The sequence below is a fragment of the Mirounga leonina genome, unplaced genomic scaffold (assembly GCF_011800145.1).
Source record: "Mirounga leonina isolate KUSES-001 unplaced genomic scaffold, KU_Mleo_1.0 Mir_94, whole genome shotgun sequence".
NCBI lineage: Eukaryota > Metazoa > Chordata > Mammalia > Carnivora > Phocidae > Mirounga > Mirounga leonina.
In genome coordinates this window covers 42,123,850-42,194,935 of record NW_023270855.1, presented here as the reverse complement: position 1 = coordinate 42,194,935, position 71,086 = coordinate 42,123,850, and the positions used below count along the sequence as shown (strand labels likewise).

The following is a 71,086-nucleotide window of genomic DNA, read 5'->3' as shown; positions in this document are numbered from 1 at the left end:
GAGGATCATGCCTGTGTCAGGAAATCATCCCTTTTTACTGCCGAGTAGTATTCCATCATGTGGGTGTATCACGGGGCGTTTGTCCACTCATCAGTGATGGATGGCAGAGCTGTTTTTGGTATCGTGACTGATGCTGCTCTGAACATTCATGCACAAGCCCTCATGTGGACGTGTGTTTCTTCTTTTTTTTAATCACCTGTGAACAATTTTTTTTTTAAGATTTTATTTATTTATTTTAGAGACAGAGCACAAGAGAGGGGAGCGGGAGAGGGAGAAGCAGACTCCCTGCTGAGCAGGGAGCCTGATGCGGGACTCGATCCTGGGACTCCAGGATCATGACCTGAGCCGAAGGCAGTTGCTCAACCAACTGAGCCACCCAGGTGCCCCGAACAATTTTTTTTTTTAAGATTTATTTATCTGAGAGAGAAAGAGAGCATAAGTGGGAGGGGAGGGGTAAGGGAGAGGGAGAAGCAGACTCTGTGCTGAGCAGGGAGCCCGATGCGGGGCTTGATCCCAGGACCTTGGGATCATGACCTGAGCCGAAGGCAGACACTTAACGACTGAGCCACCCAGGCGCCCTTGGACATGTGTTTTCAAATGCTGTTTTTAAAGGTAAACATGATTCCCCCAGACTCTTCCCCACTCCTCAGGGCATCTGCAGCCATTGCCATTGGAAGTGTGAGGCAAGGGATTGATTCCAAAGGGCTAATGGGAGAACCCAGCCTCTCCTTCCAGAGGTTAACCAGTTGAGATCCAACTCAGACCCTTCTCGAGGCCCTTCCACCCTGCAGCCTCACCTTACCCACTGTCATCGCCCTCCCCTCCCTCATACCCCAAATTTACGCCATAACGGAGATCTGGCGATTAAAGGATTTTTGCCTTTCAGTTAAATTAAAATGCTCAGGGCGCCTGGGTGGCTCAGTTGGTTAAGCGGCTGCCTTCGGCTCAGGTCATGATCCTGGAGTCCCGGGATCGAGTCCCGCATCGGGCTCCCTGCTCGCCAGGGAGCCTGCTTCTGCCTCTGACCCTCCCCCCTCTCATGTGCTCTCTCTCTCTCATTCTCTCTGTCTCAAATAAATAAATAAAAAAAATCTTAAAAAAAAAAATTTTTTTTTTAAATAAATTAAAATGCTCAAAGCAGCCGGCAGGGAAGAGAATGAAAACAGCATTGACCCAGATCTCTTGGAAGCCCTGGGCCCTCTCATCCCTCCTGAGCATCCCTAGGCCTGCGATGTCCCCAGGGATGAGGCACGGTCTGGTCCAAAAGTAGCATCCTGTGTGCACAGTGGTCAGAACAAACTGAGGCCCCAAACACTGGTCTTCTACCCCAGAGCCCCCCGATTCTTTGTGGCAGTCCAGCTTCCCTGACTCGGCAGACTTCATGTCTACAGAACTTAGACTCTGTTCCTTATGTCTCGGGGACATCAGCCGCTATACAGGAAAGCATCTCTCCCGCTCCACTTCCAAGCTCCTCCCTCTGCCCCTCGGTCCCACACAGCACCAAAGCTGTTACCTGCGCACATGACCTGTCCCTCGCGAGGGCCCTGGAAGGGATCAATAGACCAAAGGCTGTTGAGCAGCCTTTGCCCTGAGCCAGTTGCAGTAAACCTCTCCTGTGTCCAGTTTTTGGGCTCAAATCCTAGGCCAAGCCATTCGGTAAAGAGGGCTCTGAACTCCGAGTCCAAAGATCTGGGTTTGCGTTCCTATGCGGACTTGTGACAGCAGTGACTTCGTCCCTTTACCGACGGCGGGGGTGATGCTTTGCATCCTGCCTGTCTCTAGGGACAGCTGAGTTAACAGGAAGAGATTGGTGGGTGGTACCTGCTGGGAAATTCATAGGGGCTAGAGACCCCTGGTCTGAGGGATTCAGAGAACGGGAAAGACTTCGCTCCCAGCACCAGTGAGGGTGGAAACAAGGACCCTTTCAGGGAGATAGCCTCTCAGAAACTGCCATCCTTGACTGGCTCCCCAGATCCGCCAACTCAAACAGTAGCCCTGCGCCAGGAGTTAAAGAGGTGCATCGAAGCGATGGACAAAGTTATGTTTTTATGTAGTAGTGAAAGGTTGAGGGACTTAGGCCAAATTGTTGGGAAATGCCTGGGCATTTCCTGTATCATGGAAAAGATTATAGCAAGCGGAACAAGAAAAGATTATAGCAAGCGGCCCGGAGTGTGAATCCCAGCCTTGCCACCTACTAGCTGTGTGACCTTAGGCAAGTTACTTAACATCTCTGGGCCTCAGTTTCCTCATTTATAAAATGGAATTAGTTGTGTCCCAAGGTTACTGTGAAAATTAAGTGAAAGAATGTATGTGAAGTTCTCAGCTCATTAGCTGATAATATGTGTGCCCAAAGTGGCATTTTTCTTCAAGTTTTATTTATTTTTATTTTTTAAAGATTTTATTTATTTATTTGAGAGAGAGAGAACGTGCTCAAGAGAGGGCGCGAGGGGAGGGGCAGAGGGAGAGGGAGAAGCAGACTTCCCACTGAGCATGGAGCCTGACACAAGACTATCCCAGAACCTGAGATCATGACCTGAACTGAAGGCAGATGCTTAACCAACTGAGCCACCCAGACACCCCACGTTTTATTTATTATTATTATTTTTAAAGATTTTATTTATTTATTTGACAGAGAGAGACACAGCAAGAGGGAACACAAGCAGTGGGAGTGGGAGAGGGAGAAGCAGGCTCCCCATGGAGCAGGGAGTCCGATGCGGGGCTCAATCCCAGGACCCTGGGATCATGATCTGAGCTGAAGGCAAACGCTTAACGACTGAGCCACCCAGGCACCTCCCGTGTTTTATTTTTAATAAAGCATTTCCTGAGTGCCTACTATCCATTTGATCATCTATTTGTTTGTTCATTTGTCCATTCAGTAGAAATTTTCAAGTGCCAACAGTGTGCCAAAATCTATGAAAAAAGAAAGTGGGGTGCCTGGGTGTCTCAGTCAGTTAAGCGTCTGCCTTCGGTTCAGGTCATGATCCCAGGGTCCTGGGATAGAGCCCCACATCGGGCTCCCTGCTCAGCAGGGAGTCTGCTTCTCCCTCTCCTTCTGCCCCTCCCCCTGCTCGCTCTCTCTCTTGCTCTCTCTCTCTCTCTCTCAAATAAATAAATAAAATTAAAAATATATATATTATAAAAAAAGAAAGTGAAGGGGCACCTGGGTGGCTCAGTCGGTTGAGCATCCAACTCTTGGTTTCGGCTCAGGTCATGATCTCAGGGTTCTGAGATCGAGCCCAGTGACAGGCTCCATGCTGAACGTGGAGCCAGCTTAAAGAGTCCCTCTCTGCCCCTCCCCTTCCCCCAAAAAGAAGAACTTGAAAAGGACGAAGTGACAATTAAAAAAATAAGTGAAGAGTTATATAGCGCTGGACCACTTTCAGAGCTTTTACACACATTGCCTGGTTTTAACTTCCCACATCCCTCAAGGTGAGGATAAGAAAACAGAGGCTCTGTGGATGTGGCAATTTGTCCAAGATACCAACTAAAACATGCCACAACAGACTTAAACTCAGGTCTTCAGATATTAAATCCAGTTGACTTTACAGGACATCTCACTGCCAGAAAGACAGCGCAATTAATACATGAGTAAGATGGGACCCCTCCCTGTAAGTCTCCACCACTGATGCTCCCAGAACCCTGGACACCTCCCCTCATTGTAGTCTTTTCCGGGGTGCCCTACTATATTTACCTGCTGTGACTCATCTCCATATTCTAGGAGCCTCCCCAGAATGAAGTATTGCATCCGGTGGACAATGCCTGTGTCCGTCGGGGTTCTTAGTTGCCAACAAGGGAGCAGGGCCCAGGTCGTGGCGGTGCCCCAGCTGCCAAGAGGCTGAGAAAGTGAAGGTCTAGCTTCTGTCTGTAAAGGTGGGATTCAGAGCAGGAGAGTGTTCGACTCTGGAAGCCAAAGAGAATGCCAGATGTTCTGTGTCCTGGCCTGAATCTGAATCTGGGTGGGTGGGGAGACTATATATATTTAGCCCTAATTAAAGAGCAGAGAATCCTTCCAGCAGAACCTCAGAGTCCCCTATGGGGGCTCAGAGCCAGGATCCCAGCCTTCTGATGGCCAAAGGGGTTCAGGTGGATTCTTGGCCAAGGAGGCCTCACTCTGCCCAGGCATAGAGACATAAGCCTCTGGCCTTGCCTTGTCCAGGTGCATCGGCAGGATTCACTGGGATTCGGTCACCCACAGCAGTGGGCGCCTCGGTACTTAGAGGCAGGGTATGGTTCCTGCTGGGACACCAGCTTTGCGGGGAGTCCTCAGGTCTGACCTTGAGCATTCCCACCAACAGGGCCCCGCCCAAGCTGTGGGTTCCAAAAAACAATCTGGATTCCCACGCTCTGGTACCCTAAAAAGGACACAAGCCCTCTCCCCACCTCGGTTTCTCTAGGGTAAACTACTGAGACTAGGGAAGAACCAGAGAAACAGGAAAAGAATGAGAGAAATGGCAGTTAGGATAAATGCAAAATAATCGCATGCCGCGGCGCCTGGGTGGCTCAGTCGTTAAGCATCTGCCTTGGGCTCAGGTCATGATCCCAGGGTCTTGGAATTGAGCCCCGCATCGGGCTCTCTGCTCGGCCGGGAGCCTGCTTCTCCCTCTCCCGCTCCCCCTGCTTGAGTTCCCTCTCTCGCTGTCTCTCTCTCTGTCAAATAAATAAAATCTTAAAATAAATAAATAAATAAATAATCGCATGCCCCTGAGAGAGAGAGAGAGAGAGCAGAAGGAGAGGTGATTGATGTTGCCCAGCAGAGTCCGAGAAAACTCTGGGGGAGGAGAGCTGAACCTGGTGAAAAGGACTGGCAGGAGTTTGCCTTGCAAAGCAGGGGAAGGAAAGGTGTTTCCCACGAGGGAACAGCATGTTCAGGGACAAAAAGCTTCGAGCAGACAAGCTGCTGAGGAACGCTGACAAGTTGGCTGGCTGGACGGGAGGCAGGAAGCAGACAAGAAAGGCCAGCGGGGCAAAACGGAACAGGGGACCCGGCTCCGACCTTCAGACAGAGACCAAACTCCTTGGGACGCTGAGCGGTTTTGCATTTGAAAGGGCAGTTGGCATTCGTGCTGAGAAGCAAAGCTGCCTACGTGGAGGCCCAACTCTGCGCCCAGTGGCTTCCAGAGGGCATTTTTTCCCTATCACACTATGTGTTCATTTTATGGGGACAGGACACAGCGAGGCTTTTTTTTTTTTTTTTACAGTAGTGGCCCCATGTGAGCAGAGAAGAGGACAGGAGGGACCTTGGCAGAGCCAAACCACCCCCTTGAGGGTGAGGACCCCCTCACATGGAGGGAAGCAAGTTGGGAGTTTATTAAAGAATTCTCTCTGGGGGCGCCTGGCTGACTCAGTCAGTGGAGCATGCGACTCTTGATCTCAGGGTTGTGAGTTTGAGCCCCACGTTGAGTGTAGAGATTATATAAAAATAAAATCTTTAAAAAAAAAATTCTCGGTGGCGCCTGGGTGGCTCAGTCGTTAAGCGTCTGCCTTCGGCTCAGGTCATGGTCCCAGGGTCCTGGGATCGAGCCCCGCATCGGGCTCTCTGCTTGGCGGGCAGCCTGCTTCTCCCTCTCTCTCTGCCCCTCCCCAGCTTGTGCTCTCTCTCTCACAAATACATAAATGAAATCTTTAAAAAAAAAAGACAAGCCAGGGCGCCTGGGTGGCTCAGTTGATTAAGCGACTGCCTTCGGCTCAGGTCATGATCCTGGAGTCCCTGGATCGAGTCCCACATTGGGGTCCCTGCTCGGCAGGGAGCCTGCTTCTCCCTCTGACCCTCCCCCCTCTCATGTGCTCTCTGTCTCTCTCATTCTCTCTGTCTCAAATAAATAAATAAAATCTTTAAAAAATAATAATAATAAAATAATAAAATAAATTTAAAAAAAATTCTCTTTTGATCTTAAGATCTGAAACCTGGGTCCTCTCTCTGGGTCACCGTAGTACCATCCCAGGTCACTACACTCAACCCCTTACATAAGCCTCCTGCTAAGGAACCCCCAGACTGAGGTCTTTGGTGGTAGGGCCCACATGCCTGATGCTTGGCAGGTGCTTAGTGATAGCTGTTGGACGAAGCATTCTGTAAATAATGCTTTTGGTGGTCTCCTAGCTTTGGCCAACACCTTCAGGAAGTAACTCCCAGTCTCTCTGGTTCACCAAAGTCATGCAGAAAGGAAGGGACACCATGGGCTTCCATAATGCTGCCCAGGGCCAGAGTGCTCCCTTCCCAGTCAGGAGAGTCAGGGAGGGAAGTCTTCCTGGAGGAAGAAAGGCCCAGGTGACCTCCGGGGAGAATGGGGCATGGGCTCAGGAGTGAGGACAGAGGCTGGTGGAGGCCACATGGGGAAAGAATGTCAGCTTCTCACCTGCGGGGCCATGTTTCCCCATCTGTGAAAGGCAGATTCTCAAACCTGCCTCAGCAGGCTTCTCCGAGGTGGTGGGTGTCCAGAGAGGGTGGAGGAAGGAAAGAAAGCAGCCCTGCCTGAGCCAGCATATGGACCGGGTCCTCTGCTGGGCGGCCACTCCATACCTCCTGGCTATGTGTCAGCCTCAGCGGGTTATTCATGGTGAGTCACAGACCCTCCGTGTCTGTTTCCCCATTGACCAAGTGGGCTCGATAATGACCCTGACCTCATAGGGTTTCATGAAGTCTCGGCGCGAGGTGTTTTTTGTTGCTATCTTGATCTCGTCTGTTGGTTTTTTTTTTTCTTTTTTTCTTAAAGATTTTATTTATTTATTCATTAGAGACAGAGAGAGAGAGGCAGAGGGAGAAGCAGGCTCCCAAGGAGCAGGGAGGCCGATGTGGGGCTCGATCCCAGGACCCTGGGATCATGACCTGAGCCGAAGGCAGACGCTCAACCATCTGAACCACCCAGGCGCCCTCGTCTGTTGTTTTTGTAGCTGTGTGGAAGATAAGAGATGAACCAGACACCGAACCTGCTATAACCTACGTGTTGGGCTCCTAATACACCTGGAATTTTGGAGCATTCGCTGGAACTGTTCCTTGTATGTATCCAGTCATTTGCATTCCCAGACCTCCCCGCTACCATCTGCATCTTGCAGGCCATGAATCTGAGGCTTCCATCCCCCGTTCCCTTATTCGCTCAGTTGCCCACCGAATACGTGCTCACCAGGTACTCAGTAGCCTGGCTTTGGGTCAGCCCACACTTGTCAACACACCCAGCTCTCCTGGGCCAGCCAGATGTCTGGGCAGGCCTTGGAACTCCCAGGCCTGTAGCCGCACCCTGTCTCAGCCCCACCTGGCCACCTTCCCTGCCCCGCTGGGTAGCTCGGCAGCTGCCAAGGCTTGTCATTCTTCCCCCACGCGCCCAGTTGTTTGAGTGCCGGCAAGCGCCAGGCAGGTGGGGGAACCGCAGCCCCTCCGCTGGCCCAGCTGTCCTCACCCTCAAGGTACAGGGTAGGCGTGGCGCACGGAGCCGGGGAGAGACAGGGTGTCTCTCAGGCTCAGGAGTGCTGAGACTGGACGGCAGCTGAATCACGGTGTTAACTCATCTAGAACTGGAACCCAGGAGAACAAATGCCTGTGTGTGTCCACCTGGATCCAGGGAAAGACAGGGATGGCGTCCTTGAAACTGAGGACAGAGTCCTTGAAACTGAGGACAGAGGTGTCCTCCGCCCAGGTGCGGGGACAATTGATCTCGCTCTTCAGACTTGAGTTCAACTGGTCCCAACTTCTCCCCGGATTCTGAACCATTCAGGGCCCATCATAAACCCAGGAAAGAGGGGGACAGCAAAGCTTCCCAACATAAATTAGGAAATTAAGTCTCATGGGAATTCAGCAACGTTGCAGTTGCCCAGAGGGGGCTCCTGAGCTCAAGAAGCTGAAGCCCAGGGCGCCTGGGTGGCTCAGTTGGTTAAGCGACTGCCTTCGGCTCAGGTCATGATCCTGGAGTCCCGGGATCCAGTCCTGCATCGGGCTCCCTGCTCAGCAGGGAGTCTGCTTCTCCCTCTGACCCTCCCCTCTCTCATGTGCTCTCTCTCATTCTCTCTCTCTCAAAATAAATAAATAAAATCTTAAAAAAAAAAAAAAAAAAAAAAGAAGCTGAAGCCCAAACACAGAACTGAAGGTCCAAGAAGGGTGGCCCGTCCCAGGCCTCAGCGAGCCAGGGAATCCGAGTCTCTGCCCTTCCCACCACCCTGTGCTCCCTCATGTTGAAGGAAGGAAATGTACTATGTGAAAGTACTTCTAACAGAAAAAGAAGACAAAAATAGGTAAAGAATGCTATGAAGGACCTTGAAAATAATCTCCCACCCATTCAAGGAGCCCTGTCCCATGAGACTCTCCATGGAGAAAAGGCTGCAGGGGCAAATAGGTTTGGAAACAGCCGTATCTTCTTCTAGAATGTACACTGGCAGATCAAGGATTCTGAGAAGACGTGCTGTCAAGAAACCAGGTGGAAATTGTTTAAATCACGGTTTCCCAGACTTGCCCCAGAAATCCTTTTTTTTTCAAAGAAGAATTCCACGGGGTGGTGTTTTGAATGTCCTTTTTTTTTTTTTTTTAAAGATTTTATTTATTTATTCATGAGAGACAGAGAGAGAGAGAGAGAGAGAGGCAGAGGGAGAAGCAGGCTCCCAAGGAGCAGAGAGCCCGATGCGGGACTCGATCCCAGGACCCCGGGATCATGACCTGAGCCCAAGGCAGACGCTTAACCATCTGAGCCACCCAGGCGCCCGTTAAGTGTCCTTTTGATAAACATTAGATGGCCGGGGGGATTGGAGAATGGCAACGAGTCCACTTGTGTGAGAGGAGAGCATTCACCTTGGGAGGAGGGTGGCGGCAGCCTGGAACTTCGGGGGGCCTTCCACGTGCTCCTGACTCCGCCCAGATCTGACATTGACATGATGAAGGGCACTCGGACTGCGCTGCATCAGGTGGTGAAGGCTGGGGCGCCGGGCTGGCTCAGTCGGAAGAGCATGCACTTCTTGACCTCGGGGTCATGAGTTAGAGCCCCGTGTTGGGTGTAGAGATTACAAAAAATAAAAATAAACTTAAAAAAGAAATTTAAAAAATGTTAAAGGCTCTACCATGTGATCGTCGATTTCACTTCTAGGAACTCATCCTACGGAAGTACTAATATACGTACATACGTGTAAGAACTTCGACTGAAGCATCACTTGTAGAGAGAAAGAGAGCCAGAGAAAGAAAGAAGAAAGAAGGCATCCACCTTCAGGGGGCATTAGGGCACTGATTGTCCGAACCTGGGTGCTTCAGTGAAAATGCAAGTCCCACTTACTTAAAAAAGAACTTTTTCCTCTCGTTCTCGCTCTGTGTATATACACACATACACAATGTAATGTATATGCCTTGTTTTGATGTTTATGAATAATGCTTCAGTGAACATTCTTGTATATAGATCTCATGTAGGTATTTTTATAGGATAAATTTCTAGAAGTGAAATTGTGTGAAAAAAACATTTTAAGGTGAATATACACCAACACAGAAAAAAATATACAGATATATGTCTACATATATTTCCTTATGTATACATACTTGTACATATATGTGCATATGGATACATGTGTCTAAATATAGATGACACACATCCTATCCATATATCATGTGTATTTACATTATATATATTTATGAATGTATAGGAAAATGTCTAGAAAGTTACGCTGCAAAGTTCACAGGGGCAATCCTGTCAGAGGGATGGGGGGTCAAGAAGAAGGGTGGGGGGAGTACAGTGAGACTCAGGTGCATTTCCATATTGTTTTTATTTTTTACAGTGAACATGCATGACTTTTGAAATTTTGAAAACTTTGGTTTTAAATTGGGAGGAAAACCCACCGAAAGTAGGCTGAAGAGGATGGCTTTTGTTATGTAGCCAACTTGAAGCCTTTGGTTTCCTGCAAACCTAAAGGCTTGGGTGTTGTTTTTTTTTTTTTTTTTAAAGATTTTATTTATTTATTTGAGAGAGAGCACATGAGAGGGAGGAGGGTCAGAGGGAGAAGCAGACTCCCCCCGAGCAGGGAGCCCGATGCGGGACTCGATCCAGGGACTCCAGGATCATGACCTGAGCCGAAGGCAGTCGCTTAACCAACTGAGCCACCCAGGCGCCCTAAAAAATATCTTAAAAGAAAGATATCAGAGCTATGTTCCTTAACCTGCCGGGTCCTCTCTCTGGAAACAACCCTTGTAATAACCGATTCTTGGGAGGATTTTATTGTTGTTCTTTTTTTTTTTTTTTTTAAGATTTTATTTATTTGACAGAGAGAGACATAGCGAGAGAGGGAACACAAGCAGGGGGAGTGGGAGAGGGAGAAGCAGGCTTCCCGCTGAGCAAGGAGCCCGATGCGGGGCTCGATCCCAGGACCCCGGGATCATGACCTGAGCCGAAGGCAGACGCTTAACGACTGAGCCACCCAGGCGCCCCATGTTGTTGTTATTTCTTAAAATATATATATATTTTTATTAGGTGGACTCTACACCCAATGTGGGGTTTGAACTCATGACCCCCAAGATCAAGAGTGGCATGCTCTACCAACTGAGCCAGCCAGGCGTCCCCAGATTCTTGGGAGGATTTGGAATGGCAGTATCCCAATGCCATGGGGCTCCCTCAAAGTTAGTTTGTCTGTTACTCATTCATTGTCCCTGGTCTCTAGGATCACACGGCCTGGAAGGGACATGTGAGCAAGGGATGCCCCGCTACCCTGTTCCCACCAGAATGAAGTGAGGCTCTGTTTGGACTTACATCTGTATTATGTTTACCATTGTGCCTGCTCCCCGCCCCCTCTTGCATTACTGACCTTCTTTCTGGGATTCTTCCCCAGGCTTTGGAAGTATATCCTTTAGAAGTTCATCCAGTTCAGTTCTCTTGGGGTGGAACTCGTTATTTTTGTGTATCGGTCATTCTTTTTATTTTACACTCACTCACGCAAGGTGGCTCAGCTGGTTGCACCATCCTAGTTGAGAGAGACTTTCTGCATTTTGTGGGGAGTGTTCTGTAGGCTTCAGTCTCCAACTGCTGCTGGTGAGCGGCCACTAAGCTATCCCTGTGGAGGGCTCAGGCCTTCTAGTCAACACATGCTCAAGATCCTATGTCTTTGCCATTCTGCCCACATTGTGTGCCCAGCTGAGGATTTCTTATTTACTCTGCCTAGGATTTATAAGTTTCTTGATTTTGCGGATTCAAGTTTTTCATCAGGCATCCTTTCTTTAAAAATCGCCTTTCCTGGGGCACCTGGGTGGCTCAGTCAGTTGAGCGTCTGCCTTTGGCTCAGGTCATGATCCCGGGGTCCTGGGATCGAGTCCCACGTTGGGCTCCCTGCTCGTCGGGGAGCCTGCTTCTCCCTCCCCAACCACCCCCCACCCCGCTTGTGCTCTCTCTCGCTGTCTCTCTCTCTCAAATAAATAAATAAAATCTAAAAAAAAAAACTTAAAAAAAATAAAAATCGCCTTTTCTCCATTCTCTTATCATTTCCTTCTGGGACTCAAATTTGATGCAGTTAGACCTTCTCATTATGTTCTGTTTTCTCTCTTTCCCCATCTTTTGGCTCTCTTGATATGTATTACGAGTATATGCCTTACTGTTGCATTCTAAGTAATTTCTTAACATACTTCTCCAGTGAATTCTCTTCAGTTGGGTCTAATCTGTAGTTTAACCCATCATTTGAGCTTTAGATTTCAATAATTATTCAGTTTTATAAAAATAATGAGTTCTGGATGTTAATTCAGAAAACTCCTAGTTCCACAGTCTTCTCCCCAGACACGTGGATTTAGCTCATGTATTTGTTTCCAGAGTAAGTTTGTAACTTTTTTGGCATCATTTGAATCTGCTTCCGGGACAGTTCTTGTCTCCAACCCCTAAGGCAACACACATGCCTATGTTTTAAACAGTAATTTCAAAATAAACAATGCTACTACAGCGATTGTGAAGACAAGCTAACAACAAAAACAAAAACCCGTGTGACCACTTATAATTCTTATTTGGCTTAAATTTTATTTATGTATTTATTGGTTTTAATTTTAAAACGTGAAATAGAGTACACACTGCAAGGGTTTGTTTTTTGTTTGTTTTTAAGTAGACTCTACACCCAGCGTGGAGCCCAATGCACAGCTTGAACTCCCGACCCTGATACCAAGCCCTGAGCTGAGATCAAGAGTCAGAGGCTTAACTGCTGAGCCACCCAGGTACCCAAGGGGTAATGTTTTTGATAGTGCAAGTCTTACCTTATACTTGAACTATTTTACTGAACCTGCACATTAGCCAAAACAGAAATTTATTTTTTCATTGTTATTCTTTTTATTTATTATTTAATGGTGGGTATACTCTAACATTATTCATTACTGCAATAGGCCAATATGTAAATGTAAGTTTTAAAAATACATAAATGTAATTAAAAATTATCAACCCACCATCTTTCTCTTCTTTGGCAGTAATATTTATTTTATTTTTTATTAAAAACTTTTTTGCTGCTTTTCTTAAAGTTCAGTAAAACAGTAAAAAAAAAAAAAAGAAGAAGAAGAATGAGTTCTGTGTAAAAAGAAGGGCATTCCTCGGAGGTGTCAGCAAAGGTGATGACATGTGTGCAGGAATGGCACAGGAGTCCTGGGTTGGAGGGATGGGGGTGTTGCCCAGGCTCATCCTATATGGATGAGATCTGTAAAACCCACATAAGGTGAGTGTTTTGCTCAGGGTCACACATCTAGTTAGGAGTGAAGCCAGAATCGGAATGTAAGCCTTCTTTATTTCTTGATTAGAGCCTAGCAATTGCTCAGGACCATCCAAGGGGGAAGGGTTTAGGCATTGAAAAGACTGAGATGATTCCCACCCTGTGTTATCCAAAATAAACCATAAATGAAATATAAAGAAACCCAACAAAAGGGTTGGATGGTTCAGTCGGTGAAGTGTGTAGAAATGTGTCCGGTGGGTGTAGAAATTAAAAACCAAACCAAACCAAACCAACCAACCAACCAGACAAACAAAAATCACACCGATGGGGGCACCTGGCTGGCTCAGTTGTAGAGCACGTGACTCAATGTCAGGGTCTTGAGTTCAAGCCCCACATTGGGCGTGGAGCCCACTTGAAAGAAAGAAATAAAAACAAACAAATAAATAATTTTACAAAATATATATACACTGATAACCCACCCTCATCCTTCCTTTTTGTTTCCTCTTTCGGTGCTCCGGCTTTGTGGTACGTGAAGCACATGCTTGAGCTACGCCTTCGGGAACTGCAGCCTGAACAAGGAAGAACCGCAGCTTTGCCCGCACTCGGGGCGGCAAAATGCCCTTAAATGCAGCCGGAAGCCAGGGTGGGGTGGCGTGGGGAGCTCCTGCAGAGACCCCAGCTCCTCCCTGTTGCCGGTTCAGGGGAAGAGAAGCTGGCAGGCAGAGGCCTGGGAGGCTAAGCTGGGGCACTATCGCCATCTGGTGGCGCATCCCGGCCATGGCAGTGGTCGCGGCTGCAAGCTCAGCGGGGCGAAATGAGAACAAAGGACGCCCTTGGGTGGAGGATCGCTCTGGGCGATCTGCCCCCCCCCCCCCCAAGAGCTGACCCACTCTAGCCATCACTGGAAGGGGCTGCCTCCTGGAAAGGGTGAGCTCCCTGACCTGGGAGTGTGCAAGCAGGGAGCCCTAGACTGAACTTTACACGACTCGCAGGCATCATCACTTGCAAATCTGAGTGGCCAAGGTCTTAAGGTCTTTAATCAAGGTCATTCCCACTTCCCATCCTCCCGCCAGCTCACAGTCACATGGAGGCTGAGAACCGCCCGGGATCACCCCGTTCACCCCTGAGGCTGTTTCTACCTCCCTCCTTGTCTCTCCTCCGCCTCCACCCCAGGGTGGGCAGCCTTTGTTCAATCAAGGTCGTCGGGCGCGTTCCAGCCCCAGCCAGCAGAGCTTTCTCTTATTTCTCAGGCCTTCCTGCCGCACCGCCCGTGGCTCCACTCCCCTTCCCTGGCCCATCCCTGTCCCTGCCATCCTGCCCTCCCGCCTCTCACTGCTTCCCTGGGGCCCTCGGCGCCCCTCCCCCCCCTGGACAGTCTGCTGCCCACACCTGCCCCGTCCACACAGGAGCCGAGGTTGGAAGTTCTCCTCTTAAACTTCTTTTGAAATAATTTCATATTTACAGAAAGTTGCAGAAATAGTACAAAGAACTCCCTTAGGCCCTTTATCAAGTCATTGATTTTGGGGGGCGCCTGGCTGGGTCAGTTGGTAGAGCATGCAACTCGTCATCTCTGAGTTGTGAGCTCCAGCCCCATGTTGGGCCTAGAGTTCTTAAAAAAAGAAAAATCATTGATTTTTCACATTTGTCCCATTTGCTTTCTCTTCTCTGTATCTCTCTCACACACACACATTTACATCTTTTTGTTACTGTTATAAACCACTTGGAAGTAAATTACACCATAGTCTTCTATTTTTTTTTTTCCTTTTTAAGAGAGAGAGAACGGGTATGGAGGGGCAGAAGGAGAGGGGGAGAATCTTGAACAGGTTCCATACCCAGTGTGGGGCCTGACACTGGGCTTGATCTCAAGACCCTGAGATCATGACCTGAGCCAAAATCAAGAGTCTGGCACTTGGGGGGTGGCTCAGTCGTTGGGCGTCTGCCCTCGGCTCAGGTCCTGATCCCAGGGTCCTGGGATCGAGCCCTGCATCGGGCTCCCTGCCCTCGGAGAGCTTGTTTCTCCCTCCCCCACTCCCCCTGCTGTGTTCCTTGTCTCGCTGTGTCTCTGTCAAATAAATAAATAAAACCTTAAAAAAAAGGTCTGGTGCTTAATGGACTGAGCCACCCAGATGCCCTCCCCGCCTTTTTATTTATTTATTTATTTATTATTTTTTTAAGATTTTATTTATTTATTTGAGAGAGAGAGACTGAGAGAGCACATGAGAGGAGGGAGGGTCGGGAGGGTCAGAGGAAGAAGCAGACTCCCTGCCGAGCAGGGAGCCAAATGCGGGACTCGATCCAGGGACTCCAGGATCATGACCTGAGCCGAAGGCAGTCGCTTAACCAACTGAGCCACCCAGGCGCCACCCCCCTTTTTTTTAAGTAGGCTCCACACCCGGGGCGCCTGGGTGGCTCAGTCGTTACGCGTCTGCCTTAGGCTCAGGTCATGGTCCCAGGGTCCTGGGATCGAGCCCCGCATCGGGCTCCCTGCTCAGCGGGAAGCCTGCTTCTCCCTCTCCCACTCCCCCTACTTGTGTTCCCTCTCTTGCTGTCTCTCATCAAATAAAAAATAAAAAAATAGTAAGGAGGCTCCACACCCAAGGTGAGGTTTGAGCTCACGACCTTGAGATCAGGAGTCTGGCGCTCTACCGACCTCATCAGCCAGGCACTCTCCTATGTCATAGTGCTTAACCTTAACTGCAGTGTTATTTCCTGAGAATAAGGATATCCTTAGATGATTATCGAATTCAGGAACTTTTAAACACTGAGGCAGTCTTTTAACCTTAATCAACAGTCCATATAGCAATTTTGTGAATTGTCCCCCAAATGTCCTTTACAGCACTTTCTGTTTTGGTCCAGGACCCCGTATTTCATTTAGTTGTCCGGTCTCTTGAGCCTCCTTTAATCGGGAACGGTTCCTCAGCCCCTCTGCCCTGTGTGGTGCTGACATTTATGGAGAATATAGGCCAGCAGCGTTATAAAGTTCCTCAACGCAGACATTTCCTTTCCTCCTATGTTTTTTGCTCTAAGTGCCAACAGTCTACCTGGTTCCTCAGGTTAGGAGCCAGGACGCCACTGTGGCCTCTCCCTCCCCCTACTGCCATCCACCCACCACCAGGTCCTAGTGGCCAGCGTCCTGGTCTCCCAGGCCCACAGCTTCCCCTATGGCCGTGCGCTCATCACCCCTCAGCCACTGCTGCCTCACGTGGTTTGGCTTCAAGTGTGGACCAAGGCCCCGTGGCATCGGGAGCTTGTTAGTAAGGCGGAGGCGCTTGGTGCCTGCCCGGCTCAGTCAGAAGAGCCTGCGACCCTTCATCTCCAGGTCATGAGTTCGAGAAAATGCCGAATCCCAGGCCTCTGGAGCCAGAATCTGCGTTTTAACGAGTTCCCCGGGTGTGACTTCTGCTCTGTTAAACTTGAGAAGTCCTGCTCTCCACAGACTCCTCAGCTCCACATCCAAGGTTTTTGGTGTCCCTCTCCACCACCCTTGCCCTCCCAAGCTCGTCCCCTACCTCATCTACATTCATGACTGTGTGCTGTTTCACCCTTCTATTCCTTCTTCCCGGAATACCCCGTCTCCTGAGTCCTGCTCGAGATCAGGTTTACCCATCACCTCCTGGGTGGTGCGCTTCCTTCCGTCCCTCTTGAGGACTATTTGCTCTACACCTGTCTTGATCCTCGTTCTCTTCCACGGAAGTGTCACTCCCACGTGCTCCTGGTCTTGAAGGGACTACTTTCTCCCACTGGTCGGTGAGCTCCTTGAGGAGAGCCTGCCTGCTACACATCTCCTCATCCTCACTGCCTACCTAGCACAACTGAAATGTTTGTTGAACGAGCACGTGAAAGCTACAGCTCTTCTTCCATGGATGCCCTTCTTCCCAGTAGATCTGAAGTGGGTATGAGGGCATCCAAATACCCGAGTCACAGAATGTTGGGACAGGGGTAGCTGCTGCAGTGGAACATCTACTTCAAGTGCCCTTTGTTATCTCTGAGGAAAGGCACCAGGCAGCGAGAAGTGACTTACTGCAGATTCCTTGGTTGGAGAGGTGTGGCCTGAGTCATCACTGACTCATGCTGTGCCCTTCCTGGAGCCAAATGCCCTTATGCCGCTTGGTGTAAGAAACAGTGTAAAAACCAAACTGAGGGGCGCCTGGGTGGCTCAGTCAGTTGGGTGTCCAACTCTTGGTTTGGGCTCGGGTCGTGATCTCAAGCCTTGCATCGGGCTCAGCACTCAGCTCGGACCCTGCTTGGGATTCTCTCTACCTCCCCCTCCACCCCGCCCCACGTGCACGCACTCTCAAATACATAAATTAAAAAAAAAACAAAAAAACAAAAAAACCCACAAAAAACCCGAAGTGAGATGCAGAAGAATGTGCACAAAATGGATATTTGTGCAGTTTATAACATGAAAAGCAATTCTTTATCTGCTTGCTTAGAAAACAATCACAATGCCAGGGGTAGCAGTTACCTTGGGGGGAATGGGTGAGACTGGACGATTTACTATTAAGCTCGAATTCACAAACCCCAAGCTCAAGTCACATGCTCCACCGACTGAGCCAGCCAGGTGCCCCCGAACTTAAACATTTTTTATTGGAACCAGTGGATGATGGCTTGCATACAACACAGTTGCCCCATACAACCAATTTTTTTTGAGTTGTCTTACCCAAGATTCTCAGCTCTCAACCAAACTTCCAAGCAAGGATCAGAGGGCAGGGTACATTCTAGAAATAGAACTCTGCCTGTTATGGGAGCATAAGACGAACATAGGGTAAGGCTGGGGTTGTATCTTTGCACATGGGCTAGAGTTCAAGTTTAATTTTATAGGCAACAAGGAGCCATTAAACTCTCCAGTAAGAATGGGCTGACCTAATTAGACATTTAGCAGGTTGATTGTGGCAATAGGCTAAGCCAAAGGCCAGCTGGCTTTGGCAATAATCCACAGAAGTGTTAACCTGCTGAGAGTAAATTTAAAGAACAAAGTCAGGGAGAGTGAGGAAGAGAAGACTGGCTCTAAATAGATGTTGTTGAAGCTTTTACTTATTTGAAAGAGAGAGAAGCGGACTCCCCGCTGAGCAAGGAGCCCAACGTGGGGCTTGATCCCAGCACCCTGGACTCATGACCTGAGCCTAAGGCAGACACCTAACCGACTGAGCCATCCAGGAGCCTGGTTTGGGTAAGCTTTTGATGTCCCTATTTCATCTTGCCAGTCAATCTGAATGACAAGTTTTTGGAGTCAGGGTAGTAACTAGAGGTCATTCTGGCCATCCCTGAAGGCCTGCTACACGGGAGCCCTTTGGCCTTTTGAGGAAATTTGGCCCCCCCTCTGGTTTTAGTCAAGTATGGTCCCAGAATTTTAAAGGGAAACACAGTTCTCTCAAATCCATCAAGAACTAGGCAGAGAGCATGGGTTCAGGATTGTTTTTATTTTCAGAGCCTGCAACAGCTGGTCAGTAATGTGAGCTAAGCTGGTACCATCTGAAGGCCATCCCACCTCCCTTTCCAGGCATCCAACCAACAGAATCCCTACAAACGAGATTAGAGACCAACTGAGATGTGTCTCAATGTGTGGTGAGAGGGGGAAGAGGCCTTCCTCTCTCTTCCTGTTCCCCTCCTCCCCACTGATTTTTTCTAACAAGATTGTTTTATAGCCAAATGCAACTGGAACCCATAACAACAGCAACAAACCATCTCCGGTACCACTGCTTCCTTCCCTACCTTGGGAGGAGGAAAGGAAGTAAGAGGGGAGACTGGCTCTTGTGTTTAAGAAAAAGTTGGCTACACCCCAGTGGAGCAAAGATGGTGCGGAGGCTGGTGCCTATGGGTGGGGATGAGCAGGAACCAAAGAGGCCTGTCCAGAATCAACCAAGTCAGCCCCAGCTCCGTGGATAGGAGCTGTTCCTTTGAGACCCCCATTTCCACGGGGTTAGATGAGGGGGCAACTAGTGATGATCCATCACTCCCTGTCCCTCAAATTCAAACATGATAAACTCAGAAAGTTTTACCTTCAAAATCCACCACGCTGCCTCCTGGGAAACACATTCGGTACCGCCATCTGTATGCCAGCACCCACAGCCCTCTCCTAATGCCCAGGGCTTCCAGCCCCTCTTCACCCTTGGGTGGCCCAGCGAACACTGATTTGATACTCCCTGACTCGGACAGTGACTATTTTTAGAAAATTAAAAGCTATTCAAGAGTATCAGAGTAATCGAAGACACTCGCTGTACACTCCCCTCCCCCATCCCGAAGAGCCCCCCCCCCGCCCTGACCCCCCTACTCTAGGACACCTACGCTACCACATTCCAACAATGACCTGGGGGCGGCCCAATGGAAGCTGCCTGAAGTGCTTTCCTGACTGGGACTCCTATACCAGCCAGCGTCACAGGGAACCGGGGTGAGGAAGAGCAGGGTCAGCCCCCCACCCCCAACCCGATCTCCGTGGCCTTCGAGGTAGGTCTGGGAGGTTTAGCTTATGTCCTGTAGCCAAGTCTGAGTCCAGTGCCTGCTCCTACCAGTACCTCAGTCCTTGGCTTTAAATAGCAGCGGGCCCAGTACCACAGTGCCTCCTGGGGGTGACAGAGCTCCTAGCTCTGTCCCTCAACACAAGTTTGCCTCTTCTCCCCCATCTTTTTTTTTTTTTTTTTTAAGCAGAGGTAGTCCCTGGGATGATAAAACCCTACCCAGAATGGCAGTATTATGACTTAAAGAAGCAGTTAAATAAAAGTCTCCAGGAGTTTAAAAAAAAAAAAAATAATAAAGTGATTGATGAAGTTGAATAAATTAAAGATACGGGCTATCCCACCAGGACCATCCCTTCCCAGGCTGTCTTTGGCATCTGACCACAGCATTTCTGCTTCCGTTACTTCTCTCCCACTCTCCTACCCCCCGCCTCAGGAGAGGACAGTGCCCAGTAAGGCCCCAGGTGGTCTGTCCGACGGCGGGGGCGGTGAGAAGTCAGAACTTCTTGACTCTGTGCTTGGACCGGTGCTGCGGCCAGTGACAGCAGTGACAGCCTTGGCGGCCAGTCCCGAGGCAGAAGGAGAACGTCTTACAGGGACGGAGGAGGTGCGGCTGGCGGGACGCTCCAACCCGGGGAGCGCGGAGCCAGGGGAAGGCCCACCAGCTCCGGGTCCTCTCTCCGCACGTCGTGCACGCAGCTGGCCCCTTCGCTCAAGTTTCTCTGCAGCAAAGAGGGAAGGGGGAGGCACGGAGGGAGTGCCAGGCTGCTGCTGTCCGGTACGGCCGCCCTCACAGCTTCTTCAGGCGACTGTACATCTCCCTTTTGCTCTTTTCCCCTGCCCAGGTCCGGCTCTTGGTGCGGAACTTCTTCAGGTCTTCTTTGAAGTCCTCGTGGTGCATGGGCCGGTAGCTGGGGGGCTCACAGTGAGACTGCAGACAGGAGAGGACGAGATGAGGGGCCCCTGGCTCACGCGTGGAAGCCGGCTCCCCCCATCTGGGCTTGCAAGGTGGGGAGCAGCACCAAAAGCGCAGCACGTTCCAGGGCCCTTCTTTGTGCAGGTCAGAACCCCAGAGCCAGGACGAGACACAGCCATGACCACCAGCCAGATCGGACCGTCCGAGCTGCGTGAGGGGGGCACCGTGCCCTCCAGAGACCTCCCCTTACCTGGCATTTCAGGAAGAACTCCTTGTACCCGCCCTTCAGGACATACAACTCAGGGTAGTGGAGTTTGGGATACTCGTTACCAAGCCGATCTCTCTCTCTTACGTACCGGCACCTGTCAAGAAGGCAGGCCGCGGCAAGGTGAGCTCTTCCGATACAGAGCAACGCGAGACAACACAGTGAGGGCGGTGGGGCGGTACGAGCACGCCTTACACAGCTTCCCAGTTTCCCGGTCATTCTTGCAAACAGTCAGTGTTGAGCTGTGCATTCCTGGCCACATGTAATCTTTAGGAAGAGCTCACAGGTGGTGGAAGGGAGACGGTCTCTCTCCAACGGTCCTGCCTCTGAGCTGAACAGCCCTACCGCCCGGCCCCTGCCCAGCGTCCTCTCTGCCCCCACCAGCACCCCATGTGGAGCGACAGCTTCCGAGGCAGCTTTCCAATGCAGTCTCCACCCTTGGCACACCCCCCAGCCTCCTCCACGGCTGGGGTCCCTCCCTTACTTCCTATGTAAGCCGGCTGCTTTCTTCCTGTGCCTTTTAAATAGGCCTCAGGGCGCCTACTTGCACCCTCTGCTTGGACTGAATCCTGAATACTCTTACTAATACCCTCACCTCGCTGTGGCTCCTGACCTCCCAACCCCTGGTACAAAAGCCAAAGTCCTTACAGTGGCCCATAATGTGGTACCCCACCCCCGCGGCCCTCCCCCTCTCTCTACTCCAGCCACTCTGGCCCCCTTGCTGTTCCTCCAACCTGCCTGGGAGCACCTTCTAACACACGGAGTAGCTGACCTATTTTTTATCGTATTTGTCTGCTCCCGCCCACTTGGAAATGCCAGCTCCCTGAAGGCAGGGCTTTTGGTTCTCCACAGTACCCAGAACACTATCTAGCATGTGAGGGGCAACAGTAAGTGCCTGTACCTGAATGAATAATCCCATTCGTGAAGGAACAGGAGTCCTCTCTCAAATCCTACTTCTTCCTGTAATTACAGTTTTGTGCCAAGTGCAGGGCAAATCCCTGCCCTTGGGAGGTAGGTGGGGAGACAAGTCCCTGCTGTAGTCGTGTGTATGCTAATGCGGCGAAACAGCAGCTGCTGATGAAGTCAGGTGAAGCACACGTAGGCAAATGGCCTTTTCTTTTTTAAGATTTACTTATTTAGGGGCATCTGGGCGGCTCAGTCGTTAAGCGTCTGCCTTTGCCTCAGGTCATGATCTCAGGGTCCTGGGATTGAACCCTGCATGGGCTCCCTGCTCAGTGGGGAGTTTGCTTCTCCCTCTCTCTCTTCCCCACTCCTGTGCATGCTCTCTCTCTCTCAAATAAAAAAAAAAGAAAGAAAAAAGGAAAAAAAAGATTTATTTATTTGTGTGTGTGTGTGTGGTGTGGCAGAGGGAGGGAGATAATCTCAGGCAGACTCCCGGCTGAGTGTGGAGCCCAACTCAGGGCTTGAACTCATGACCCTGAGAACAGGACTTGAGCCAAAATGAAGAGTTGGACTTTTAACCAACTGCGCCACCCAGGCGCCCCCATGTGGCCTGACTTTTGAACTGGTTCAAAATGAAAAAGCTGCACAAGAATCCAGGCCTGTGGGCCTATGAAAAGTCTACCTTGGCCCACCCCTGTCAGAGCTGCAGCCCACCCTGGCCCAGCCCCCAACCCCCTCTCCAGCTGTCCCTCAGTTCTCCCAGCACAGACCACAGTAGCGTCGGAGACAGGGCCAGGCTGGAGAAGGCCCAAAGCCTTGGCAACAGACACTGCTAGGTCAAGCCTATAAAAAGCCACACTCAAGGAAGCTGCTCATCAAACCAAATGACTGCTTAATAAATAAGAATTGGGGAAAACATCTGCTACACATGAATTTGAACTTTCACAGAAGCAAACAGTTACATGTATGCAGGCTAAGGTACGGAAATGACTTGGGAGGTGCGAGAGGGTGCTCGGTGTGCTGAAGTACGCCCCGAGTGTGAGCCTCCCCCGCCTCATGCCCCCCGTTACCGCGGGCCCGTGGCCCAGAGGCCAGCTGCACACAGCACTCACATGCGAGGGCCTCGCTCAGAAGAGAACTCGCAGTGGAACACGACAATGACGCGCTTGCCATCAGTAGGTACAATGGGCTTCTTGAGTAAGAAGTCCTCAACCTCCTCTTCCATGTGCAAGTTCACCGCACCCTGTGGAGGCACCAGAGACTCTTTTGGCACCTGTGTGCATCATCCTTGCCAATAAGGATTCTGGGAGTCATCTTTAATTGGGCACCTCATATTCTGTTACGCCATGATGGGCACGATGGGTATTTAGGAATTCGGGACTTTCAAAAAGCCACAGAGACAGTGGCAAACACTAATGTTATATTTAACGTACCCCTTTACTGTATTTCAACACTATTTTACGGGTTAAAAGATTTAAGTTGGCACAACCAGTTACCTTCTTCCTGGGAAACCATGTCCCCACGCCTGCCCTCCACCCTGCAGCTTAATTCAACTATAGACTTAGAGGCATCACTAAGTCTGGCATAGACTGGGATATGTCACCAGAGACTGGCTTCTAGTGAGAAGCCTCGAGGTGCCCAGGCCTGGCTTGGAAATCAGTGGGTATCACCTAGAAATGCCCTTGATGGTGACGGTGTGAGGCACAGGACAGGGAGCATTTGCTGTACAATGTGGTGGAGTAGTGTAGGCCAGGGAACATTCTTCAGTGCACCAGGACTCAAGGCCCCTTTTAAAAATTCTCATAACCAGCATATGAGCTAGTAAGCAGCCAGGTGTCACCACCCGCCTTTATTTTACTTTTTACTTTTATTTATTTTTTAAAGTAGGCTCCATGCCCAATGTGGAGCCCAATGCAGGGCTTGAACTCACAACCCTGAGTTCAAGACCTGAGCTGAGATCAAGAGTTGGACGCTTAACTAACTATGCTACCCAGGCGCCCTGACCACCCCTCCACCTTTTAAAATCACACATCCATGGGGCGCCTGGGTGGCTCAGTTGGTTAAGCGTCTGCCTTCAGCTCAGGTCATGATCCCAGGGTCCTGGGACGGAGTCCTGCATCGGGCTCCCTGCTCAGAGGGGAGTCTGCTGGGTCTCCCTCTCCCTCTGCCTCAAATAAATAAATAAAATCTTAAAAAAAAAAAAAAGTTATAAAATAAAATCACAGATCCTGTCGGCGCTCCTACGCCTCCCACAACAGCAGAGCTCACAAGCAAACCTCAGGAACATACCCTGATGTGGCCTCCCTCATATTCATATGGGTACCGGCAGTCAATGATAACAAATTCTTTAATGAGGTTGGCAAACTTGCCGTTTAAAACAGATGCCATCTGTGGAGAGAAAGCCCAGGAGAATCAACTTCGGCTGCCAGAAACAACTAGGTTCAAATACCCCACAGGTGGCAGGATCCAAAAAGATGACTTACAATTTCTGGAGAGATGTATTTTAAATCCTGATGTTTCCCAGCAACTGTATGAAAGAGATAACCCTTAAAAAAAAAAAAAAAAAAAAGATACTTAGCAAATCTCAAGGCCTATAAATGCAACATTTATACTGCTAGCCTGCCTGGTAAGAGGCAGCTTTATACCCAAACCTTAATAGTACAGGCAGGTTACTCATCTAGGCACTTCTTTAACATCCTGTCATCTCATTTTCGCACACACCAACAAGGCATATTGTCCTCATTCTCAAATGTAAAGCTGGGCAACCCTATCCAAGGATAGCTAGCTAGTAAGCCAGATGTAAATACAGAAACCTCAGGTAATTTCCTTCCCCTTACTTGTCAGGAACCTTCATCTCAGTAGCCAGATTGTCAGGAACGTGGTGTTGGGCATTGGAGGTGGGAAAAATGAGAACTGGTCTGGCCTTGAGGGGAAAGACAGGCACATCAGCAATTACTCATTAGGGAAACTGGCTGAATCAAAAGCTCATCCATCCCTATGGCCATGTGCAATGTCATTATGACAAATATAACCAACAGCTTCAATTCAGGTGGAAGATTCCACCAACGAGGACACACCCAGTCTTTGCTCGCTCTTCCCTTCAGATAGAATTGTCTCCTGTTTTTAACCTCCTTATGTGTCCCCATTCCTTCAAAACTCAGCTGGCTGAAATATGACATATGGCCCAGACCCATACCTTCCCCACTCTTCTAGCTGAGACAGCCCCCCTTTTTTCTCCCAGCCTGCTTACACTGCACTGACCTTCACTTCTATCTCCCGTGCGGTCCATGGCACGGCAGCTCTTACCACATGAGAAGTGTTTTGAGGGAAGGACTGGGTCTCATACTGGAATCTTTCCCTAACACGTAACAGTAGTGCTTCAATAAATGTTAGCTAAACTAATGACTAAGAAATTGATCTAGTAGCCTTCATGTCCTGTGTGGCTACACGAGCTGCTATCGACACGTTCTCTGTCCCACCCTTGTGTTTCACCACAGCCCAAAGGCAGCCAAGTCCTCCGCTCGGCAAATCCGTAATCAGGCCATCAGCAGACCTTCCACTGCACTTCCCTGAGGGCCTTCTCCCTCAAAGGCTGTGCTTCTCTGGACAACAGAGAAATCTGTCAACTTCGGATCTTCTAAGATAACCTTTCAATACACAGTCCTGTAGTGAGGCTATAGGTTTATTCTTGCTTCTTTGTACTTTACTGCATTACTATTTTTATAATGAGAAACACAGTTCCCAGAGGGCCTGGCCTTTGGGCTGGAGCTGAGGCGGCTGGTTGGTGGCTTCCTACTTCGTCTGGTCAGTACCAGTAAGGCTGACAGTCCCAGAGGGACCAAGATACATCAGATCGTGAGTCTGTTTCCTTATCTTTAAAAACTTCAAACTATGTCCCCTTGGGGGCACTGCAAGAGCCACCCCAGGGAGGGAGAAAGGCTGAGGGGGGGTGTTCTAGGAAACACCCTAAAGCCCAATCACATAGCCAGAGCAGCTCTCCTTGCGTCTGTTTAGAATTACCTTGGAGAAGTCTCCTATAAGGTCCCTTGGGTCATTATCCAAAATGTTCTCAATGGTCCCCTTTGGGGAAGATGCCAGGGATAAAGACTGATGCAGAATCTGTAACAAATCACAAATCAAAGGTAGAAAATGAGGCCAGGATTCTGAATAGGACTTTTGAAAACATTCACCTAGAACATGTCTCAGGAGGAGAGTGACATGTAAATGTCTACATTTAGCAAATACTTTTTCTTACTTGATTGAATCTAGAATGAAAAAGAGAAAGTAGGTCACTGACTAGAAGTCTATTATTTCAGTGTCTAACTGAAATGTTCTGAAACTAAATTTTTCTTCTTCCCTTTCTAAATTTTTTAAATTTTTAAAAATGATTTTATTTATTTGAGAGAGTGTGCGCGTACACACAAGTAGGGAAAACGGCAGGCAGAGGGAGAGGGAGAAGCAGGCTCTCTGCCGATCAGGGAGCCCGATGTGGGGCTCGATCCCAGAGCCCTGGGACCATGATCTGAGCCAAAGGCAGACACTTAACTGACTGAGCCACCCAGGCACCCCTCCCTACCTTTTTTAAAAAGGGGAATTAAAATTAAGGCTAAGTCTATGGAGCACCTGGGTGGCTCAGTCGTTAAGTGTCTGCTTTCAGCTCAGGTCATGGTTCCAGGGTCCTGGGATAGAGCCCCACATCGGGCTCCCTGCTTGGAGGGAAGCCTGCTTCTCCCTCTCCCACTCCCCCTGCTTGTGTTCCTTCTCTCGCTATGTCTCTGTCAAATAAATACAATCCTTAAAAAAAAAAAAAATTAAGGCTAAGTCTAAAATAAATATTTTTTCACTCTGTCCACTGAGAAGCTCTAGAGGTACAATGAGCATTCCTAAAGAATACTGTGGTCTCTGAATACTATTTTCCACTAAAAGAAACCAGGGCTTGAGGATGCCTGGCTGGCTCAGTCAGTGGAGCGTGCGACTCTAGATCTTGGGGTTGTGAGTTCGAGCCCCATATAGAGTGTAGAGATTACTTAAACATAAAATCTTTTTTTCGTTTTTAAAGATTTTATTTATTTGACAGAGAGAGACACAGCGAGAGAGGGAACACAAGCAGGGAGAGTGAGAGAGGGAGAAGCAGACCCCCCGCCGAGCAGGGAGCCTGATGTGGGGCTCGGTCCCAGGACCCCGGGATCATGACCTGAGCCGAAGGCAGATGCCCAACGACTGAGCCACCCAGGCGCCCCATTAAAAATAAAATCTTAAAAAAAAAAGAAAAGAAACCAGGGCTTTTTGAAGATGTAATTGACTCCAGGTTGGGACAAGAAATATACAAGATAAACCTGGAATGCCTTCTGATAGTAGCAAGGAAGCTACCAGACTAGTAAGGCCATGTCAAAAGGGCTAGTCATGGGGTGGTAAGGATTTCTTAAGCAGGACACAAAAAGCACTAAACATAAATAAGATTGATTAACTGAAATACATGTAAAAAATCAAGAAATTCTGTTCATCAAAAGAACAGTATTAGGAGAAAAGGCAAGCCAGAGGAGGAAGATATACAATCTCTCAATAAAAGATTCATCTCTGAATACATAGAGTACTCCCATAAATAAGAGATAACCCAGTAGAAAAATGGGCAATAACTTGGACTAGCAATACAGAGAGGAAAATCCAGGACCAAGAAAAATGACTATTAGGGCAATACAAACTAAAACCGCAGACACCATACACTCACCAGAACGGCTAAAACTAAAGGGATGAACAACACTAAGGATACTGGAAGGATGCAGAGGGCGACACTCATACACTGTTGTGAGAACAACCATGCTGGACAGCGATTTGGCGGAGTGTCTACCAAAGCCAAACACATGACTAGCCTAGGACCAGAATTCCACGAGACATCAAAGTGTATGTTTACAAAACAAAATTGTACAAGAATGTTTATAGCACCTTTATTAATAGTTGCCAAAACCGGGACGCCTGGGTGGCTCAGTTGGTTAAGCAGCTGCCTTCAGCTCAGGTCATGATCCCAGGGTCCTGGGATCAAGTCCTGCATCGGACTCCCTGCTAAGCAGGGAGCCTGCTTCTCCCTCTGCCTGCCACTCCTCCTGCTTGTGATCTTTCTCTCTCTCTGACAAATAAATAAATAAAATCTTAAAAAAAAAAAAAAGTTGCCAAAACCTGTGAACAACTACCCAAACATCAACTATGGGACAGATAACCTGTACTCTGTTCGTGAGATGAAATATTATACAGCAATGACAAAAAAAAAGGGGGGGGGTCACTCAACCATGGATAGATATAACACATGATTCTCACAAAAATAATGCTGAACAAGAGAATCCAGACATAAAAGAAATATATACAGTAGGACTCCAAGGATACAAGGTTCAAATACAGGCAAAACTCAGCCACAGTGGCTAAGTTCAGATCAGTGTTACTGACGGGGGAAGCGTATGAGGGGCTCTGGGCTGCTGCTAGTGCTCTTTGCTGGTCATAGCTGGTATTTATGGGGGTATGTTCCCTTTATTATTTTTTTTAGTATATGTGCTGCCGAAGTGAGCACTCCTTTATTTTTTTTTTTTAAGATTTTATTTATTTATTTGACAGAGAGAGAGAGATAGCGAGAGTAGGAATACAGGCAGGGGAAGTGGGAGAGGGAGAAGCAGGCTTCCTGCTGAGCAGGGAGCCCGATGCGGGGCTTGATCCCAGGACCCTGGGATCATGACCCTGGAATCATGACCCAGACGCCTAATGACTGAGCCACCCAGGCACCCCGGGGTATGTTCCCTTTAAAGAGATCCAGCATTCATTTGCCTTTCCCAAGGGTGACCAAAGAGGAGTTTGATGCGCAGAAGTTTCTCTTTGTAGGAACATTCTGCCAATAAATGAAGAATGATGGAACTGCAGGATCACTTTTTGAAACCTTGGTTAAATGAAATCTAGGCAATAATCATCAGTGGCTGCCCAGTGGTGTGCCGCCTGATCAAAGTAAACAAATCACCCAGGAAATAGTCATGCCAAAGAAACGGAACTCCAGTCTGATCAAGCCTTCCTAGAGTCTAGGTTTATGGGCAATACAGAGGATAGAAGACAATGTTAGAAGATCCCATAGGACTGGGAACTTCTACAGGACAACTGGCCTGAGTTCTTCAACCAAAAATTTCAAGAAGGAAACAAAAAGATGGAGCACAGGAGCCCAAATAATAGACTAGCGACCAACTGCAATGCACAGACCTTATTTCAACCCAGATTTGAACAAATAAACTGGAGACAATTAGAAATTATATTGGGGCGCCTGGGTGGCTTAGTTGGTTAAGCATCTGACTTGATTTCAGCTCAGATGATAATCTCAGGGTCGTGAGATCCAGGCCCACATCAGGCTCTGCACTGGGTGTGGAGCCTACTTAAGATTCTCTTTCCCTCTCCTTCTGTTCCCTACCCTTTTCTCTACTAAAAAAAAAAATTTAGAAACGCTATTAAGAAAATAAAAAGGTAAATCCCTAGTATGGCAAGAGTACAAGGAAATGAATATTCCTGGATATTTAAGAAGCTTTATGGAAGGCAATTTGTTGGCATGTATAAAATGCAAAATTTCATAAATGTTCCTGCCCTTTAGTTTAGATTTTTTTTTTTTTTGAGGGGGTGGTACAGAGGGAGAGGGAGAGAGAATCTTAAGCAGGCATCACTCCCAGCACAGAGCACGAGGAGGGGCTCCATTTACAATCCTGAGATCATGACCTGAGCTGAAATCAAGGGTTGGATGCTTAACCAACTGAGCCACCGAGGAGCCCCTAGTATTCCACTTTTTTTTTTTTTTAAGATTTTATTTATTTATTTGACAGAGAGAGACACAGCAAGAGAGGGAACACAAGCCGGGGGAGTGGGAGAGGGAGAAGCAGGCTTCCCGCTGAGCAGGGAGCCCGATGAAGGGCTCGATCCCAGGACCCTGGGATTATGACCTGAGCCGAAGGCAGACGCTTAATGACTGAGCCACCCAGGCGCCCCTAGAATTCCACTTTTAATTAGAAAAAGTAAAATGCTCATCAAGTATTAGGTAACTAAAACAGATTATAAAACGTAAAACACCAGGCCTAGGTATTTTCATGGTTGTTGTCTAGCTGACTTTTTTTTATTCCCCACTGAGCAGGGAGCTGGATGCGGGGCTCAATCCTAGGACCATGGGGATTATGACTTGAGCCGAAGGCAGACGCTTAACGGACTGAGCCACCCAGGTACCCCTTTAGCTAACCTTTTCAGACAACTAGTGGTTACTCAAACCTTTTCATGCTACAGAAAACATGGGCAGTTCTCCAGTTTATTTTACAATGCTTAATACCAAAACTTAATACCAAAATCTGATATAAGGACAGTATAATGAAGGAAAAACGTGTTTAATAAAAGCAATTCTAAATAAGCCAAACATGACATTTCATTAAGCAAGAATAGTTTTAAAATCAGGAAATCTATGAATACAAGCCAAAATGTATAAACAATAGAAATGAAGTAATCATTGCTGGGATGCAATAATGTTTTGAAGGCTTTAGTTCATAGAATAAACACTGCAAAGGAGTATAGGATTTATGCCCAGAGAACCACGACTCTATAAAGACAAGTCACTCACCTAAAGAAATGGCTAATGGTCAATAAGAAATGAAGAGATGTGGGACACCTGGGTGGCTCAGTCGGTTAAGCATCTGCCTTTGGTTCAGGTCATGATCCCAGGATCCTGGGATTGAGTCCCACATCGTTAAGCGTCCAACTCTTGAGTTTTGATTTTAGCTCAGGTCGTGATCTCAGAGCTATGAGATCAAGCCCTGGGTCAGGCCTGCTTAAGATTCTCTCTCTGCCCCTCCCCCCCATAAAAGAAAGAAATAAAGAAAAGAGAGAGAGAGAGAGAGAGAGAGAGAGAGAAAGAAAGAAAGAAAGAAAGAAAGAAAGAAAGAAAGAAAGAAAGAAAGAAAGAAAGAAAGAAAGAAAGAAAGAAAGAAAAAAGAGAAAAAATAAATAGGGGGGATACAGTAAATGTCCATAGCTTTTGCCCACAACCCCACCTATTCTCCCCAAAATGAACGTAAAAGGACAGCTAATACTGTAATTGCTTATAGTGTTTGAACACTAGAAACAATCTAAATGTTAATCAACAGAAAAATAGCATATCCATAACAAGGATTCTCATGCAGCTATTTAAAAATAATGTACATTTGTGTACCGAACTACAGAAAGTTCCTGATAGGGGCACCTAGGTGGCTCAGTCATTAAGTGTCTACCTTAGGCTCAGGGCATGGTCCCAGGATCCTGGGATGGAGCCCCATATCGGGCTCCCTGCTCAGTGGGATGCCTGCTTCTCCCTCTCCCACTCCCCCTGCTTGTGTTGCCTCTCTCGCTATGTCTCTGTCAAATAAATAAATAAAATCTTTCAAAAAAAAAAAAAAGTTCCTGATATATTATTAGTAGAGAAAGTTCCAAAATAACAGGAAAACAAACCATAACAAACTATGAGCAAATGATTTGATAGAATTAGATATGCTGAACTTGACACCAAAGAGGATACATATTTTTTTGAGTATAGGTGAAAGTTTTTACAAAAATTAAACTTTTATTAGGCCACAATAGGTCTGAATTAAAAGAAAACAAAGGAATTAAAACACTTAGGATACAATGAAAAACACTACACAGTTGTGAGACAAACTTAAAGTAGCGGGAAATTTATAGATCCAAGTAGACCAGGAGACAGTGATGCAGCAAACCCAAAGAAACAAACCCTAAGGAAAGTCTGTTCTCCCTAGCCAAAGGACTAGGAAAAGGGCCACCTATCAAGACAGAAAACTTTTAGACAATACCACCACCGTAGCCAAACACCAAGGGAAAAATGATGGCCCTACACCATGCCCGGTCAGCAAGCGGGGAGCTTACTCGTCCAATCCTTGCCCAGCTGTAATGAAGTGCCCAGTCTCCACCTCACCGGGATGGTGTCAGCAGAGGCCTAGTGGGGACCTTGAACTCCCACTCCTGCCCAGCAATAATGAGGCTTGCCCCCACCGTGTCAAAGGAGGCCATGTTGGGGAACCTGACCTTCCACCCCTATCATCCCTGCAGTATCAGAGGCCTAAACAGAAAATTTACGTAGACCAGAGTCTTATTAATACCCAAAATACATAGGATACAAATGAAAAATCACTTGTCATACCAAGAACCAGGAAGATCTCAACTTGAATAGGAAAAGACAATCAATAGAAGCCAACACCACAACATGGATGCTGGAATTACCTGGTAAGGATTTTAAAGCAGCCATCCTAAAAATGCTTCAGTAGCCAATTAGGAACATGCTTGAAACACATGGAAAATAGTTAAGTTTGGCAAAGAAAAAGAACCAAATGGAAATTTCAGAATTGAAGAATACAGTATCATTCTCCTTGAGCAAAAAGGCACCTGGGGCTTCTCTGGACTGGCTGCCTCTTCGGCACTGGCTCCAGCCATGCTCCTTCTCCGCTTCGTATTTGCGGGCAGGTGCTCCTCTTGAGATCGGTCTGGTCTTTTTAACACTGTCCGGGCGATGGAGCTACACGTAGAAGAAGAGTCAAACAGCTTGCATCGATTGCCCTACGGGGGAAGAAAAAGAGACCCATCTTCCATTAAAACCTGCTCACCTGAGGGGCACCTGGGTGGCTCAGTCAGTTAGGCAGTTGACTCTGGATTTCAGATCAAGTCATGGTCTCAGTGTCCTGGGATTGAACCCCTTGTCAGGCTCTGTACTCAGCGGGGAGTCTGCTTCAGGATTCCCTCCCCCTCCCTCCCCGGTTGCTGGAGCTCTCTCTAAAATAAATAAATTTTTTTTTTAAGATTTTATTTATTTATTTGAGAGAGAGAATGAGAGAGAGCACATGAGAGGGGGGAGGGTCAGAGGGAGAAGCAGACTCCCTGCCCAGCAGGGAGCCTGATGTGGGACTCGATCTCGGGACTCCAGGATCATGACCTGAGCCGAAGGCAGTCGCTTAACCAACTGAGCCACCCAGGCGCCCTAAAATAAATAAATCTTAAAACCAAAACCAAACAAAAACCCCTGCTCACTTGGACGGTAAAGAGGATGGGTCAAGGGCTTCCTGGGATGGTTTAAAATTCACCCTAAGTCAGGAAACAGACACTGTCCCTTCCTCTAGTCCCAGCGACTCCTGGAGGGCCTGGCACATAGTAGCCACCGAATACCTGGTGCCCAACGAACATGTACACAGCTGACATGATACGGAGATGAAGAAGACAGTCCGCTCTCAAAAGCTGTCTACACAGGGTCCTAAGAGTCAAATAATTGTTACCCTCTAGATGGGAAAACATTTTTGGTTTGCCTCCTCCTCTCGATAACTTGCACCTTGCTTGAGTAGCTCAACAGATCTTAATACCCCACCTAATTCCAGAAAAGGTGGGAGGTAGCTGAATGTGCTAGAAAACAGGGCCAATAAGGTGTTAACATAGCGCTAAGGGTGTTAAGTTTGCAAGGAGCCAGGGTGCACAGAGAAGCAAGTGCCTTCAGAATTGTGTTCAAAAGTTGGTCTTTCTAGGACGAATTTCCCAGAGTCCTAGGGCAGCCACTCCGACCAGTGGTAGGGACAGTCTAAATTCGTGTGTCTGTTTGACTCAGTGTGCCCTGGCCTGGCTTTCCCTTCCATGCAGAATCTCCTTTCATACCCCAGTAAATCGCTCCTTTTCAAGCTGATACTACAATTTCGATGATGCGTCCTTAAAACATTCAGGTTAATCCCCAGCAGAGTGTGCCACTCCCAGGCCAGCTCTCCCAGAGACCACGGATTTTCTCCTAACTTTTCTGAAGTTTCTTTTAATGGAATGTTTTCTGAAAAGCAGGACCAGAGGGTTTTTTTTTTAAGATTTTATTTATTTGACAGAGAGAGAGGGAACACAAGCAGGGGGAGTAGGAGAAGGAGAAGCAGGCTTCCTGCCGAGCAGGGAGCCCAATTCGGGGCTCGATCCCAAGATCCTGGGATCATGACCTGAGCCGAAGGCAGACACGTAACGACTGAGCCACCCAGGTACCCCCAGAGATTTTTTTTTTAACCTAGAAAAGCTGGAAGCATTTTTGGGAAGAGAATTCACTGCTTTCAACAGTCTCAGAGGGAACTGTGAACTCCTCCAGGGCAGAAACCACAATTCCAATACAGCCCAGCAATTGTGAGTCTGCAGTAAGTGTCCGTGCAAGGCAAGTCCTCGCTGTGAAGGGTCCCAGAACTCGATTGGTAATTTAAAAAATCTAATTAAAGGGGTACCCGGGTGGCTGAGTCGTTAAGCATCTGCCTTCAGCTCAGGTCACGATTCCAGGGTCCTGGAATCAAGCCCCATATCAGGTTCCCTGCTCGGCAGGAAGTCTGCTTCTCCCTCTCCCACTCCTGCTCGTGTTCCCTCTCTTGCAGTCTCTGTCAAATAAATAAATAAAATCTTAAATAAAAAAAAACAACTGATAGCCATTTCCCAAGCTTCCTCACTCTGTACATAATTTGTCTTTCAAAGTAGTAAATTTAGTCAAAGCATATATAATGGGACAGTCCATTTCCTCATAGCTATGCATGTTAATCTACTTTAATTTGTAAGTGGTCTCAAAAGTATAGTTCATTTGTCCCATATTTATATATAGTTCAAGGGCCGTGCTAGTTTAAAAATGTAAGGATATCCATTTATCTGTATACCTAAGGGTGTGGGGCTCTGATTTTGTACTGTGATAGTATCTAATTTTCACCAGGCGTTTGCACACTAGGTGAAGATGTGTCCCTGTGCAGGTCCAGCCTCGCTTCTAGCTTCGTTTGAAAGTATCCCTGATGGAAACAGAAGTCCATAGGCTATATACTGATAGAAAGTCTGTGAGTTACTGTTGTTTGGCAAGTGTTGTGCTAGATGATATGGAATATAAATACATGAGAAAGATTAAAAAAAAAAAAAGGCAAACAGTCTTCAGACTTGATACTTGAAAAAAAAGATTTAATACTTGAAAAGTCTTTTTCCAACTACCTGGATGTTAGAGCCAGCAATAAATGTGGTCCTTCCCCTAATCAAGACTCCTTGTTTTACAAACTGGGAAACATGCAGACAGATGAAATGCATCTCTCAAGGTCTGCATTTGTGGGTGGCTCAGGCGGGGTCTAAACCCAGATCCCTAGGTCCTATCACTTCACTTGACCTTTGGTTGTACTCACCTAAGGTTGCATAATTGAGGGCACACCTCTACCACCCCAAACGCTATGGAGAAGATGGGAGACCACAGGTTCTCTACCCACCATGTACTTAAACACAGACACCCAACAAAATTGAGGATGTATTTTAAGAGTGTCTCTCCATGGGCGCCTGGGTGGCTCAGCTGGTTAAGCGACTGCCTTCCGCTCAGGTCATGACCCTGGAGTCCCTGGATCGAGCTCCCAGCTTGGCAGGGAGTCTGTTTCTCCCTCTGACCCCCGCCCCTCGTGTATACTTTCTCTCACTCTCTCTCAAATAAATAAATAAAATCTTAAAAAAAAACAAAGTGTCTCTCCCACTGACAACTTTGGTGTCATTGTCATAACTTCTTCTTTACCACTATTACCCCTAAATACCACCCGTTCCTAATTTATGATTCCTTCTATCTGTTCCCTCCTCTCTCCGTAATTCAGAAAATTAGCACTTTAGCACTTTGCCACATAGTCACAACAGGCTCCTAAGTACCCTGTTTGTAACTGACCCCTCCTCCCTTCCAGTTAACAGTCACACTCAACGAACCCTAGCGTCCCTGGGGAAAATCCATCCAAACCCCTTAGACTGGCAGACCAGTGGCATCCGTCACAACCTCACCCCTGCCCACCACATGTCCCCGTTCTCCAGCTTCACAGGGCTATGCAGATGAACTGTTCTTTCATGAATCGATACATCCTGCCCCCCAAGTTCCCACACACCGTGAGACCCTTGGCAAACATGCCTTCTCTGCGGGATCGGCCCCTGACTTGCTCACAGCACATGGCTCTTTCCAGGGTGATGCACATTCCTGCCCTTGAAGTGCCCACAAGGCCCACCCGTTCAATGGGATACACATGGCAATACATGTGTGTTTAACAAGGCCACACACACAGGGTAAGCTGTGGTCTGCTTCACCATCGAGGGCTCCATAACTCCGCTGCTACCCTGCGACGGAGATGTGGCAAAGTAACCCACTCCTTGCTGTCTTACTGCTTAAAGTGTCAGGTTTTAATATGGGGACTGAGTTAAAGGTGTAGCTGAGGGACGCCTGGGTGGCTCAGTTGGTTAAGCGTCTGTCTCGGCTCAGGTCATGATCCCAGGGTCCTGGAATAGAGCCTCACATTGGGCTCCTTGCTCAAGCGGGGAGCCTGCTTCTCCCTCTGCCTGCAGCTCCCCCTGCTTATGCTCTCTCTGACAAATAAATAAATAAGTCTTAAAACAAAACAAAAAACCCCACAAAGGTGTAGCTGAGGATGACAGTGGGGACAAACCCTATTTGGGACAAGACAATGTTACACAGGCTATAAAAATGGGTAATTAAGGACACCGGCTAGAAGGGAAGCCTCAATGTGAAAGCACAGACTGAGTTTATCTACTGACGCCTCAAATTCCTGGCTGAAGCCAATGTTGGTGGCCACAGCAAGCCGCTTGCCCTTTCTCAAACTCAGACCACCTCTCAGAGCAGGTTAAGCCGTGAGGGGCAGAGGTGGCTCTTTAGAGGTGCAAAACAGAGCTCACGGGCCACTTTTGGACCCCATTCCAATGACGTAGTCATCCAAGGATGTGCTTCTATCAGTAACAGTTGTAACCAAATGCCTGGCTGGGTCAAAGGCAATTCTAACTTAACCTAGGCAAAAGAAACACAAATATCTGTCCTAAATATGAGCTGTGGGTGAGTCTATACAGGAGAAATGGAAAAACATAAAAATGATATAAACTTCAACTTTCTATGGGTAATACTCTCAGCACCCTTAAGCTCTGAAATAATCCTAAACCCCATGTAGAAAATACCCGTAGTAAAGCGAATCTTTGAGCAGAAAACAGAGATAAAGCAGTGTTCCAAATGTTTGGCAGACTTTGTGCAAATGTTGGAAAGCGTGGACAAAACAACCAAACAAGCTGAAGAAAGAGGAGAGCCAGAGACCCAGGGACAGAGGACAGCCAGCTCCCCACCTTGCAACCAGGAGCTCTAAAGAGCTCAGAGTGCCCACGTAGGTGTACTCCTCAATAGCTCCTAGGGGAGATGCTGTGTTTTGAGGCCGAACAAGGCCCCAGCCTGTGAACTCAGCCTCATTCAGGGCCAATCCCCAGACTATCCGTACTTGCACCCACAGCTTAGAACACAAAGGTGCCATCAATCACTGTCACTTGTGAGGAATTCAATTTAGCAGATGTTTTCCTAAGATCTTCAACTAGAAAGTAAGAGAGGTCAGAGTTGAACAGAAAGGACATTAACACACACACACACACAAGACATTAACTTGACCAAGAATGGCCGGGATAAACTAAAAATTATAAAAATAAGAACTACATGTGTATATATCAGCCAGACTTCCTCACACACCAATGAGGACAAAAGAAAACTTAAAGAAACAGTGTAAACAGTTCTCTTTAATGAGAGAACACTAGTGACCAGTCAAGGGAAAGGCCCATAGACTCAAAGACAGAATCAAATGAAACTATTTTTGATCCCTGTGGTGATGTGGGCAGAAAGATTAGTTTTTTTTTTTTTAAAGATTTTATTTATTTATTTGAGAGAGAGAATGAGACAGAGAGCATGAGAGAGGGGAGGGTCAGAGGGAGAAGCAGACTCCCTGCCGAGCAGGGAGCCCGATGCGGGACTTGATCCCGGGACTCCAGGATCATGACCTGAGCCGAAGGCAGCCGCTTAACCGACTGAGCCACCCAGGTGCCCCGAGAAAGATTAGTTTTCCATTTAGTCTAGTCTACTCTGTCCCAGAGGCCTAATTACTCGAGGCTCTCTCCAGACAACGGGAACAACTTACAAGGTTTGTCGTTCTTCTCATGACAAGGGGAGCTGTCCAGAGGCTTGCCATGCACGACGGGGTCTCTTCATCATTCTAAAAGAGAAAAACTATTATAAAGATCCAGCAGAGACTAACAGTTTGAAGGCATTAGGTGTGATTCTGCCTGAGGAGTATCAGACAGGCCTGGATAGGAAGCCTCTAATGTTCACTCCTCTTTCCCACTGCCCAGTATGTTAAGGTCAGAAGAGCATCATGTTTCTCAATTCGGACATCTGAACGTGCAACTAAAAGCACCTTCCACCCCAAGGGTACGTGAAGAGGTAGCCTCTGGCTCTCCAGCTTCACGCCAGCTCGTCTTTTACTCTTCTTGTTCCAGGTCTCTTGTACAAAATAGACTGTTAGCTCCTTCAGGGTATGAAGGATCCTCTGGGCGTCTTCTTTTGAAGAACTGCCCCACTTCCACCTCAATTTAATTAGACTAGGAGCAGTCTCAATAAATTCTCACCAAAAGAACAAAAATATCAGCCACCCCAAAGCCCTGGGGAATTGCTGTTCTTTCTCACAGGACTTCCCCAGCATACTTAGGGGAATGGGCAGGAACACACACACACACACACACACACACACCACCTTCAGATTCTCTCCATCAAGAAGGTCCATGAAGCCATCGTCCTCATCAGACAAAGTGGCCGTCACAGGAGACTGGGGCATAAAAAGAGGAACGAAATTCCCTGGTTCGCTGCCATCTCTTTCATTGGAGGAAAGCTGGAAGACAGAATTCACGGCTTGTTAATAACTGATCAGATTGGATTTTCTTGGATGGGTCATTAGATTTTATGAGGAAAACATATTGTATTTATTAGAAGTGAAATTTTAGCAGATACTCATCAAAGGAAAATGCAGCCTAAGATGATAAAGGATTTGATGTCTACACATAGTCCTGAGTAGAATCAGGCCTGGAAGCCTTCACAAAAACCTCTTCTCAGAAGCAATTCACTTTACAGTGGGATCTGGGGAGAGCCTCTAACGAAGGGCAAGGTTTGCTTTACCAGAGGACTGTAATCAGTGAATAGGGATCAACATGCGGGTTGTGATACAGTAGGATAACCTGCTGCAATGAGGAAGGGTGAGAAGATAGAATCTCTGCCCACAGAATGGCTTAGAGAATGCTTATGTAACTCCAGCTCTGAAGAGGGGCGGGGAGCGGTAAAGGGTGCCTTGGTTCTACACAGTCTATCCTAGTCTGTTAGACTTGGAATTTAAATGACAAGTGCTGTTTTTAACTGAGGAATTACTGTGTAGTGGACACTATGATATGATCTTAAGTGTTCAGTTCCATTTAAACCTCACAACACAGTAAGGGGAGTAACTCCTTTTCTACTTATTTAGCAAATCAGGAAACCAATGCTTAAGAGAGGTTACCACAAGACCACATGGCTCACCCGTTTGACTCCAAAGCCCAAGCTTCTCTCACTACATTTTCTCCTAGGAGAGAGAACTGCTCCTGGAGTAAAAATAGGGTATCTCACTAGGTGACACTATGTTGTTGTTTGGGGGGGAACCCCCAACATAAAACTAATGTATTATTTAATATAGGAAATTTAGAAAGATGGCTCCTAAGTCTACCATCTAGAGATAAACATTGCTGGGGTGCTTGGGTGGCTCAGTCGGTTAAGGGTCTGCCTTCGGCCCAGGTCATGATCTCAGGGTCCTGGGGTCAAGCCCCAAGTGGCTCCCTGCTCAGAGGGGAGTCTACTTCTCCCTCTGCCCCTCCCCCCTGCTGGTGCTCTCTCTCTGTCAAATAAATAAGTAAAATCTTAAAAAAAAAAATTCTAGAGATAAACATTACTAATACAAACATTGCTGATAGTGAATTATATCTTTTCTAGGTGCTTCCCAAAGCCAGGAAAAATGTTCAGAGATATATCTTTTCCCACAGTAAGGAGGCAGTCTCAACCTAAGTCCTACAAATAATCCTTAAGACACAAATCCTTTTGCAATAGAACTGCACTAATCCTTAAGCTGCCCTCTCATTTTCGGTGTCAATTGCCTACCTAGGGAGGGATCCTCTCTGCAGCTAGCCTCCTCTGCTTCAGGCACCAGCTTGCTTCACAGAAGTTCTAGGCTGCCTCTGATCCTCCCCAAGTGCTCCTGCGTATGCTTTGGGCACACAGGCAAGTTTCCAGCTAGCAGAACCAAGGGGCAGGTAACTTTATCATGGGGCGACACCCTCTGAAGGCTCACACTAGAATACCAGTATTTGTGGGAAGCCTGGGTGGCTCAGTCAGTTAAGCGTCTGCCTTCAGCTCAGGTCGTGATCCCAGGGGCCTGGGATCGAGTCCCCCATCAGGCTCCTTGCTCAGCCAGGAGCCTACTTCTCCCTCCCCCTGCTGTTCCCCTGCTTGTACACCCTCTCTCTCTGACAAATAAATAAATGAATTCTTAAAAAAAATTTTTTATAATACCAGTATTTGTGACCTAGGTTCTGGGATCCCTAGTGCACATGTGATACAGCAAATGACAGACAAGTCACCTATAATTAGGGAAGGCTAGGTGACCACAATAAACCCCGATGGGGTGGTCTTCAAGGGCACACTAAAGATATTTAGTTTTGGATACCCAGTACTTAAAAGAATTACTGTGTAGTTGGGAATCAGTAGATTTTGTTAAATCCTGGTCTTCTGTTATCTGTGTCCTTTGACAAATCAGCCAACCTCCCTCACCAGACTTTCCCTATCTGTAAAATGGGTTAACTCCAGCTACTTCACAGGCTTATGAGAACATATATAGAAGTGCTTTGTGCAAATGCTAGACAGAGCAATGATACTGGCTGAACCTGAACCTCAGACCACAAGCCAGACTGGAAAGCTGTATTTTCACATGCAAATTCCCAGGAAAGACTGGAAACCAAATGTGGTCATCTCGTTGGGCCTTTCTAGCCTTAGCTGTCAGATCACCAGTAGGCAACTTTGGAAGCAGTGACGCCTCTTTCTGGCAAAGAAATAACCCTGGGGTAGGTAGCCCCCAATTCTGTCAAGTAGCCCACAGGTGGTAGGTTCACTGGAATCCCCAATAGTTCTTAATAAACCACCTTTGGAAGAAGCCAAGTGCTGTCTCTGAACAAAACCACTCTGGGAAGTACCTCTTAGCACTCAGGAGGCACTATGAAAGAGCAAGTTTTAAGACCTATAATCCCACCGTACACACATTTAGAAGAATGACCCAGCATGCCCGCAGATTATTTCCCCAGAATCGACAAGGTCAAATATTCCTTGCTCAAGTTCAATATTCCAAACAGACCATCTCTCACTCTGCTTCTGCCTGTCTGCTCTCCAGACACAGCAAAAACACCAAAAAATGTGACAGTCTAGTTTCAAATGACAAAGTCAAGGTAAAGACAACAAGAGCTACTGCAGCGTCTTCGACTCCGAGTTCAAGAAGGTGCTTTAATTCTGTTCCCATCAGGAACTCCCCTGTGAAAGCCAGGGCACATACCATCCGAGCTGGGGCAGAGTTCTGCCTCTGTGTGAAGAGATCTTTACTCTCCTCAAGTCCATGAGAATGCAGGCAGCCACGAGATGCCGGTCTTATTGGCTTCTTAAACTCAAAGGCTTCCTGCAAGACAGTAGAGTCAAGACATATTCCACTGTCCATGAAAACCAGGGCCTCAGCTGTAGCTCGGGTGAGACAGCCAAGGGAGCAGGCACTGCTCACCTTTGTAATTGCCTCCAAACTAAGGGTTTACCCATTTCTGAGCTTAACTCCAACACTGGATCTGTGTCACGAAGAATTTCACAGACTTTGTCAACAGCTGACTTCCAAGGCAGCATTTTTTCTCTCACCACAAAGACTATTTCCTGACACAAACATAAATATCAGCCAAGTATACAAAACACTGAGTTAATAAGCTAAATCCAATCAACAACTTCCTAAAATCTAAAGCAAAGGGTTTCAATATAATTGCCCGTGAATGGGAGCAAAAACTTTTCACTCTAGATTTGTTTGAAGATTTTGTATTTTCCACCTTCTTCCTACCAACAGGAGGTAATTATTTTCCACTTAAAGTTATTGTACTCCATACTCAAAGCAATGGAAAATTAAGAAAACTACTGTTTTTACTCAACATGAATGAATTGCACATGTTGAGTGAAAGCCAGAAGTGACAGAATACATTCTGTATGATTCCATTTACTTCAAGTTTGAAAGCACTTATAATCCACCTACCTAAAACAGCCACTTCACTTGGGATGAAGTGCTCAGCAAATATCAGAGCATGTATAAGCCAACACAGGACTAAGTACTTTCTATGCATTAACTCATATAACCATCACCGATCACCCCCATTTTACAGATGAGGAAGAAACTAGGCCGTACAGGTTAAGTGATGTGCCTAAGACCATAAGAGCTCTTTAACCACCATCTATGCTCTTTCCCCTCCAGAACAAAATTCCAAGCGGGCAATCCTGGGAAAAGCCACGTTCAGGGGAAAACCAGGCATCAGTACAGCTTCAGTGTGTCCAGTAGAAGGCAGTACACGTACACACACACACACACACACGCACACGCACGCACGCACGCCGAGGCAGTGCTCCAAGCACTCAAGGCAGGAACTCACTTTATGTATTGTCCCTCAGAACCACTCACAAGTTGCTAAGGGAATCACTGGGAGCATTCATGGAGGCAGTAGGTTTTACACGAAGTCTGGAAGATGATAAGGATTATAAACTGTGGCATTTTAGCAGGGGATGGAAAAGGGGAAGAAATCAAATGGGGATATAGTGAGAATGAAGGCTGGAAAAACTGAGCCAAGTCACGGAACTGTTTTGGGTGCTTACCCTGTGCAGTGCACCTGGCAGGTATGAGAGAAAAGCCAGGCCAGGGTGTTCCTGGACTTTTGGATGGAACACCACAAGCTCACCCTCTAAGCTACCAGTTCAGTTACTCTGTGATTCCCTGAGACTTGTTGGCCCTGTTCTTTCAAATACTGCCAAGAAGCCTTTTCCTAAGCTTACAACTCATCCCAGGGTGGGCATAAAGAGGCAGGGCCTGGGCAGACCCTTCTGGATAAAGTATTCATGGATACAATTACTCCTAAGGGCTACCATCTGAGCAACTCCTCCCTGCCAGGAACCACTTTAAATGCTTTATATACATTATCTTATTTAATTCTATAATGCCCTACAAGTTACTGCTACTCATATTTTATGAACAAAGAAATGAAGAAGCCTAAAAAGAAGTAATGGGTCAAGGTCACACAAGCAGGATTCAAATCCAGGTTTCTCTGACTGCAGAGACCATGCATGACTTTGGTGAAGGTCTGGTTTCCCAGAAAGCAGCCCAACCACTTCTCTAAGCCACCTCTGGCTTTACCTCTATCCTACATTAGTACATTGAGGCCACTCACGTTTTCCTTGTTCTCATCCTGGTCCATCAGCTGAAAGACATCATGGTCAAGAGAATCAGAATGGCTCCTCTTCAGAGCTGGGCTACATCCCAAGAGCTTCTGCTGTCAAAATGAAAAAAAGACATTAGGGTACATAAATGACAATTCAATGAAACTCAGGTTCAAAAGAAAAACAAAAATGGCAGGGGGGGGGTGGGGTTTATCTCCTCACACACTGCAGGTGGTAACCAAGAAATGTGGCCAGGGTTCCACCTTGCCACAACATGGGGTAGGAGATCCCACTACATGGCTTCCCACCTAACCTCACAAGGTAGGTCTACAGCCCTCTCAGCAGAGATTTAGGGTGCCAAATCAATCCAGAAATATCATTTGCAAAAAAAGAATACTTCCTGTATCTAACTGGTAGTTAGAACTGAAGGTGAGGTTGTTTAGGCGTTTTGAGTGCTTACAAGACTAAGGAAAAGCAGTCTTTGCTGTCTAAATTAAGGTCTCCCATCAAGGTCATACTGATAGCTAAGGAGACAGATAATATGAATTAGCTCAAAATAAAAAGGGAACTAACTTACAGGCAGGAAACTTATTCTCCTCATGGGATTTTCAAGGCTGCAATGAGATCAGAAGGTAAACAATGAGAATAAAACAAGAGAGAGGTATTCATATTAGCAGATGCAGTGGTCTTAGTCTATAGTTTGGGAAGGGGTTAGTCAAACATCCCCATTTTAGGCAAGATGGAAGAACAGATTTCTGAGGCTGTCCTGTTCTCACAAGCATCCCCAACATTATTGGGCTTCTAGGTAAAAAGAGCAAGCCCAGGTCTTCTCTTAAAATACACATTTCTCGGGGCGCCTGGGTGGCTCAGTTGGTTAAGTGTCTGCTTTTGGCTTGGGTCATGATCTCAGGGTCCTGGGATCGAGTCCCACATCAGGCTCTCTGCTCAGCAGGGAGTTTGCTTCTCCTCCTCTCTCTCGGATAAAGAGATAAAATCTTAAAAAAAAAAAAAAAAAAAAAACCCCACATTTCTCTTAAGTCTATGATGCCAGAGGGTGAAGTAAGGGTTTGGGCAAGACTCAAAGAGAACACCACAAATTACAGCTAAAATAAAGGATGGGAAGTCCTAAAAACTGCTGGCACAAACAACTCATTCTCTAAAGGCACCAGACTTATTTATAGGATCCACAAGTCTTACTCGGGTCAGCTAAATCCAGGGCTCCCATCCAGAGCGCAAAGAATTTCAATAAAAAATTAAGAAAAGTCTTTCCTAAGCACAAATTTTTAAAACCAGTGAATACATACTTTTCTTTACTGTCCAAGGGCCCAGGAGAATCCAGACAGAAGCCTGTGGGAAATAATAAAACCTCAGGAAATAATACATGAGACACCATTTTGTCATTAAAACAAAAATACTACTAGTACTGCTTCCTTAAGCCATCAATCAAGACTCAGGCTTGGGCTTTTGCCAGAATTAAAGTGGCATCATTATCTGATTGTCAAAAACTTCGTTTATCTGCACAAGTCTTAACATTTTCATGGTATATCTACCAATCCCCTTTTCCTACTTACAAATACCATCAAGGGAATAAGTTGTGACAATTAAACATAATCTTATGATGATTGGTTGGTTATTCAGAGATTACCCAGGTAACTTTCTGTGAGTGCTGACCACGGAAAGAATAGGTACTGGTTTTCTGGAATAGTTCTGACTTCAAAATATTTTATCTTGTCAGATCATATGTGTAATTTGGGGGTTTGGAAAAATACATTAGTCCTATGACAAACCAAGTATTCATTGCCTTTAAATAACACCAAGTAAGGTGCTCATCTCACCAAAGGGAGCAAGGTGTAGGAGACACCTCTCAGTATGGCCCAGACCCACCAACGTCTGCCTAGTGCACACCTCTCCACATAACTGCAGGAAGTCAAGTGTTAGCTCTGATACTCTCATCTGCCACGCTGCCACAAGTAAGCAGCCTATCCCTAGTTCTTAAGAAGTCTACATTTTAAGAGGCGCCTGGGTGGCTCAGTCAGTTAAGCGTCTGCCTTCGGCTCAGGTCATGGTCTCAGGGTCCTGGGATCGAGCCCTGCACCGGGCTCCCTGCTCGGCGGGAAGCCTGCTTCTCCCTCTCCCACTCCCCCTGCTTGTGTTCCCTCTCTCGCTCTCTCTCTGTCAAATAAATAACTGGAATCTTTAAAAAAAAAAAAAAAAGTCTACATTTTTAAGACCTTTGCTCTTATTCCCTAACCTAAAGCATCTGTGCAAATATAACCATGAATTTATGAATTAGAGTAAAATGCACTGGTCCATTTCCTTCATAGCAGGTTCACTGAAACAATAATTTGACTCTGTGTTTCAACCAATACGCTTTTCTGGTCTTGGTGTTATAGTTCATTTTACCCAGCTACTCATCCTCAAGATCAAGCACGCACCACCTCCATGCAGACACTGGACACTTGTTTCCTCCATAAACTACCATAGGGCCTTCTTTGTCCTGTTGTTTTTTTTTTTTTTTTTTAAAGATTTTATTTATTTATTTGAGAGAGAGAATGAGATAGAGCGAGCATGAGAGGGGGGAGGGTCAGAGGGAGAAGCAGACTCCCTGCCGAGCAGGGAGCCCGATCCGGGACTCGATCCAGGGACTCCAGGATCATGACCTGAGCCGAAGGCAGTCGCTTAACCAACTGAGCCACCCAGGCGCCCCTTTGTCCTGTTTTAAGGGTATTTGTCACGGAATGCCATGACTCTTGTTTACTGTCTCAACTAGTCACCAAACTAAGTTCCTAGGTGAAGCGCATGTTACAACAAATTCCCAAGTTTTGATCCCCATGTAGTAAACACATAATAAATGTTCAAGACTACAGGAATACCTGAATCGGTTGACTCAGAGGAGCCCATTCTCTGCAGACTGCTGTTTCTCACCTCCAGCGGCTGTTCATATTCACTGAAAGCATGAGAAAGAATTCTATGTATTTCTAAAACCTAATTGCAAGGTTACATACAGGAGACAGGCCATGAGGTTAGCAAGTATCCAGGCTGCTCTTAACCATCTACTTCTAAGGCCACACCACAGACCCCATTTTGCCACCCAAAACACCCAGTTAGCACTTGAATATAAAAGATGAGAATGGAGTGGGTAGGCAAGGCCTGGGTCAGGCTGTAGACAAGAGGACTATGATGTTGGAGTATTTCCTGAAATGAGAGCATGTGTTCTAGGTACCTGCTAGGATGAAAGATGAATCAGACAAGTTCCTGCTTTTCAGAGGTTGGAAAACGTACAAGACATGTGCTTACAGAGAAAATGGGACGTCCAAAACTGTAGGGTAATCAGCTCCACCAGAAACACCGTGGGATGCATGTTTCGCCATAAGGAAAAGTCCAGGGAGCTTTTGAGGATGGAAAGTTGAATAAAAAGGCCTGGCCTTAGGAAAGCAGGGGTGGACATCAGGAATGTGCACGGGCTAAGGAACTGAGATGATTTTGCACGTACTCCAGTTAAGAAAATGCCATGTCTCTCTGTAGAGAAGGAACAAAGCTCGCAGGAAGCTAAGATCCTTCGAGATGGTTCAGCAAAGGGTAGAAGTGAGCGCCTGAAAGGGTCCGCTTTGCCCCCGTGGGGTAGATTACAAAGAGCTTCCTGGGATCGGGACAGAAGAGTACAAAGCAATCTGAAAGGGGTGGCCAAGGTGGGGAACCCGGGCCGACCCCACCCCCCACCGGGCCCGGCTCGGGGCTGAGGGCGGCCCTGGAGGGTCGGAACGGCCTCTCCCGCCCCACATTCCGCCTGGGGTGAGGGTGCACATGGCGGGCCCCAAATCAGCCGGGCGGCCCACGAGCGGCGGACAGGTCTCGCCCCGCTCCGGGCCCGTTTCCCAGCCGGATCCCCCCCGAGAGCCGTCTGGGAGCCCAGCGGCCTGCGGCACCGCTCGCCAGTCCCTCCTCACCTGCCCAGCCCCTGCAGCTGGTCCATGGTGACCGTCAGGTTGGTGACAGGCGACAGGCCCCCGGAGGCTGGTGCGCCGAACAGCGCTTTCACGACGGGCTGCGGCGCGGGAGGGGAACTGCAGGCGAAGAGCAGGCGGCGGCGGTGCGGGGGCTCCGGGCCCAGTTCCATGGCGGCGCCCGGCCTCCCAGGGCTCCCGCTCTCTCTTCCTCCGCCTCCGCCGCGCCCGCCCCACCCCGCCGGCACCGGCCTCGGCCGCGCGCCCCGCCGCGGGCGCCCGCGGGTCAAACACAAACACGACCCCGCGGTTCAGGGACGCGGCTGCCGCGGGCAAGCGGCGCGGACGGGCGGCTGTGCGGACCCGGCAGGCGCCAGCCACATGCACGGGTGATTCCCCCGCACCCCGCGAGGCCAGCGGGCGGGCGGGCGCCGGCAACCTGAAGATTAAATCCAAACAAACGCGTCAGGTCAGTAAGAGAAAGCGGCCAGGGCCGCGAGGCCAAGGCCAGGGCTCACACTCTCTTCGCTTTTCTCCCTTTTTTGCCCGAACCCGGGGTCGCAGAGCACCAAGCGGACCTCCACCTCCCTTCCGGGCTGTCGCGGCCGAGGTGGCCTTTCGCGGTAATAGCTGCTCACTAGGGACCGCCGCTGCCCCGCCCCCCTTTCCTAGTTGGCGCCAAACGGAATCCACCAATCAGTAAGCAACTTCTCCTCCTCGCTCCCGAATGGCAGCTACGCTGGGCCAATGAGAGGGGAAGAAGGAAGCAGCTCGCGGGGCTCGGCGGGGTCACCCGCTCTCCGAAAGGGGCGGGGCCTAGAGGAGGCCGGAGCGGATCCGAACGAGAGGGGGCTGCTCACAGGTCAATGAAAACTCCCAGCAGAACCTGCGAGGCGCGGGTAGAGGCGGAGAGCCCTCTCTTGCCCCGTTGCATGCTGGGAAGCGTAGTTCCCACCCCGCACTGCGGTCCAGGCACCTCTTACCGGTTGTGGGCCACTCCTGCGTAGCCCTTTCCCGGAGGTCCATACACAGAGGGGACGTGCAGCCTGGAGAGAGCCGTCCTGGCCACTGGGGGCCGGGCCGGGCCCAGCCTTGGCTCGACCTGTAACCGTGCGGTACTGTAGGCCCCTCTCTTCCGCCCGGGACCTCCAGGCCCCGATTTTGTAACGAGGGTAGGAACTGAATGTCCCGAGGACTGGACTCTGCGTCTCGAACTCCAGGCCCCAACAACGAAACGCTTAACATTCCTGCGGTGCTGGCCACGAACTGACCAACAGACTTGAACCCTGCGATACAGGCTGCCAGACTCTGCATTCATTGCTCACCTCCATTTTAAGCTCTTACTGTATTTTTCAGAATCGTTTCCTTCCTTTCTACCCTTTCTTACCCTATTGGGTGGCTCCTAGATAGCAATGCCATAAATATAATAATAGTTAACACTTACATAGTGTTGATGTGCCAGACACTGTTCCAAGTGCTTTATCTGTACTAATTTATTTAATCCTTGCAACTCTATGAGGGAAGAATTGTTCCCATTTTATAGGTGGCCGTATTTATTTTTATATCTCCTGCATCAATGGCAGGTCCGAGATCCAATGATTTTATAAAAGGCATAGGTACAGTAATCAGGCTGCGAGAGGACTTGTCTGTAGACAGCATGCTTAGAGCAGACACGCTGCTCATTTAGATGGTGTATTTATTTTAGGTGTCTGGTGGAGATTATGACCATTACCTCGGTTTAGGGCCAGCCATCAAATTCATTTAATTCAGTGTTTCTTTGAAAAGCTTTTGCTTTCAAGGATTTGCATTACACAAATAATACAAAATAATTATAGCCTTAGAAAATACAGATAAACAATTTAAAACATCATCTGTAGTTTTACCATCACCAAGAACACAACTGTCAATATTTTAAACTTTTTTAAAAACATTTTTTTTCTTAAAGAATTTATTTATTTGAGAGAGAGAGACTGAGAGAGAGAGCACATGAGAGGGGGGAGGGTCAGAGGGAGAAGCAGACTCCCTGCTGAGCAGGGAGCCCGATGCGGGACTCGATCCTGGGACTCCAGGATCATGACCTGAGCCGAAGGCAGTCGCCCAACCAACTGAGCCACCCAGGCGCCCTTTAAAAACATTTTAAACTTTGCATGTGTGTGCATTGTAAACATACAATCGGTATTTGTTTCAGAGTCAAATAAAGGAATTGAAAGCTCACCCTTCTAGGGATGCCTGGGTGGCTCGGTTGGCTAAGCGTCTGCCTTCGGCTCAGGCCCTGATCCCGGGGTCCTGGGATTGAGTCCTGTATGGGGCTCCCTTCTCAGCGGGGAGCCTGCTTCTCCCTCTGCCTGCCGCTCCCCCTGCTTGTGCGCTCTCTCTCTCTGACAAATAAATAAATAAAATCTTTTCTAAAAAAAGAAAGCTCTCCCTCCTTGCCTGAGTAGACATTCCCCGAGTGGGGTCAGCCCAAGAGGACTAACATACGGAAGCATTTCCACCAGCAAGTCCAAGTACTGGAATAAAAACTTGATGTCTGAAATGTGAAATGGAAGCAAAAGGAGAAGCATAGTTTCACCAAACCATTTCCCCCATTCACTTAGGCATGCTCTCTGAAATCCTGGAGGAGCACTATGGTACGGGAGGAACCCTGCACTGAACTGGGAGGTCTGAGTTCTAATATGCTTCTGCTTTGGGGCAAGTCAATTTTTGCTCATTCATTCAGTCTCTACTAAGAGCCTACCAATTGGGCGCCTGGGTGGCTCAGTTGGTTAAGCGACTTGCCTTCGGCTCAGGTCATGATCCTGGAGTCCCGGGATCGAGTCCCGCATCGGGCTCCCTGCTCAGCGGGGAGTCTGCTTCTCCCTCTGACCTTCCTCCTTCTCGTGCTCTCTGTCTCTCATTCTCTCTCTCTCAAATAAATAAATAAAATCTTTAAAAAAAAAAAAAGAGCCTACCAATTTGCTAGGTCTAAATAGTCAGGGTTTTCCTGGACACTAGCCTGAAAGGCCCTTCTTACCTCCGTTGTCACTTCACTCAGCAAAATCTACCCTTTCCAGGAAAGCTCTACCCTCAGACATCCCAACTGATCTATTGCCGTTATCATCCACCTTCCAGGCACCATATGTTTACATTTGATTCTGTGATTATTGGATCAGGGTGAGTCTCCCCCAAATGACTATAAACTTAAAAGGGTAGGGACCCTGCCTTTTTCTCCCCCTTGTTTAGTACCAGCAAGGCCCTGGTACTCCTCAGAACATACAGATTGAATACATGCTACAAAGAAAAAGTGTAACCCCTTTGGGGGTAGGGGGGAAGAAGAAGAAGAAAAAAAAAAGTATGAATGCTTTGAGTGTTTAAGAAGGGAATCTGATCTGATCTGGTATGTCCCTGAGGAAATGTCCAGAAGGATAAATCCTTAGGAAGTGGAAGAGAGTGTTCTGGGCAGAGGGACAGGCCCTAAGCAAAGGCTCTGAGGCTGGACGGAGTCTCTGGTGCAGAGCAGACAACAATGGGAGAAGAGGAGGCTGGGGAGGGCCCAGACTCTGCAGGGGCTTGAAGACCACATTCTGGAACTTGGACTTTATCTCAAAGGCTATGGGAAACAAAGTAAGGTTTACATTTACATTTTAAGCAGATAACCCTGGCTGCAGAATGGGGAATAGATTTCAGAGCAGCAGTGGGAGAGCTGGGGAGACCAGTTTGGAGGGGATCACAAGGTCCCGCTGTGAGAAGGTGGTGACTTGAACGAGGCAGGAGGTGATGTAGAGGGGGGAAGTAGGTCTCTGTTGGACCTGTGAGTGGTGACAGAGGTGGATCACAACTGTGTCTCTCGAATAGTGAGGTGCCCAAGCAGGGTTCCTGCCTCCTCCCTGCCACTCCTTGGCAACCACAGAAACTTGGCTTTTAAATCTGCATTAGGTATTGCAGTGCCTTGTCCATTTTGCTTGGAGAAAGGAGTCCCTTGTTAAACAAAAAACCCGAATAGCTTTCCATCAATTATCAGACTTAATTTCTGGGGCAAAAGAAACATTCCTTTTCTGATTTCATGTTTTATGTGTGCTCATTCTCCTTTCACCCACCTGTGCTGGCAGCAGGTTTGGGTTGATTCTGCCTGGTTATGGGAGGCAGCATGAGACCTCCCCCCGCCGCCCCCCCCCCAGGCTATCAGGTTTCTGTTTACAATAAGAAGGAGGGTCAGAGCTTTCAAAGATGAATGAGCTGTCCAGGAGGTGTGTAACCAGTGTGTTAGATGCTGTCAAGGTGAGGAGGAGTCCCTACAATCAGAGGTTCCCAAATTCTGGTTCTACATCACAATCGTATGGGGATTTATTTCTTGAGTAGATAATCCATTTGTACGGTACAAATTCAAATGGTACCAAAAAGTCCTACAGTAAATCTCCTCATCCCTGTGCCAGCTACCCTGTTTTCTTCCCTGTTGGTCACCACTGTGGCCAGCTTTTTTGTCTCCTAGAGTCTGTGTCTATGCTAACAGTACATTCTCTCCCACATACACTTGTGATTTTTCCCGGACGGCAACATATTATAAACACTGTCCTGAACATTTCTTTTTTCACTTGATGTATCTTGGAGATGGTTCAGTATCACAGAGTTCCTCAGTTTCTTCTTCTTCTTCTTTTTTTAAGATTTTATTTATTCAGGGACGCCTGGGTGGCTCAGTCGGTTAAGCGACTGCCTTCGGCTCGGGTCATGATCCCAGGGTCCTGGGATCGAGTCCCGCATCAGGCTCCCTGCTCCGCGGGGAGCCTGCTTCTCCCTCTGCCTCTGTCTCTCTCTCTGTGTCTCTCATGAATAAATAAATAAAATCTTAAAAAAATTTTTTTTTTTTTATTCATTTGAGAGAGAGAGCGCATGAGAGGTGGGGGGAACGGGTAGGGGGGAAGGGCAGAGGGAGAGGAAATAGCAGACTCCCCACTGAGCAGGGAGCCTGACATGGGGTTCAATCCCAGGACCTGAGATCATGACCTGAGCCTAAGGCAGGTGCTTAACTGACTGAGCCACCCAGGTGCCCTCCTCAGTTTCTTTTTTGATGACTACCAATTTGGGGAGCTTTTTTGAAAATACAGATGCTCTGGTCTCCCTTGGATTTTTTGATGTCACAATTTTAGCATGGGGCTCTGCTTGGTATCTGCGCTATCAGAAAGTTCTCTGAATTGTTCTGATACACAGCCAGGTTGGGGAACGACTGAACTGTTTGGATTTTAAGGACATCGAGGACCAGAGATCACACACATTATTTTGATATGTAATTTGAATTTCTACTATATTGTGCTGCGTAACAAGTCTTGTAGGATGGTATTCTGAGCACAGGCTATGTCTTGTCTCATGGCTAAATGTTTGCTCTCAAATGACAGTCTTTTCTAGCAGGAGCCCCTCCATTTTTTTCATGGGTGCTCCTGAACAGTTTCACCCACCCCTGCTACTTCTTCAGTCTTATCCCCACAGAACTCCCAAGTTCCTGCCTCCAGTCAGAATCTCCCTCCTGAATTCCAGCCCCTCATCTGAATCCACCTAGAAATGGCCCACTGGCAACACAACTCTACTTGCCTCAAGTTCGCATCTCTTTCCTTCCAAGCTTCTGACCCTCCCCAGGGCTCTTGGCAGAAAATGGCACCATCATCTATCTGTTCCTTCTCCTCACTGCTGCCCTGGTCTAGTTGGACTCCCAGGCCCTGGCCCCAAGTGATCTTTCTAAATGCAAATCTAATTTCTTCTTCCCTCTTCCTCTGCTCAAAGCCCTGCCTGTACCCAGCACATTGCTTAAAGCAGGGGCTCTCATACATTTTGGACCTGTGACCCAGAACACACATTTCAGAAAGTTTCCAATACATCATTTATTCATACTTCATGCAACACACTCTTTTCTATTTTATTTTATGTCACTTAAAAAATCCTGGTAATGAGGGGTGCCTGGGTGGCTCAGTCGATTAAGCATGCATCCAACTCTTCGGCTCAAGTCATGATCTCAGATTTGGGAGATCTAGCTTGGTACTCGGTGTGGGGGCTGCTTAAGATTCTCTCTCTCCCACCCCACCCCTCTCTCTCTAAAAAATCAAAAACCAAAACCAAAAACCAAACCAAACAAAATTAATATTATGATGGCTTTTGACCTATAGTTTGAAAAGCAATGGGTGACAGGCTGAAGCCCAAAACCTTTGGCCCAGGACACCAGATCCTTTATGGTGAGGCACCCTCCTCTCCCGCTCCATCTCCATACCCTCACAAGCACCCCAGTACCAGCCATGACCCTCCTGGCCCTCCAGAGACCTGACACTACTTAGGCCTCTCTGCTGTCACAGTCCCCACGGGTCCAGGGTGCCCTCCCCTGCCCAGTTCACTATTTCAAATATTTTCGTCCCTTAAATCTGAAAAATTTCTTCCCTCTGCTCCTGTCTGGGGAGATTCATACTTGCTTCAACATCCCTATTCTTGCATTCATTCATTCTACAAATATTTATTGGTTACTGGGACAAACAGGGAGGGTTGGAAAGAAAATGCCACAATCCCTACCTTCAGGGGGCTTACATCTGCCAAATGCAATCTCACAGAATGATCCTTCTAATAATGGAGTCATCACCATGATAATGGTTGCCTTTGAGGTTAGTGGGACCTGGAGGAGGGGAGGAGATAGAGATGGGGAAGGCTGGAGGAGGTGGGGTGCTTCCCAAAGGAGATTAAAGCTGTTGGAGCTTGAAGGCTGACACAGTTCTTGGCATAGGTCCCTGGGAAAGGGGAATATGGGGTCAGCTGAGGTGGGGTGCTTTCTAAGAAGAGCCCCCTGAAGCTAGGAGGTGAGAACAGCACTTTTTGGGAACTACTTCTGAGTTGTCCCAGCCAAATCTTAGAATGGGGGTGGTTGATAGGTATTTGGTTGTTCTCTGCTTGGGGCTAAAATGAATAATGGGGGCGCCTGGGTGGCTCAGTTGGTTAAGCGACTGCCTTCGGCTCAGGTCATGATCCTGGAGTCCCGGGATCGAGTCCCGCATCAGGCTCCCTGTTCAGCAGGGAGTCTGCTTCTCCCTCTGACCCTCCCCCCTCTCATGTGCTCTCTCTCTCTCTCTCTCATTCTCTCTCTCAAATAAATAAATAAAATCTTAAAAAATAAAATAAAATAAAATGAATAATGAAGCTATGAACATTTGTTTAAGTGCTTTTTGGTGCACTTATGAACCATACAAAACAAATGGGAGGAAGTGGGAGGAAGGAGTCAGCTCTTGAACGACTTAGAGCTTGCTGAAGGGTTGGGCCTGTGGACAGTGGAGGGCGTGGAGGGTGGGTGATAATGGGCTCAGAATTGCTACAAGGTGGGTCAGGTTGGGGAGAATGGGAAGGCCTGCAAGGTGGGGCTGTGCAAATAGTCCCGGGTGAGGAAAGGTGATATCGTGCACCAAGGCAGGGGCCTTAGCAATAGGAAGAAGGGAGTGACCTTGGGAAGGAGGTAGGGATCGTTGGATTTTGATAACAGAGTTGAGGAGGTTAGGGAGAGGAAGCAGTCTAGAATGAATCATCAGTAATGACTTAAGCAACTGGCTGGATGGTAACATTATTTCAACAATAGGCAGCACAGTTCTTGGAGGAATTTGGTAAGTTCCATTTTGTGCTTGTGTACTACATGGGCTTGGCACTCAGGAGAGAGATTTGTGGTTCATTAGCACGAGGATGGTAAGTCCGTTGAGGATGTGCAAAAAGTGTTTTTGGAAACTGGGTGTTGGGAGCATCAGTGTTGAAGACTGGGTGTAGCAGGAGAGGCCTGTGGAGGTAGGGCTGGGGAAGGAACCACAGGGAAGGAGAGGCCATTCCATGGTTGAGACATACCTTGAAGGGAGTCAGGGAAGGTGGCCGGATGGAGGTCTTGGTCATGTTGAGTGGGTGAGAGAGGCGGGAGGTGACGAAGTAGCCACAGGAAGGCTCTGGAAAGGTAAGAGATGGCACAGAAGGTACAATATGGTTCATAAGTGCACCAAAAAGCACTTAAACAAATGTTCATAGCTTCATTATTCATTTTAGCCCCAAGCAGAGAACAACCAAATACCTATCAACAATAGAATGGGTAAATGGAGGTTCTTTCATACAGCAACAAAAAGAAGAGAACTACCCATACTATGGATGAATCTCACAATCCATGTTGAACATAAGCCAGATGCAGAAGAGGACATGCTGTTTGATTCTGCTGACATAAAGTTTTTATAAAATGAAGTCCTGCTTTTTGATCTTTGGTGATAGAAGTGAGGGTACTCGTCATCTATGGGGGGTGGGTGGTGACTGGAAGGGGCTGTAAGGAGAACTTTGGGCGGGGGCTCTATCCCAGGACCCTGGGATCATGACCTGAGCCGAAGGCAGACGCTTAACGACTGAGCCACCCAGGCGCCCCGGGTCATATAGTTTCTTGATCTGGGTGCTGGTGACATGAATGTGTTCACCCTGTGGAAACTCATTGAGCCGCACACTCATGGTTTGTTCACTTTTCTGCGTGAATGGTATATTTCTTAATTTATTTTTAATTTGTTTTATTTTTTTAAAGATTTAATTTATTTGAGAGAGAGAGAGCATGAGCAGGGGAGAGGGGCAGAGGGAAAGGGAGAAGTAGCCTCCCAGGAAGCCCAAAGGGGCTCCATCCCAAGACCCCGGGACCCCGGGATCATGATGTGAGCCGAAGGCAGACGCTTAACTGACTGAGCCATCCAGGTGCCCCTTGTTATGTTTTGTTTTGTTTTGTTTTTTAAGATTTTATTTATTTATTTATTTATTTGAGAGAGAGAGAATGAGAGACAGAGCACGAGAGGGAAGAGGGCAGAGGGAGAAGCAGACCCCCTGCTGAGCAGGGAGCCCGATGCGGGACTCAATCCGGGGACTCCAGGATCATGACCTGAGCCGAAGGCAGTCGCTTAACCAACTGAGCCACCCAGGCGCCCTGTTTTGTTTTGTTTTTAAAGATTTTATTTTTGAGTAATCTCTACACCCAACATGGGGCTCAGACCTACAACCCCGAGATCAAGAGTCACATGCTCCATGGACTGAACCAGCCAGGTGCCCCTGAAGTGTTTATTGTTAATAATAAAATTATTATTAAATTTTATGTATATATACAATTATTAAATTATATGTATATATGAAATAAAACCTGCCCTTGATGCCGCTTTCCCCTCCAGCTATATATAGTCTTTCCCTTCACAGTTAAATTCAAAAATGTTGTCTCTAATTTCCCTCCTCCCATTTTGTCTTAAACCCACTCCAATCAGACATTCACCCTCCCTACTCTGTGGAAATGGCGTTTGGCAAGTTCTCCAGGGAACCTTCATTTTGCTGAATCTGGTGACCAATTCGTACACCTTGTCTTACTCTCCAGAAGCTGTCCATTACAGCACTGGATGCAACTGACTACTCCCTTCTAGAAACATTTGCTTCCCTTGACTTTCAGGACACCATTCTCCAAATTTTCCTCCCACCTCAAATGGCTCCTATAAAAAGATGCTATAGAGAGGTCATGATAGAGGGAGCCATTTGGCCCCTCAAGGGTGAGAACCAGACATAGGGAGAGAGCCTTGGGCCTGCTGGGTAAGTCAGAAGCTTCTCTGGGGCATCAGGACTTCTTGTTCCCAGAAGCATGAGGAGAAATGTGTGGAGTGGAAGAAGACTAAGAATTTGAGTGTTATCCTGAAGGTGGTGGGTTTAGAAAGGGCCTTTGTGAAGCCATCATCCCTCTCCTCTCCCCCTCCATAGAAGATGGACTGGACTTAGGGAGATGGCAGTTCCCTAGGGTCCCCTTTCTCTCCAGAAAAGGTTGAGGACTATTTCTGCCACTCTTCTCCCTGGACATGGGTGTAGCACCTGAGGAGGCCGCCAGAGGGCACTTGTTTCCCAGGAGAATATTCTCTGGGAAAGAATTGAGGAGTGTTGCTGGCAGAAGAAGCCGCTGTGGTTAGAGCGGCTTGGGATGGAAGCGAAGCGTGTGTGGAAAAGTCGGAAGCGCCCTAATTGCTGGGGTTTGTTTCCAGAGCCTTTTGCAAGGTGGGACATGCTCGAGGCCGGGAGCCCCAAACCTGTGTTGTTGGTCTCAGCTGGCCCTTTACCTTCTGTGGCAGCCTCTTGACCACTCTTGGTCTCAGTTTTACACTCAAGGAAATGGGAGGAATGACCCCTGACCAGTCTACCCCATAGAGGCATTAGCAAGAGAGAACAAAGTAAATAATTTAAATACTCTTCAGAAATCTGAAATGAAGTGAACTGGGATTGCCGACCCTCGCTGTCCCCCATGCTGCCCGTGTGCCAGTGTAACCTAGTAAGTGTGACACTACCCTTGAAACTCCATAAAAGCATAGCGTTGAACAAAAATCAAAATGGCTGCGCTAATGTTTTAGCAAAGCTTGATTTTAAAGGAATCTTTTCCTAGGGTGTTTGGGTGGCTCAGTCGTTAAGCGTCTGCCTTCGGCTCAGGTCATGACCCTAGGGTCCTAGGATCGAGTCCCACATCGGGCTCCCTGCTCGGCGGGAAGCCTGCTTCTCCCTCTGCCGCTCTCTGTCTCTTATGAATAAATAAATAAAATCTTTAAAAAAAAAAAAAAAGAAGAAGATTACATTCCAGGGGCGCCTGGGTGGCTCAGTCGTTAAGCGTCTGCCTTCGGCTCAGCTCATGATCCCAGGGTCCTGGGATCGAGCCCCGCATCGGGCTCCCTGCTCGGCGGGAAGCCTGCTTCTCCCTCTCCCACTCCCCCTGCTGGTGTTCCCTCTCTCGCTGTGTCTCTCTCTGTCAAAACATAAATAAAATCTTTAAAAAACAAAATAAAAAATAATCTTTTCCCTCTCTTCTGCAGACCTCCCCTCCTCCCTTCTTGGCCTTTTTTTCTTTTTTAAGTTTCCTTTTTTAATTTTTTTAGTAATCTCTATACCCCATTGTAGGGCTTGAACTCCCGACCCTGAGGTCAAGGGTCACATGCTTTTTTGACTGAGCCAGCCGGGCATCCCCCTTCTTGACCTTTTGTTTCAGGAACCCGGTACCACCCTGAAGACATGACAAACGAGGTTGGCAGCACGTACACAATTCCTGTCTAAACCGGCTAGATCCCGTATTTCCCTATAATCCCCCCCTCCCACCCCGCCCCAGGCCCTTCCTCCCAGCAGGCATGCTGTTTTAAAGGTCTCAGCCTGCTGCAGCCTCCTTCTCCCAGCAAAGCAATAAAGCTATTGTTTCTCCTTATACCCAAACTCTGTCTTCATGTTACATATTTCGGCTCCAGAGCACAGAGACTGGTTTTCAACAACACACTCATGTACACTACTGTGAGTAAGGATGGAGCGCTGCACATTATGAGACAGGTGATTCCCCAGCAGGCAGAGGTGGTGAGTCCTGAGTTAGGTCTGAGGCAGCTGGCAGGGAATGGAGGACACTGGGGCAATAGGGAGTCATGGTAGGTTCTAGAGCAGTGGGAGGGCTTCATTCTAAAGGGCCAAGTTTTCTTGTGAGCTTTCTTGGGGTCATCCCTCTGGAAGTCAGAGGTCCTGGGGAGCAGCTGAGCTCTTCCTGCAGCTTGCCTGGGTGCTGTCCCTCCCTCCCCCCACCAGAATATACGGGCAGCTGAAGGGGCCTGGAGACCAACAAGCTGGACCTGTGGTATCATTGCCTCTGTCCCGGTCTTTCTCAATCCCTGGGCCTCTGGGAAGTGAAATTGTTCCTGAGGCTCCCTCCCATCCTGTTTGAGTTAGAGCATCTTGTGCCATCCTGCTGTTAGCTGGTTGACAAATGGCCACATTAGGCAAGGTGTTGTGGGAGGGGATTGCAGGTGGGAGGGTGGGGCTTGGTTTCCAGGACCTATTCCTTTCTAGCCCTGAGCAATGCCTGCCCTAGAAGGAATTGAGGCTGGACGTATTCTGATCTTTTACACCTAAAATCCAGACTCTAAGGCCTGCTCCAGGCCTTCTGGGATGTTTGTGAGTTCTGTGAAAAAAGGGGCAAATTTGAGGAAATTGGGGTTAATCAGAATGAAACAGGTTCCTTTTCTTCAGGACTCTTCAGAGGCTTTAATAAGCTAACGTGTATTGTGAGTCTCCAAGAACCAGCAAGGGAGGTTTTACATACTTACTTGAATAAGGGATGCTTTTCATAGAGTCTTGCGTGACCACTAGTCCACGGAACACAATCTGAGAAGTACCTACTTAGTTCAGTGTGGCCCCCACATTCATTTCACATGTGTGGAAATAGAAATACAGAGGAGGGAGTTGTCGCCCTCAGCCCCGGGTTGGTGGGCTCTGCTCCTAAATACAACCTGGGTCTCCCTTCCCTGGGCACACTCAGAACCTTCCCAAGTGGGCAGGGAGGGGGCACTGCAGGCCTAATCCTCTTCCTCACCGCCCACCCTTTCTCCCGTCTGGCCTCAAGGGCCAGCTCATGTAAGCTTGGGCTTCGTGTTCGCAGAGAGTTGAGGAGAGAGAACAACATTCCTTCCTGGAAGGATATGCCCACACCTTGCCAGCACTTATCTGCCCACTCTACAGCTTTTATTTTATTAAAAAAATTTTTTTAAAGTGATCTCTACACCCAACATGGGGTTTGAACTCACAACCCAGAGATCAAGAGTCGTGTTCTCTACCGACTGAGCCAGCCAGGCGGCACCCCTCCCCACCAGCCTACAACTTTTAAAATTGAGGTATACATTATCTACCATAAAATTCACATTTTTAAGAGTAATTATATGAGTTTTGACAAATACATGCAATTGTGTAACCACCAGCACAATCGAGATGTGGACCATTCTCATCACCCTAGAACATTCCCTCAAGCCCCTTTGTAGTCACTCTCTTCTTCCCAGCCCCAGCCACTGATCTACTCTCTACCACTATAGTTTTGCGTATTCTGGAAATTTCACGGGAATAGCATCATACGGTAGGTGATCATCTTCTGTATCTGGCTTCCTTCACTGAGCATAATGTCTGTGAGGTTTATTTGTGATGTGTACATGGGCACTTCTTTCCTTTTTACTTGTCAGTAACATTCCATTGCAGGGACGTTCCACAGTTTGATGGGCCTACTGATGGACGTTTGGGGTGTTCCTGGGTTTATTCTGAATAAAGTTGCTGGGCACCTTCTCATACAAGTTTTTGTGTGGAGGTATGTTTTCATTTTTTTTCTTTAGGTAAGCTCTGTACCCAATGTGGGGCTTGAACTCACAACTCTGAGATCAAGAGTTGTGTGTTCTGAGATCAAGAGTTGTGTGTTCTGTCGACTAAGCCAGCCAGGCGCCCCACATTTCCTGACAGTAATCACCCAGGAGTGGAATTTCTGGGTTGTATGATAAGCTTAGCCCCCTCTTTTTTTTTTTATTTCATTTATTTATTTGTCAGAGAGAGAGCACAGGCAGTGGGAGCGGCAGGCAGAGGGAGAAGCAGGCTCCCTGGTGCGCAAGGAGCCCAACGCAGGACTCGATCCCAGGATCCCGGGATCATGACCTGAGCCAAACAACCAACTGAGCCACCCAGGCATCCCAAGCTTAACCTTTTCAAAATGATTCCTGGTTGTCCTTCTCCCATCATCTGCAGCGGGGAGTGGGGGTGAGAGGGTGGGCTGAGGCCAGGAGAGGCTAGGGAGTAACCTGGGCCTCAGCCTTACTTCCATCTGTCTCTGAGTAGCTTGGTGTCTTGGGCGAGTTGCTCTGTCCTGCCCTGGGCGGGCCTTACTTCACACAGCTGTGAAATAATAATAGCACCACCACCCTCCCTGTCTGCCTCAGAGGCTGTTCTGGGGATGAAAGGAGATGGGCAGGGATTATTTCTGGAAGCCGCGAGGGGCCTGCACTCTGAGGGGTGAATGGAGGTTGGTGGTGCTTGGGAGACAGAACACGGACCTGGGAGAGGGCCTCCCTTTGAGAGCTCTTGTCTCTCTCGAGTCCATGTGGACGTGACAATAACCAGTTTCTGCGAATCTTGAGAGGTTCCTTTTGGCCCTGAACTGAGTCGGCTAGGGCTAGTATTTTTTGTGGCCACGCATTTGCCATAAACACCTTGGAATATGGAGCTATAAAGGAGGAAGAACATTTTGCAAGGAGACCAAGGAAAAAAGTATCTCCACCACTGTCCTATACACATGTGGCTGCTTAAATTTAAATTAATGAAAATTAAATGAAGAAATCAGTTTATGCGGGGCACCTGGGTAGCTCAGTCAGTTAATTCAAATCTTGATCTCATCTCGGGTCTTTTTTTTTTCTTTCTTATTTATCTTTATTTTTTTTTAAGATTTTATTTATTTTTTTGACAGAGAGAGACACAGTGAGAGAGGGAACACAAGCAGGGGGAGTGGGAGAGGGAGAAGCAGGCTTCCCAAGGAGCAGGGAGCCCGATGCGGGGCTCGGTCCCAGGACCCTGGGATCGTGACCCGAGCCGAAGGCAGACGCCTAAAGACTGAGCCACCCAGGCGCCCAAAATTTAAGATAAGATAAAGAAGAGAGAGTGAGAGAGAGCGCACACACAGTGGGAGGGGCAGAAGAAGAGGGGAAAGAGAATCTCTTTTTTTAAAGATTTTATTTATTCATTTATTTATTTATTTGAGAAAGAGAAAGCGAGAGACTGAGCATGAGTGGGTGGGAGGAGCAGAGGGAGAGGGAGAAGCAGGCTTCCTGCTGAGCAGGGAACCTGATGTGGGGCTCGATCTCAGGACCTGTGGACCATGACCTGAGCAGAAGGCAGACACCTAATGGACTGAGTCACCCAGGTGCCCTGAGGGGAGAAAGAATGTTAAGCAGATTCTGGGCAGAGCCCTATGGGGGGTTTGGTGTGGGGCTCAATCCCATGACCCTGAGATCATGACTTGAGCCAAAACCAAGAGTTGGAAGCTTAACCGACTGTGCTATCCAGGCGCCCCTCAGCTTGGGTCTCGATTTCAGGGTGGTGAGTTCAAGCTCCCTGTTCAAGCTCCATGACTGGCATGGAACCCACTTAAAAAAAAAAAAAGTCAGTTTATGCTACGCTAGCCACATTTCTTTTTTTTTTTTCCTCTCCTTTTTAAAAAAATTAACATATAATGTATTATTTGTTTCAGGGGTACAGGTCTGTGGTTCATCAGTCTTACGCAATTCACAGCGCTCACCATAGCACATACCCTCCCCAATGTCCATCACCCAGCCACCCCATTCCTCCCACCCCCCTCCACTCCAGCAACCCTCAGTTTGTTTCCTGGGATTCAGAGTCTTACGGTTTGTCTCCCTCTCTGGTTTTGTCTTGTTTCATTTTTTCTTCCCTTCCCCTATGATCCTGTCTTGTTTCTCAAATTCCTCATATCAGTGGGATCATATGATAATTGTCTTTCTCTGATTGACTTACTTCGCTTAGCATAATACACTCTAATTCCATCCACTTCGTTGCAAATGGCAAGATTTCTGGGTTTTTTTGTTTGTTTGTTTTTGATGGCTACATAATATTCCATTGTGTATATATATACACCACATTATCTTTATCCATTCATATGTTGATGGACATCTTGGCTCTTTCCATAGTTTGGCTATTGTGGATATTGCTGTACACTAACCACATTTCAAGTGCTTAATAGCTATGTGTGGTTAATGGCTACCATATTGGATAGCACAGACATAGAATATTTCCTTCATCACAGAAAGTTCTGTTGGACAGCCTGATTGAGACCCCAAACCCTTTCCTTTGGGAGGGTCAGTTTGTTAGAACATATCTAGTGGACTGAGGTAGGCTCCATGGAGGTCAGTGGGCTTATAGAAAAGGATCCCATAGTTCCAGTGGGCAGAGCTCATTGTGAGAGAGTTGACTTCGCAGGGACCCTATGGTTGGCTGGTGGGGGAGATGGCCCCTGAGAGGGACAAGTGCACGTGGTGAGGACCTTGCAGAGGCAGAGGGGTAGGATTGGGTCAGGGTGGAAAAGGAGGTGGCTGGGTGGAGCAGATGTTGGCGGGGATGGTTTGCTGCTGGGAAGATGTGGTAGCTCCATCTGAGGAGTAGGCAGTGGGCCTTCTGCAGAGTGCAAGGCGGTGGGAATATCAGACATTTCAGGAGAAATGAGCCCGGCCTCCCGAGACCATCTCCTTGGCTAGAGCCCCACAAGGGGAAACTGTGGCTACCTCCTGCTCTGAGTCCAGCTGCCTTCAGGATGGTAGAACTCTGTTGGTGATCTCAGCAGGACTCTCGAGGGTCAGTGTTGTGTGCAGGTCTCAGCCTATCAATTAACAGTGTTGTGGCTGGACCAGCCCTTGTGGTTCTTATCATAATAGCAAGATGCCGGGCGCCTGGGTGGCTCAGTTGGTTAAGCGACTGCCTTCGGCTCAGGTCATGATCCTGGAGTCCCGGGATCGAGTCCCGCATCGGGCTCCCTACTCGGCAGGGAGTCTGCTTCTCCCTCTGACCCTCCCCCCTCTCATGCTCTCTGTCTCTCATTCTCTCTCTCTCAAATAAATAAATAAAAAATCTTAAAAAAAAAATAATAGCAAGATGTCCTTCAGCAGTAATCATCAGAAAACTTCGGGGGAAAAAATGTTTATTACTTACAAGACTTGGAAATTACACAGCACACTTGGGGCCACAAAACAAGGTTGCAGGTAGAGAGAGAGCGAGTGAGGTAGCAAGGGCCTGGGGTTCTGCTTTTATTGGGGTCGAGGGTGGGGGCCTAGGTTTTCTGAGGCTCATTCTTTATTGCTGAATTTAAAATATAAAAGCAGGAATTTAAAGGATGGAAAGAGAAAAAACACGTGGCCCAAATGGTCATTTATCAAAATCCACCAAGATCTCTAAAACAAAGAAGCCTGGGGGATGGGGGCAGGGAACCTGGTTTTTTATCTTGTGGTATGGCTGACCCTGTATTTATCCAAGGTAGCTATCTGGAGTGGATGCGTCTTCGAAGTGGATTCCTCCGTAATTGGTAATTGAGGTAATCAGATAATGGTAATCGAAGCTTAAGTCAGGTACTTGCATTACAAAAAAGAAAAAAACCCCCACAACTAACTATCTGGGTTAACACCCCAACCCACCCTGTGATGTCAAGGCATCAGAGCCAATGGTGAGGACATTAGCTGCCTGGGAGGCTGATAAGGTCAGGGCTTGTTACCCAGAAAGTACACATCTAAATAGGATTATAGTAGCAAATTTTATTTTATTTTGTTTTTTTTTTAAAGATTTTATTTATTTATTTGAGAGAGAGAGCATGAGTGAGTCCATGTGCAGGGTAGGGGGAGGGACAGAGGAAGAGGCAGAAGCAGACTCCCCACTGAGCACGGAGCATGATGCAGGGCTCGATCCCAGGTCCCTGAGATCATGACCTGAGCCAAAGACAGACGCTTAACCGACGGAGCCACCCAGGTGCCCCATAGCAAGTTTTATAATAATTCTGCAGGCAGTAGTGTGAAATCCAGTCTGTAGCCATGTCCCAAACTTGAAGGGTCCTGCCATGAAAACAAGTTAATGATCTCAAGGGCCCTGGGAATCTGCCTAAGGATTTGGGCAATATTGTGGAAAGTGTTAATATTTTGGGCCATCCGGTGTAGGTCTGAACCTGTCCTGAGTTGTTAGGTTGGTCCATGTCGCCTCGGACCAGTCTCTTGGTCCTGAGAATAGGTCCGTTTAGTTAGAGGGCTGTGTCTCCTTTCAGGAGGAGATGGTGATGCAGGTGGGTTCCCCAAGGTAGGCCTATCGTGAGCAAACCATCAGGTATTTGATAAGAAGCGTTTCTATGGAAACAATGGCAACAGCCCCATATGGTTAATGCTTGGAGCAGATTAGAATCCCAGGTTCTGGGTTCTGAAGACAACTAGTTGAGATGCTTCTGGATGTTGGGCTTGAAGCATCTTCAGATGGAGTGAGGGCAGGCTGTGGCTCTCTGGTGGATTTTCCTGGTCTGCAGCTTGAATGTCTCTGGTGATTTTTGTGTGTGGCCCACAGAGCATCAGGCACAAAGATTGTACATATATGAGCTGTTATAGTGATTTCTCTGAAGTTCATATTGTGTTGTTCCCTGTTTGCTTGCATGCCTTCAGGAAAAGGACAGTTTTAGTTCTCAGCGATTCCAAGTCGGAAGGATGGGAGAAAAATTGGAAGCATTGGTCTGGAGACTTACAGCCAGATATTGGAAGAAATGAGAATTCAGTATCCAGTCCAGTTTACAGGTAGAAAAACCAAGCCTCAAAGACACTTAACAGAACTAGAATCTAATATCCACAGTGTGTATTACAGTTTCTACTGAAACATAACTTTTCTCTACAATCTCCTCCATTTCTATCAAAGATAAGCACAGTAAGACTAGTTTATTTGCAAATTAAGTCTAGTTTCAATAAAATTAGCCTGATTATTTATGTAAGTGTAGCAAGAATAGTAGTTGACCATATAGGCGCTTTTAAGTTTGCTTTACTGAAACTTTTTTTTTAAGTTTTTTAATTTTTTATTGTTATTTTTATTATTTTAAAAGATTTTGGGGCACCTGGGTGGCTCAGTCGTTAAGCGTCTGCCTTCGGCTCAGGTCATGATCCCAGGGTCCTGGGATCGAGCCCCGCATCGGGCTTCCTGCTCGGCGGGAAGCCTGCTTCTCTCTCTCCCACTCCCTCTGCTTGTGTTCCCTCTCTCACTGTGTCTCTCTGTCAAATAAATAAATAAAATCTTAAAAAAAAAAAAAGATTTTATTTATTTATTTTAAGATTTTACTTATTTATTTGACAGAGAGAGCACAAGCAGGGGGAGTGGCAGGAAGAGGCAGAGGGAGAAGCAGGCTCCCCGCAGAGCAGGGAGAACGAACTGAGCCACCCAGGCGCCCTAAAGATTTTATTTTTAAGTAATCTCTACACTCGATATGAGGCTCAAACTCACCACCCTGAGATCAAGAATCTCACACTCCACCAACTGAGCCAGCCAGGAGCCCCTGGAACTTTTCATAAGGAATCTCAGATTGACCTTTTATTTTATTTTTTTTTAAGATTTTACTTATTTATTTGACAGAGAGAGACACATCGAGAGAGGGAACACAAGCAAGGGGAGTGGGAGAGGGAGAAGCAGGCTCCCAAGGAGCAGGGAGCCCGATGCGAGGCTCGATCCCAGGACCCTGGGATCATGACCTGAGCTGAAGGCAGATGCTTAACCACTGAGCCACCCAGGTGCCCCTCAGATTGACCTTTTAAAAGCCTCTCCAGGCTAAGAAGCCAAGCCAAGAGCTCACCATCAGATTTCACCTGGAATACCTATAGATTGGGTGAATTCTTGTCTTCTTGGTGTCCCCAAAATATCCTGAAGTTCCTGGGTGTGCCAGGAAGTGACCTCCCTTACTCACCTGGTAAGATGGCCAGGGACTTTTTTTTTTCTTTTTAAGATTTTATTTATTTAGGGGCGCCTGGGTCGCTCAGACAGTTAAGCGTCTGCCTCCGGCTCAGGTCATGATCCCAGGGTCCTGGGATCAAGCCCCGCATCGGGCTCCCTGCTTGGCGGGAAGCCTGCTTCTCCCTCTCCCAATCCCCCTGCTTGTGTTCCTGCTCTCGCTATCTCTCTCTCTGTCAAATAAATAAGAATCTTTAAAAAAAAAAAGATTTTACTTATTTATTTGACAGAGAGAGAGAGCACGAGCAGGGGGTGCAGCAGGCAGAGGGAGAGGGAGAAGCAGGCTCCCCACTGAGCAGGGAGCCTGACGTTGGGCTGGAGCCCAGGACCCTGGGATCATGACCTGAGCAGAAGGCAGACTTAACTGACTGAACCACCTAGGTGCCCCTGCCAGGAACTTTGTAAGCAGGATACCAGGCCAGTTTTTCCAAGGGGCTTTATCGGCTCCAAAAAGTCAACCTTAGTTCCTTAAAACTGTCGGGTTGTATCTGAATCTATATACATTTCTCTCAAATATGACATTGCAGTCAAAGCCTGGTGATATAACTAATGTTTCCAATTGTGTCCTATCACAAGGAGAACAGATTCTTATTGAACTTATGCAAATAATTATATTGCCATGAAAATAAGAATACTCATTGAGAGTTTTCTAATTTTGGAGTTACTGGGTAGGGAGAAAAAGGACTTGTTTCTTCTTTGTTCAGAAGGATACACTTTACCAAATTGCTTTAAGTCATAGATAGCTTATGAGAGGATGTTTCCTTAAATCTGGAAAAACAAAACATTAAAGAACCATCATGTTTCAAACAAAAAAAATCATAAAAATTATAATCATCTTCATCGGTTCATTCAGTTCTGTATAATTAATACTTGTTGATCTTGATCTTTTGTTAGCAGTTTTATGAAGCCATCAGGTTCTCCATTAGAGCTCTGTTCATTCTTATCTGTTTAATGGTATGATCTGAAAGTTATCAGAAACTTGTACTTGTCAGAATCATTCCCAGGAATCTCAGTGAAGATGAAGCACTTTTGCAAAAGCTTCAGAGGAAAGCAATAACTGTAAATAACAAAAGACTTAAAAGCCATGGTTAAAGATCTTATTAGAGTTCATTACAATGCAATCGACAAATAAATTTGGTTATTTCAGTGACACACAACATTTCAAGATAATAACTAGAATTATGACTGATAACATAATATCAGGGTATATCAGAATTTTAGGAATTTCATACAATTTCTCAAACACTTACATACTTACACAAATAAGACATAAAGAAGGTTTAGTATTACTTCTTATTTGACAATGTTTCCCATATAATTTAACATATCAAATAAGCCTAGTCAGGGGCACCTGGGTGGCTCAGTCAGTTAAGCAACTGCCTTCAGCTCAAGTCTCCATCCCAGGGTCCTGGGATCTAGCTCTGCCTCAGGTTCCCTGCTCAGCGGGGAGCCTGCTTCTCCCTCTCCCTCTGCCCCTCCCCCTGCTTGTGCTCTCTCTTTCTCTCTCAATTAAATAAATAAAATATTAAAAAAAAAAAACAAATAAGCCTAATTAGTTTAATGTCTCCCTTTTTGTAAGGAGAGAGAACAAATATTTTGAGATGGCCCAGGGACCCTCTGGGTAATCTCAAAGTTAGTTTGAAGTCTTCAAGTCTTCATCTGGAATTTGATTTTTGGGGGGAATTTGTAAAAAATACCTAAAGTTTTGGACACTTGATTAAATAGGATTACAGGTCACTGTGAAACAATCCTTGTAGTTATACATTTAACCAAAGTAACAATAAAAGATTTCATAGGCAAATATAGAAGATTACATAACTAAAAAAAAAAGACTTTAGCTTTTTTTTTTTTTAAAAGATTTTATTTATTTATTTGAGAGAGAGAATGAGAGGGAAGAGGGTCAGAGGGAGAAGCAGACTCCCTGCCGAGCAGGGAGCCCGATGCGAGACTCGATCCCAGGACTCCAGGATCATGACCTGAGCCGAAGGCAGTCGCTTAACCAACTGAGCCACCCAGGCGCCCGACTTTGGCTCTTAATAGGGAAGATTCAACTGTCTTAGGTAATCAAAGATGGGATAAAGACAACATGAAGCACAGAAGATTATTTTGAGAAAGCACAAATTCCTTTCTTTCTAGCCAGTTTACTTAAAAGGTAAAGAAACCTTTCACAACCTCTCATCAGGAGCAGACGGATACTCAAAACTTTGTCCTTTTAGCAATGAAAGAAAATTTCATAAGTATATTATTGATATTAAAGTTTATTTAAAAATTTTTTTATTTTACTTTTTTTTACTTCTTTTTTTTAAGATTTTATTTATTCATTTGAAACAGAGAGATACAGAGAGAGAGCAGGAGCAGGGGGAGAGGCAGAGGGAGAGGGAGAAGCAGGCACCCTGCTGAGCAGGGAGATGGATGTGGGACTCCATCCCAGGACCCTGGGATCATGACCTGAGCCAAAGGCAGATGCCCAACCATCTGAGCCACCCAGATGCCCCTAAATTTTTTATTTTTTTAAAAGATTTTATTTATTTATTTGACAGAGAGAGAGAGTCAGAGAGCACAAGGAGGGGAATGGCAGAGGGAGAGGGAGAAGCAGGCTCTCCGCTGAGCAAGGAGCCCAATGCAGGGCTAGATCCCAGGACTCTGGGATCATGACCTGAGCCGAAGGCAGATGCTTAATCAACTAAGCCACCCGGGCGCCCCTTAAAGTTTATTTTGAAAATCCTTATAATAGCAAGGCAATTTTAGCCAACTTGACGACACAAGGTAAAATTCTCTTTTTTCTCTCTCTTCCCAAATTTCTTTTTTTATTATTTTTTAAAGATTTTATTTATTTATTTAAGAGAGGGCAAGCACATGAGTGGGGGTGGGGCAGAGGGAGAGGGAGAAGCAGACTCCCCACTGAGCAGGGAGCCTGGTGTGGGGCTCCATCCCAGGACCCTGAGATCATGACCTGAGCTGAAGGCAGATGATTAACTGACTGAGTCACCCAAGGGCCCCTCTCTCTCACCAAATATCTATACCATTTTGTTCTTTATTCTCCTTTATCCCATTCTGAAATAACCAGCTTTACTTTAGGACAAAATTACTTTCATTTCTCTTAAAAATTCATCTCAATACCTCATACCTTTCTTACCCCAAAACACATCCTACTTTCTTTGTATACAGAAGTTTTAATTGCATATATTAATTGGAATTCTTAACCCTTATAAACCTGAATTTCTAGAGAAAATTAAGAAGTAAGCAGTTGTGAACTAAAAAGTAAGCAATTATGAACTGTTACACCAGCATTCTTTAGATTGGCAAACTGATGAATACATTTCATAATATCTAGAGACATACATTTCCCCATAGCACAATTATTCAATGTGGCACAAGATATGTTTTCTAACAGGTCCAAATATCTTTAGTTCCTCTGTAATAAGAGGTCAAAAGTAGGTAAATGGAGACATATTTAGCAATTAAAGTTTCAGTACTTCATCTTATTTGGAAGTGACATAGAAGATATTCAATGAATTCCCATCATATAATTTAACTCAGCAAAATCCTAAGAGTGGAAGTTACCAAAGATTTGGGAAACTGTTTTTTGGGGTTTTTTCTAAGTAATCTCTACACCCAAAGTGTGGCTCAAACTCATGACCCAAAGATCAAGAGTCGCACACTCCCCTGACTGAGCCAGGCAGGCGCCCTGGGAAACTTTTTTTTTTTTTTTTTTAAGATTTTATTTCTTTGACAGAGAGACACAGTGAGAGAGGGAACACAAGCAGGGGGAGTGGGAGAGGGAGAAGCGGGCCTCCCTCCGAGCAGAGAGCCCGATGATGCGGGGCTCGATCCCAGGACCCTGGGATCACGACCTGAGCAGAAGGCAGATGCTTAACGACTGAGCCACCCAGGTGCCCCTGGGAAACTATTTTTAAGCAGACATACCATAACACATAATCATTGCTAAAAGTTCACTTAGAGACGTTATCACACTTATAGCTATGTAAATCAGCTGCTCCCAGCAATTGTGTCTAGACCACCCATGAAAACTTCATTAGACACTAGACAAAGTCAGCCACCATCCCGAGCTACTTTTCTTGCTCACAAATTTTGTAATAGAGATAACATAAATTTATTTGACTAGTAAAACCATGTAGAGTAAGATAAGTTGTTTATCTGCATTGTATTTAATGCCTATAACTCTGAAGACATACCTATTTTAATTAAGCCACACTTAAAGCCAACTTTAATTAAGCCCAAACCAGCTTTTATTTAGCAAAGATGATCTCGCATCATGTGAAATTGAAAACGCTTATTTTAAAGCCAATTAAATAGAGCTCTTTTGCAAGTTAAATTTTTTTTTTTTTGAAGATTTTATTTATTTATTTGACAGAAAGAGACACAGCGAGAGAGGGAACACAAGCAGGGGGAGTGGGAGAGGGAGAAGCAGGCTTCCCACGGAGCAGGGAGCCCGATGGGGGCTCGATCCCAGGACCCTGAGATCATGACCTGAGCCCAAGGCAGACGCTTAACCGACTGAGCCACCCAGGTGCCCCTACAGATTAAATTTTTTAAAAAGATTTTATTTTTAAGTAATCTTTATACTCAATGTGGGGCCAGAAATCACAACCCTGAGATCAGGAGTCCCATGCTCTACTGACTGAACCAGCCAGATGCCCCAGAAATTAATTTTAACAATACCATCTAGAGATAGAAAAATATTATATATCTATAACATACATGTATACACACACACACACAAACATACAGGGAGATAAAGAGACCTTATAGTTTTGGTTCTAAAGTTTTAGCCATGAATCAGGTATAATAATACAAAAGTCATTAATTTATAAAAGAACAGTTGATACAAATTGGGTCTCTGGCAGAGGGACAAGTTATGGTTACCCACTCCAATGGCTAAAGCTTTTTTGTACTAATATTTGTGGAGAAGACTTTTAAGATATGTATTTGTTCTTGATAAGTAATGTTAAGGAGGTTGTTGACTAGATTTTTGGGCAATAGAGCTTTTTTTTTTTTTTTAAGATTTTATCCATCTATTTGTTAAAGAGAGAGAGCACAAGCAGGGGGAGGGGCAGGCAGAGGGAGAAGCAGCCTCCCCGCTGAGCAAGGAGCCCGATGCGGGATTCGATTCCAGGACCCTGGGATCATGACCTGAGCCGAAGGCAGATGCTTAATGACTGAGCCACCCAGGCGCCCCTGGATTTTAGGGTCTTTAATGACACTGACCAGTTGATGCATTTTGGCAGCAGTGAGTAACCAGTGAGCAGTGAGTTCCAAACAAAGAAACAAACAACAAACAAGAAC

General features: G+C 47.1%; 1 protein-coding gene across 3 annotated transcripts; it reads right to left on the bottom strand.

The window, feature by feature from the left end:
- Nucleotides 1-18,026: 18,026 nt before the first annotated feature.
- CDC25A (cell division cycle 25A) lies at nucleotides 18,027-46,666 on the bottom strand. Of its 3 annotated transcripts, none has more exons than XM_034997099.1 (15): nucleotides 46,469-46,666; nucleotides 45,395-45,468; nucleotides 43,826-43,868; nucleotides 43,099-43,135; nucleotides 42,533-42,634; nucleotides 40,624-40,743; nucleotides 37,759-37,893; nucleotides 37,147-37,221; nucleotides 31,586-31,756; nucleotides 25,181-25,279; nucleotides 23,644-23,706; nucleotides 23,450-23,548; nucleotides 22,273-22,403; nucleotides 20,243-20,354; nucleotides 18,027-20,007 (listed from the first exon to the last, which is right to left on the bottom strand). In XM_034997099.1, exons 1-15 carry the CDS (start codon nucleotides 46,636-46,638, stop codon nucleotides 19,867-19,869), a joined length of 1,572 nt encoding a protein of 523 aa, XP_034852990.1. In that variant the 5' UTR covers nucleotides 46,639-46,666; the 3' UTR covers nucleotides 18,027-19,866. The 3 variants fall into 3 exon arrangements, with proteins under 3 accessions (XP_034852990.1, XP_034852991.1, XP_034852992.1); XM_034997100.1 differs by having other exon boundaries at nucleotides 42,533-42,631; XM_034997101.1 differs by lacking the exon at nucleotides 40,624-40,743.
- Nucleotides 46,667-71,086: the final 24,420 nt, after the last annotated feature.

Coding starts and splice junctions, on each gene's coding strand:
- CDC25A (XM_034997099.1), bottom strand. CDS start 46,638: ATGGAACTGGGCCCGGAGCCCCCGCACCGCCGCCGCCTGCTCTTCGCC. Junction 40,744..42,532: donor AGGATGAGAACAAGGAAAAC/GTGAGTGGCCTC, acceptor ACTGTCTTGCAG/GAAGCCTTTGAGTTTAAGAA. Junction 23,707..25,180: donor TTATAGGAGACTTCTCCAAG/GTAATTCTAAAC, acceptor TTTTTTTTTAAG/GGTTATCTCTTTCATACAGT.